This window comes from Sceloporus undulatus, chromosome 3 (genome assembly GCF_019175285.1).
Source record: "Sceloporus undulatus isolate JIND9_A2432 ecotype Alabama chromosome 3, SceUnd_v1.1, whole genome shotgun sequence".
Taxonomy (NCBI): Eukaryota; Metazoa; Chordata; class Lepidosauria; order Squamata; family Phrynosomatidae; genus Sceloporus; species Sceloporus undulatus.
This window is the reverse complement of record NC_056524.1, coordinates 197669173-197741261: the sequence shown is the minus strand read 5'-3', so window position 1 is coordinate 197741261 and position 72089 is coordinate 197669173. Positions and strand designations below refer to the sequence as shown.

General features: G+C 38.6%; 2 protein-coding genes across 6 annotated transcripts; both read right to left on the bottom strand.

Annotated features, from left to right (window-relative positions):
• Positions 1–18841: 18841 nt before the first annotated feature.
• Positions 18842–52408, bottom strand: FAM204A (family with sequence similarity 204 member A). 5 transcript variants are annotated; one of them, XM_042458739.1, is made up of 9 exons: positions 52351–52405; positions 45291–45364; positions 44145–44407; positions 42488–42581; positions 40791–40827; positions 40227–40326; positions 37225–37314; positions 21853–21959; positions 18842–21544 (listed from the first exon to the last, which is right to left on the bottom strand). In XM_042458739.1, exons 3-9 carry the CDS (start codon positions 44403–44405, stop codon positions 21493–21495), a joined length of 741 nt encoding a protein of 246 aa, XP_042314673.1. In that variant the 5' UTR covers positions 44406–44407; positions 45291–45364; positions 52351–52405; the 3' UTR covers positions 18842–21492. The 5 variants fall into 5 exon arrangements, with proteins under 5 accessions (XP_042314673.1, XP_042314672.1, XP_042314674.1 ...); XM_042458738.1 differs by having other exon boundaries at positions 52333–52404; XM_042458740.1 differs by lacking the exon at positions 52351–52405 and adding an exon at positions 52266–52314.
• A 17263-nt stretch (positions 52409–69671) lies between these two features.
• Positions 69672–71701, bottom strand: LOC121924788. Its single transcript, XM_042456206.1, has 2 exons — positions 71077–71701; positions 69672–70820 (listed from the first exon to the last, which is right to left on the bottom strand). Exon 2 carries the CDS (start codon positions 70818–70820, stop codon positions 69876–69878), a length of 945 nt encoding a protein of 314 aa, XP_042312140.1. The 5' UTR covers positions 71077–71701; the 3' UTR covers positions 69672–69875.
• Positions 71702–72089: the final 388 nt, after the last annotated feature.

Here is a 72089-nt window from a genome sequence, read left to right as displayed (position 1 = left end):
CTGACTGACTGAGTGGCATTGTGTGACCCTTGGACTGGACTCTGGACAACTCCTTTGCATATTCCCCTGCTGTGCTCCTCTGAGTAGAGGTAAGCAGGACTTGGGCTCGGGCCTTACCAGCCGGGCACTCTGTCAGTGAGCAGGTAAGGGGACATGGGTGAGGGGGAGGGAAGTGGCTTTGGCCCATAAAGACAATCTTGCTTTGGCCAGGATACCTATCCGGAAGATGGACCACATCGAATGTATGTACCTTAGCTTAAAGACCAGGGAAAGTCTGGGGATTCCGTTGGTTTACCGTCCACCCCATTGCTTAACAGACTCCCTAGCCAAGCTGACACAACTGGTCCCGGAGCTGTTGTTGGAGTCGCCTAGGCTTCTAGTCCTGGGCGACCTCAACATCCCCCTCAAGGCCGGTGTAGCTTGGGAGTTCACGGTCAAGCATGGGCCTTTCCCAGATAGTCTTTGAGCCCACGCATTGCGCAGGTCATACTCTAGATGTGGTCTTCTGTATGGAACAGGCATATCCGTGGGCAGAGGTAGTTAATATCTCCGTTTTGTCAAGGTCGGGCTGAAGGCCACTATTCCCCCGTCAGGGATGGAGGACCTATTAAAATGGTCTGCCCTCGAAGGCTGATGGAACCCACTAGGTTCCAAGAGGCCCTAGGGGGTTTGATGGTTAGTAATGCCGGCGATTCTGTTGAAGCTCTGGTTAACACTTGGAACAACGATCTTACCAGAGCTATAGACACTGTCGCTCCCGAGCGTCCTTTCCAACTTGCCTCTAATTGTAATTCGTGGTATACTCAAGATATCAAAATTATGAAGCGGGCAACGACTAGAGCATCGCTGGCAGAAATATCAACTCATGCCTGATAAGACACGCCATAGGGTTTTCCTTAAATCCTATGGAGTGGCAATAGATGCAGCTAAGAAGTCTTTCTATTCTGCATCTATTGCGTCTGTGAAGTCTTGTCCAGCAGAGCTGTTCAGGGTGGTAAGGGACTTGACTCAAGTGCCCCCCATCCTGAACTCTTTATTAGAGCCTACAAAAGCCTGCTGTGATGCTTTTAATAACTATTTCACAGACAGGGACGTAGCCAAGGGGGGGGGTTTCTTGGGGTCCGGACCCCCCCCCTTCCATTAGAAAAATTAATGGTGCGTGCGGCTGCGCCGCCGCATCCAAGCCCCATTATAATGGTGGCACTTAGTCTGGAACCCCCCCCCCCTTCCTAAAATCCTGGCTACGTCCCTATCACAGACAAAATCTCTCAAATAAGAGCCAATTTGGATGCCGGCTCTATGACAGAGGCGACGGAAGAGGTATCCAGTGCCTCTGCCTATACTGTTATTCTGGATCAATTTGAGTCGGTTAATACCGAGGATGTGGACAAGCTCCTTGGGAGTATGAAAAAGATGACTTGCTCTCTCAATCCTTGCCCATCTTGGCTACCTGTCCAGGGGGGAGATATCATCAAGATGCTGCTAAAAAACATAATGAACGCATCTTTCAGGGAAGGCTGCCTTCCAACTTGCCTCAAAGAGGCAGTGGTTAAACCACTTATAAAAAAGCTTCCCCTTGACCCCCTGGACAGAAACCAGTTTTGCTTTTACCATTCTTAGGCAAGGTAATCGAGAGGGCAGTTGCCACTCAACTCCAAGCAGTCTTGGAAGAAACAGATTTTCTAGATTCATTTCAAACCGGATTTAGGACGGGTTACCGAGTTGAGACAGCCATGGTCACCTTAGTTGATGATCTCCGTCTGGGCATCAACAGGGGAAGTGTGACCCTGCTGGTGCTCTTGCACCTCTCAGCGGCCTTTGATACCATTGACCAGATTCCAGATGGTGTCGCTTGGGGACAGTTGTTTGGCGAAGAGGGAGCTTAAGTTGGGCGTCTCTCAAGGTGCGATTCTGTCCCCAGTGCTGTTCAACATTTACATGAAGCCGCTAGGTGAGATCATCCAGAGACATGGGGCAGGGTGTTATCAGTACACTGATGACACCCAAATATATTTCTCTATGTCTCAGACTGATGCAGTAACTAAGGATGGCATCTCTCCTCTGAATGCCTGTCTTAATGTGGTAATGGACTGGATGAGGGAAAACAAACTCAAATTGAATCCAGGTAAGACGGAGGTACTCGTTATAGGAAACCCAAGCCCAGGTATGGAATTATGTCAGCCAGTTCTGGATGGGGTCACACTTCCCCTGAAGGACTCTGTTTGCAGCTTGGGGGTGCTCCTTGACTCGTCGCTTCACCTGACAGCTCAGGTGGAAGTGACGGTCAGGAGCACTTGTTATCAGCTTCAGCTGATATGCCAGCTGCGCCCCTCCCTGGAGCAGGGAGACCTTGAAACAGTAGTACATGTGCTGGTAACCTCTCGACTTGACTTTTGTAATGTGCTCTACATGGGGCTACCCTCGTGCCAAGTTTGGAAACTTCAATTGGTACAAAATATGGCAGCCAGGCTGGTCATGGGCACATCCAGAACTGCCAATATTATACCAGTTCTAAAATCTCTCCATTGGCAGCCTATCAGTTTCCGGGCAAGGTACAAGGTGTTGGTTCTAACCTTAAAGCCCTACATCGCTTGGGTCCTGACTACTTGTGGAAGCGCCTACTTCCATACAACCCTCCTTGCACACTTTGGTCCTTTGGGAAGAATCTGCTACAACCTAAGAAGATCAGACTTTCAGCAGTGACCCAGAGGACCTTCTCATCAGCCGCTCCCAGGCTCTGGAACGACCCGCTGGATGAGATCTGTCATGTTACCACCTTGGAAGCCTTTAAAAGGCTATTAAGACTGATCTCTTCCGGCAGGCCTTTCCAGACTAGGTTAGATCCATTAGACTTGCCTCCCCCCTCTAATGATACCTCTATTGTTCTGATATCAAAATTGATTGATACCACCAACCCATCCCCTCCTCATCTTTTGCGTTAATCTGCCCAAAAATTTTAGTGTATTCCTATTGGACAGTTTTAAATGTGGATGTTTAATCTCTTTTTATGGGTTGATCACTGTTTTTATGATTGGGAGGAAGGTTGGGGTTTTGGGGTTTTTTAATTGTAATTTTTAATTGTTTGCTGTTTTAATTATACTGTTGGAATCCACTTTGATTCCGTTGGGAAAAAGCGGAATACAAATAAATACTATTATTATTATTACTATTAATATGTATAGATAGGAGGGAGGGGTATCTGACAGGAGGGTAGGACCTCCACTGTTATAATCGGGGACACTGATCTCTAGGACAAAGTGAGCCAATATTGTTCATAATTTCAAGGTTCCAAGAAACATCTCCATTTCTTTTTCACCCATGCACATCAGGTTGCCATCATCAAGCTAAAAATACAATTCACAAGACTGGATGGGTTGGAATAGGATGGGGATATGTGTGTCAGAAAACATGTTTGTGCTGCCTCCTCCTCCAAAAAAAATAATAAATGGTTAGAATTCACAGATTCATGAAATGTTATCCTTAGATGTAAAGTATATATACACATAGGTATTGATAAGGAGAAACTGTAAATATATCAGCTAGAAATGGGATCCAAAATATTCATATCCAGTCTGTGACAAAGGGGCTTGACAGATGGGTGCTTTGCGCTGGCCTTGGCTTGAACCAGTGGTGTGTGGGGGCTGAGCATTTACACTCTCAGCAGCCCTACTGCGCACTCTGGTCACTATCATTGGCCATGCGCCAATGGCACCCGGTGTGCAGCCTAAAAAGAACCCACCGGGAGCAGGTTCTTTTTAGGTCTCCTGGAAGTCATGACATTTGCTGCCGCATCTCCATCCGGGGCAGAAAAGGGTGGCATCTCGCTGCCCCTTTTTGACCATCTGTCTAGCCCCATAGATGTTAAAGCTTAAATATATGTTGCACTATAATGTCAAAGAAATTCATATAATGGAACATTAATTATACAGGCACTCTTTATTTCTTATTAAAAGTTCACAACATTAATTTCACATCCTACTGCATGTGTTAAATTATTTGCAGATATTACATTTCTGAAGGGAACAGAGAACAAACTATTTGCTTCCATAAAGCTGCCCATCACACATCTGTAGCCCAATGTCTATCTGAAATACAGTTTTTGGTACAATGTCAGCCTGAAGATTTCTTTCAGGATGGAAGGAAATAGGCATGGGTGGGCAAAAGGGCAATCTTCCAGTTGTTGCCTGACTGAAGCTCCCAGCATTCCTCATGAATGACTGTGCTATCTAGGGCTGCTAGGAGTCACAGTTCAACTCCATCTGTAACAGAGCACTTGGCCCACCCTTGATATGGAGTTTGGATAAACATGGCTCACTTTGCAGAACTAAAACATTGCTAGGTTTTTCTGAATCTTTGGAAAGATGTCTTCAGTACACCCTGCACTGCTGTAACCACTATCAATTGTTTGGTATTTTTCTCTAGGCCTAGATCATTTGCCACTCAGATAAAAACAGGATAAGACAACTGGAAACTGTTTTTTCACTGTACACTTGGAAGTACTCACTGTTGCAACCCAAATATATCGGCAGTGACAGGGGTATTGGGAGTGGAGCCTCTATTGGCATGAGGACCTTGGAAGGTGGACAACTTCCACCCTCCTAACATTAGCTCTAGAAATTCTCTGATCCTGAAGACACAAAGACAATGTGCAAACTTTATTTTTATTTGTAAGTGGCCAAATCTGAGTGTGGGCCATGGCCAGTAAGATCTTGTTTCAGATCCCTACTCATTTGTGAAGCTCAATAATAGGACTATTAGTAAAACACAAGCTATACATGTGATATGCCTGGGATTCAATTTTTTTCAGGTAGGAGGCGATGTACATTTGACCACTGCTTAGGATTCTGAAAAGTCACCATCACTCATAATAGCCAGTATTGGAACAGACCAAGAATATGATCTGGTAAATAATAAATAAAATAAATAAAACTTTTATTTATATCCCGCTTTTCTGTGACAGGACAATCAAAGCGGCTTACAACACGTTAAAATCTACATTTACAAATTTATATCCCAAATTCCCCCCCCCCTTAAAACAGGATTAAACAAGTTACAATTAAAACATCTGTTAAAAACACAATAAAAATACAGCGAGGACAGAGCAGTGGGCTGATACATGATGTGGGGGGCAGTCATTCTGTGGCCGGGCACTTTTATTCAGGAAAGGCCTGCTGGAAGAGATCCGTCTTGACAGCTTTTTAAAACCTGTCTAAGCTGGCAATTTGATGGATCTCGTCTGGCAGACCGTTCCATAGTTTGGGAGCAATTGCAGAGAAGGCCCTCTGGGAGGTAGCAGTTAGTCTGGTTTTTAAAAGCTGCAATAGATTCTTCCCAGAGGACCTGAGGGTGAGGGGCGGATTATATGGAAGCAGGCGATCCCTCAAATAGGTTGGACCCAAGCCATGTAGGGCTTTAAAGGTTATAACCAACACCTTGTACTGTGCCTGGAAACTAATAGGCAGCCAGTGAAGAGATTTTAATATGGGTGTTATTCGGTCACTCCTAGTTTTTCCAGCGACCAGCCTGGCTGCCATATTTTGCACTAGTTGAAGTTTTCGGACTAGGCACAAGGGTAGCCCCATGTAGAGCGCATTACAGAAATCAAGTCGTGAAGTTACCAGTGAATGTACAACAGTTTCTAGGTCCTTTACTTCCAGGAAAGGGCGCAGCTGGCGTATCAGCCAAAGCTAATAACAGGCGCTCCTGATCGTCGCATTCACCTGATTTCTCATATGAAGCGACGGGTCTAGGAGCACCCCCAGACTGCGAACACAGTCCTTTGTGGTATAAGGAATATTGACAGCCAGTGTGGTGTAGTGGTCTGAGTGTTGGACAAAGATGCTGATACCAGGGATTGAATCCCCACTCGACCATGGAAACTAGGTGATTGTAGGCAAGTCATATTCTCTGAGGCTCAGAGGGAGACAAAGGAAAACAGCCTCTGAAAAAACCTTGCCAAGAAAACACCATTATAGTTTTGCTTGAGTCAGAAATTATTTGAAGGCACACAACAATACATTCCTATGCTCCTCACTCATCTGTCCTTGGACAAGTCACACAATGTCAGCCCAATCTACTTCACATTACCCTGTGGAGAGGATAAAATGTCTTCTTGTTGTTGTTGCCACTGTGTGCCTCCAAGTTTTTTCTGTCTTGTGGCAATACTAAGGTAAATCTAGCACAGGGTCTTCTTGGCAAGTATCTTCAGAGGGTGTTTGTCATTGCCATCCTCTGAGGCTGAGAGAATGTGATTTGCCCAAGGTCATCTAGTGGCCTTTTATGCCCAAGTGTGGAATCAAACCCTGATCTCCAGAATCTTAGTCCAGTGTTCAAACCACTACACCATGCTGGCTCTTAAGGGTCTAGTTCCCTTGTTATAAACCTATCTAGAAATTAAGAGCTTCAGGAAAGGCCTTTTTGCACAACCTCAAAGTCATGGAGGCCTGCTCAACACACAGGCAGGACAAGACATTTAGGTTCTAGATCGAGGTAAACACTTCCCCTTGAGCTGAGGCCTGTTTCCACTATTGCAGATTTCAAGAAGGATGTGAAAACATATCTCTTTCAGACTGTTTTGATATTTATTTAAGTTAATGATAGGAATGATTTCCTTGTTCAGTTTGTTTTGAATGGAGTGTGTTGCATTTTGTGTGCTATTTGTTAGTGGAAAAGTAGGATAAAAATAATAAAATAAATTAAACTCTGCCAATGTCAGCTTGGGTTCCTTGAGAGGAAAGATGAAACAAAATGCTACATAATGATTATCACGTGAGAGTTTAAGATATATTGTGTTGGTTTTTTTGTTGTTGTTGTTGCTTACATTAAATTATAATCCCTTCCAGTTTCTTTTGTAAGGATTGGGAACTTGATGAAACATGGAGGCAATTATGAAATGGCATGGATGTAAGGTTTGTCCTAGTTACTAGGAATATAAAACTTCACTTTATTTCATTGTTGCAAACAAGAATAAATAATTCCAGAATGTCTCTGCTAGATTGTCACACTTTTTGCATATTTTTTGACAATTTATTTGCACTTCAAGGGTTTTTTGATGAAAAATTTATTTGCACCTCTTCCCTTATCACCCCACATCAGTTGCATTTGCAAAATACAGTCACCTCTCAGTTTTCATGGACTTTGAATGCACGTCGCTTGCCCATTTGGGGGTGCCAAACAGAGGGGGACAAAATGGGGTGCGCACCATTGGCCATTCAAGCCAATGGGGCAAGCCAATGGGGCTTGAATACCAGTGATTTTCTGTTTGTGTGTGTGTGGGGGGGGGATCCAGAATGGATCCCCCGCAAAAACGGAGGGGGTCGTGTATTTTTCCACAGAAAGCAGTGTGATTTGGGCTAAACATAGTTTTTGTGCAAAGAGTTTTTTATATTCCTCTCCTTCAAAAAAAAAAAAGTCCCAGATTATGAAAATCCAAACAGTGGTTGGTCATTTTTTTAATGGGGTATCTTAATGTTATAAAATTTGCCTTTTTTTTTTTACATCTGTACTTCTTATTCTGCTTAGACAGAAGGATGTTCATGGGTTTCTCTTGTGTATCTATGGCGGGGTACAGACTGCCGCCAATAGGTCTGCGGGGGAGCCGGAGCCTTCAGACGGCCCGACTCCCGCGCGGACCGAAAAAAGAAGCTCCAAAATGGAGCTTCTTTTAGCGTCGCGTTTGCGACGTAGCGAGGCGCCAGGGGCGCGCTCGCTACGTCACAAGCGGTGCGACACGTCTGGACGCTGTGCATCCAGTACGTAAAGATGGCGGCGCCCGTATGAACAGGGCGCCGCCATCTTGTACGTATTCAATACGTACTAGGGTGAGGGGGGTGCGGAAGCACCGCCCCTTCCTAACCCTAGTACGTATTGTATACGTACTATTTGGCGGTCTGTAAACCGCCAATGAGGCCATGCTAGTCATTTGACTAGCTACTGCTTATTACTGGTTGTCTGTTTTAAGGGAGGGAGGGAGGAAAGGAGAAAGATATTTTTCTCCCAAATTCTCCCTTTCTGGTAATATGTGGACATGTGCTATTTTTATACCTGTAACTGTGCTTACGAAGAATCTCATGATCACACCATCAGACTAGGGAAGAAGAAAAAAGTAGGGTTTGTATCAGTAAATTAATCTGCTAATTTTCATATTACAGTTTTAGTCTGCGGACAGCATGCAGCTAAAACAGATTAGAAAGATTGGGTTAGGGAATGAAATTCATTGATGTTAAACATATATATGTACTGAAAAGAAACAATCAGGGGACAGGGGAAATCAATTGATGCACAGCATATATATTCTGAGGACTATACTTAAGATATAGTAATTGACTCCTTGTATCCAGCCCACACAGAACAGGTTAAAAATGTTAGGGCATATTTTATATAATGGAAGAGAAAACTATAGCAAACAACGCTTACACATGTGAAGTGAAGAGGACAAAGCGTTGCTGTACACCTTATTGCAGCAGGGCACTTTTTTGAGTTTGTGGAACAGGCAGCTATCTGGAACTGCTTTTAAGATGGCAGTGCGGCTCAACACTGGCAGGCAGGTCATTATGAGTTCTTCCTACTTGTCTGTGTGTTTTTACAAACCAACGAGAAAACAGAATATGATGTTGTAGTAGCTTCTGTAGTAGTAATATCACTCAAGACAATTAACAGTGTAAAAACCATGAAGACAATGACCGAAAACAAAATGATAAATGATAGATGAAACCATAAATGATAAATGAAACACTACAGTGTAGTTTAATGCATAAAATTAAGAAGTCAAGCAAAGGCGAAAATATATAGATGCCATTAAGGTGGTTATAAAGTCTCTTAACACACACTCCCCGCTAACAAACTTGTTTGATTAAGGCATGAATGTGGGTTGAGTTGCATTAGAAATGGTTTAAACTGTAGGATTTGTTCAGATCCCAGCACTAGAGCAGTAAGAAGAGGATCAAAAGCAAAAGAAAACGGCAAGAGCAAAGCATTATATGAAGTTAGTGGCATATTCAGACTGATGTGGCCATGGGGATCAATGCCAATTCTTGACCAAGTACCTCCAATCTGATACCTTCACCACATTCAATCTTCCACTTAGCAAATAGCAATAGTAAGCAATACAAAGTACATTTCTTTACTGCTTACCGATGTACTAAGTGGTTTACAAAGTGTAAGCTAATTGCCCCCAACAAGCTGGGTACTCATTTTAGCAACCTATGGAAGGATGCCAGGCTGAGTTGACCCGGAGCCCTTGGGTGGTACTGAACTGATAACCTTGTGAGCGGTTTGTAAGCAAGTGGCTGCAGTACAGGCATTTAACCACTGCGCCACCAGGGCTCCTTTATGTAGTTTTGAGCTGTTTAGTTATGTTCCACAACCCTGAAAATCAAACAATATTCCTATGAATGCTAGTTGTATTTTTATTATCACATAGTTTTCAATCCTTTTATTTTTCTGACTTTATTTTTGGTGGCACAGTGGATGCCACTCTTAATACAATTCTCTTTCCAGATGAATGTATTTCTTTTTAGAACCCTTCCTTGATCTCACTATCATAAACTGCCTATGAAGTGTGTTTCTTGAGTGACATTTCTGTGCTCCTGTGCTCTTCGATCTGAGATAAATGAACCAAATACAATATGCTGCATGTTATCTAAAAGGATTCAGGTAAAAGTATCATGGCACAATCACAGTTATTTGAAAATTCTGTTTCTTCTTGGAAAAAAAGAGACTTTACCAAGATTCTTGGATTGCACACAGAGGAAGTGTGGAGTCTTGCGGGAGGGAGGGAAACCAGTCATAGAAATGTTTGAACTTGCATACAGGATTAATTACTTTGTTGTGTTTTACTTTAATTTTAAGTGATTGTACTTCTCATGGAAGTGAAGGATGAAAGGCTCTGATATGCACCAGACTTAGCGTCAAGTGTGTATCAAGCCAGCATCCATACATTAAGGAATTTTTAAATCATAATAATCTTAGATTTATAGGACATGAAGAGATCTGAAGGACATCCAGCCCATTTGCTCAATGCCTAAATGCAACAACCATCACCACCACAACAGAACACCAGGGTATTAGATTATATGGCACATATGCAAGCAGAGAAGAGCCAGAGTAGTATAGTGGTTTAAGACCTGGATTACAACTGGAGAACAGGGTTCAAATTCCTGCTCAGTCATGGAAACCCACTGGATTACCTTGGGCAAATCACAACTCTCTCAGCATCTGAAGTAGTCAATGGCAAATCATCTCCGAACAAAACCTTGCCATGAAAACCCCATGGTAGGTTCACTCTAGGTCACCATAGGTCGAAAATGACTTGAAGGAACACAACAACAACAACACAAGCAGAATCATAGCAGTTTAGCTGGATCATACTAATTGTTCATTTAGTCCAACAGCCAGGTTCCTGGGAATTCTACAAGCATGATATAAAAGTAACAGCTCTCTTGCATTGTTTATTCCCAACTATTATTGGATGGAAAAATGTCTCTGAATTCAGAGAATGTCTACAGTAGATAAACATCATAAGTATTAGGCCTTCATAGCCTAGCAGTAGAAGGAAAAGTTTTTCCTGGTTGATAATAAATATGAATTTTATTTTAGAAAAAATGATGAATGCTGTACAGTCAAAACTTCTGTATCAGATTTTCCAACTAGGAAAGCTGTGTGCACAGAACTTATTTGCATGCACAGTGGAATGGCACTTGTATGGCAGGAAAGCTCAATAGGACTGTAGTTCAGAGGGAAAAGTCTGTAACTTTATTCACAATGGGGGGGGGATTACAATTGGTGCAAACAGTAGGCACCTGGTATTTGTGGGTGCATGGGAGGGGGGTGTTGTCTGATTTTACCTGGGAGGGTGGGAAGAGCAAACTTTGTGACATTTATCATTTGGCTCTCAGTGTGAATACTGCTGAAACTGTTGTTAACTGCCCTCAAATTGACTTCAACTCATGGCAACCCTGTAGATGAGACATCTCCAGGATGCCCAGTCCTCGACCTCTCTACTAAGGTACTGCAGGTCCAGGCCCATGTCCTCCCTGATTGAGTCTAGCCATCTAACAGTAGTCTTCCACTCTTTTCTACTGTCCTCTACCTTTGCTAGCATCATTCTTTTCCAATTATTCATTTTTCTTCATGATGTGGCCCAAGGATGACAGCCTCAATTTAGTCATCTAAAAGGACTAAAAGGACGCCTAAAAGGACAATTTAGTCACCTAAAAGGACAACTGCAAGCCAACATTATATGACACAGTAACTAAATAAAAGGCTTGTCAGTTTTGACAAGTGAGAAATTGATGATACATGGAATACCAGCCAGTTCAATGCCAGCCCAGGGCTCCTTGATGATACATGAAAAAGGGATGGAGACTTGATAATTTCCCTAGTTGCTCAGCCCCAATAACTAGCATCCCATATACTTTCCAAGAAGAGCTTGCCACCTCCATCCTTGCTACCTTGACCACAATAATAGCTCCTGATAGTGATCAAGAAGTAGGGGGAGCTGTTCTTCCACATATCATTGATACTATTGACATAGGTAAAGCAAGAGGAAGGGCTACGTGTACTTTTCCATTCTTGGCTGTCTTCATTGTCAACAGCTTATAACAGCCTTTATTAGTTTCTGGGATGACATGGAATACTCCTTCTCCCATTCCAAGAAAGAAGCTACATTTAAATGAAGAAAAGGTTTATAATCTTTTCTCACAACTGTAGATCTGTTGTCAGAAGAGGTAGATGTAACATTGCTATCCTCCTTGAGGATACATGGCTCATGAAATCATCAATGAAAGATGCAACAGTCTTTCTTGTTTCAATCAACAAGTGTTTTGTCCAACACTGAGAGCTCTGAAAAATCACACTAGATAACGTGAACATTTCAAACTGCACATACACCTTAAAATTATCCTGGTCCTAATTCCCATATATTTGCTTTTTTCATTGGCTTTAAAGTGTCCTTTTACTAAATAACTGTGAAAAACGTAACTTTATAATTCAGTGTAAATCGTCAGAAACATATTTGGCATTTCCAACACAGTTTGCACACCAAGGTTTAGAAATATTAAAGGACTGGTGTGTTTTTAATGACTCCTTTCTTTCTGTGTAACGCAGACAAGCAATCCATCAAATGACAAATCTACATGTTAAACAGTGTGAGGTCATTGGTCTCATTAACTGTAGACCATTTGAAGTTAGTTGCAAAACAATTCATCAAGGACAGACCAAAATGTACAAAAAGTTGGCTGAAAGGGCAGAATTGTATGGAATGTGAAGAACAGCATGGATACACACACACACACACACACACACACACCTAGTGTTTCAATGTAAAGTAACACCACCACCCCTTACTGTCACACAGTAGATAAATCGCTAGTGCCAGCAGGATTTTGATAATTATTGCTGCAAAATAACAAGTAAGACTTTGTACAGGAAAAGTTAAAATACGCCATTAAAAAACCCATTTTAAATGCTTCCACATTTCCTTCCCCAACAGTCCTGAACAGAAATCATAGGAGAAAAAACAAGAATCAGAAAATGGAAAAGTTCACAAAAAGGCTTTCAGTCATCACACCAAACAAAACTAACATAATGATTAGGTTCTACTTTGCTAGCCACTGTCCTCCTTTGATGTCACATTACAACATTCTACCACAATTCTACTTTCTTACTGTCAAGGAAGGAAGAAAAAACATCTTTGTCTTTTCAAATCCAAATCACAGTAATAATTTACTTCAAACTGGTTTGTTCAAACAACATAAGAATACTCTTTTGTCTACAGTCCCATTTTTTTTAGTTAACTAACTTTGACTAGGGGCCAGTGTGGCACAGTGATTTGAACGTTGGAATCTGACTCTGTGGACCAGGGTTCAAATCCCGTCTTGGCCAGGTAAACCCACTGAGTGACCCTGGGCAAACCTCCTCTGAGGAAACTTGCCAAGAAAACCTCATGATAGGTTTGCCTTAGGGTTGCCATAAGTTGGAAATGACTTGAAGGCACACAACAACTTTGACAACAATGTCAGATAAAAAACAAGAGTTTAGAGATGCATCATCAAGCTGCCGTAATCCCATCACCAGGTACAATAAGGAAATTCAGCACACATTAATTAATACGGAATGGGAGCTTCTAGATCTGGGACCAGCGAGATACAGTGGATGTCAACTCTTGCTGCCAGATTCAAGTCAAAAGGCTGGAATACAGTTGGGCCTCCATATGCATGGATTCTGCATCTACAGATTTAACCATCCATGTGTTGATTTTTTTTAAAATTGAAATAATAATAATAATAATAATAATAATAATAATAATAATTTATAGCCCTGCCCAAGCACAAGGAATCCGGGTGGGTTACAGCAATAAAAATACAGAGAATACAATATAATAAAATAAGATAAAAGAGGGTGACGTAAGTCACAGAATTCACAGCTAGACCTGATGGAACTGGGTCTGTCTTTTTCACTCCCTTCCAGGTCTGATGATGACAGTAGGTACGGAGGGAGGGTTCTTCTTCTTGAGGCAGGAATTTTATTATTATTAACCTTAGTTTTGCCATTTTATATAAGAGACACCATTTCCCAACATCATTGCACAGCATATAAAGAGACTTGAGCATCCACAGATGTTGGTATCCACTGGGGGTCTTGGAATCAAACCTCATGAATACCAAGAGCTCGCCCTACAATGGAGAGAGACTACTCAAACAAATTGATGGCTGTAAGAAAATCCGCATCACCATATGAATACATATAGTCAAAAGTAATCACATGGGTTCCTCTTTTCTCCTTAATCAGTTCCCTGCTTGCTAGACAATAATCATGAGAATGATTCCTACTGAGACCACTCAAACACATCATCAGTGAATTACAGCCCTTAGCACAGCCCTCTCATAGGTTTTGGATGACAGGTTTATACAATCCCCAACCTTAATCAACTACTAACCTATAAGCCACAAATGGGTGGAAATACAGGGACAAAACCTTGCTAGAAACCCAGATGCCAACCTTGTGTCCACATCTACTCTTGTCAACACCATCACAGATCCTAACAAGATCAACCATCAAGAGCACATTTATTTCCCATTTTTCTGTGATATATATATCATCCTCTGTTAATAACAACCCTCTGCATTCTACATAAGAAAAAATGCAGTCTCTACTTAGAGACGTAGCCGGGGGGGGGGGGGGGGCGTGGGGTCCGCCCCCACTTCCATTAGATACAGTGAATGGTGCGTGCCACCATGCCCAATCCCCATTATAATGGTGGCACTTGGTCTGGATCCCCTTCCCAAAATCCTGGCTATGTCCCTGCTCTACTCTAGAAAAGAAATGGATGCATATCTGACATTATGAATGGCAATACATAAAAGCCAGTGGCAAAATATTTCTATCTCCAAGGACAATCAATTGCTGACCTCAAGTTACAGATGTGGAGCAAAGGAATCTGAAGAGAAAGCTGAAAAAGGAGACAGCTAAATCCACAAATTCTAATAGTGGAATTAGTACAGATTTGGAGAGGGATAATGGCTTCTTAGCACATTATATATAATAGGCTGGCTTTTACGACCTTAGAGAATATAACTAAGACTTTTGTCTTCAACAAAACTAGCTTTCCTGAAAAAAGAATGTACTGCTTCCGCACTTAGTCAATTAACAACCCAGCAGCTACTAAATCTGTGTATTTGTCTATAGATGTCAGAATGTTTATGTTAAATTCATTCAAGACTTATGATTATAGAACGGGACACTGACTATTTCACTCTGCCACCCCCATATGCATTTACACTTAACGCTTGGGTACATCAGTGCATCTGACAAAGTGGACTACAAGCTATGAAAACTGAAACTAAAATTAGTCAGTTTTAATGGGATCACAAGATTCCCTCCTTCCTTTAAAAAAAATCATGCAATTGGATCTATCTACGATTCTGATATGTAAATTCATGCCATAGCACTGTCAAACGTCTTCACAGCAAGATGGTTCCCTTACTAATAGTGATGTGTTTGAATAATTACCAATGTTGTCCTCTTGTTTAAAGGAAAAAGAAAACAGATGTATTTTTGTCTGTAGCTGTAGGACCACATTTAAAATCATTTATTTTTAAGCAGCTAAGAAAGCTGCTTTGACTTGAGAGTAGGGAATTAACAAAACATTTGGGTATAGTCTCAGTGATTTGCCTGACAAATCTTATGGAGCACAAAGGGAGTGTTTTATAGTGATTTGTGTTGTTATAAGTATTTGTGATTTGCATGTGCAGTACAGAAATGAAGAAATGGTTTGATAACTGAAATTTAAAATCTTTCCCTGCAAGGCTCTTTTCAAAATGGCATATGTTGTCAACATATTGATTGATTATAGTTGAAGTCAAGGCTTCAGAAATTACTTCCTCTAATCAGCATAAACTGTTGGGAAAGCGTTGCAGTGAGAGAAAATTGACAATTTAGAATGCTGTTTTGCCTGTTTAACAACCACCACTACAGAAATAATTGTCAAGAATGTTGAGGTCCCATGATTCACATCAGTTGTTTGTAATTTTTCTGTGAAACGTTCAATTACCTGTTAAACAGATGGAGATCAAGTCAAGTCATGTCAATTTTTACTATATGGCTAAAGCCATTAAAATAGGCATTCAGTCAAATGAACACATGTAAACCAGGAAAGCAGCATTATGGCCCATTCCAACAATTGTAGTTCATCGCTCTTGCAATTTAGCAAATATAGATGTACACCACCTTAACCTTGGTAGCTTTAACAGTAACTTGAAAAAGCCTAAACATGTTTACCAGCGTGTGTTTAGCAACTCCACTGAATTCAATGGCAGGTACTCCAAGTCAATATATGATTCTGTTGTAAATGTGGCATTTTTATAATCACTATTCGGCCTTTGATGAGATGCCTAATCCAGCACCTTTAAACTTATTTTTAAGTTTTCCGTACAATGACATAACATGGTATAGCTTTAATCACCTATATGGGCAAATTCTTTTTGAAGTGGGCAATGTTAAAGTGTCCCACTAGATTTCACTGATGGGAAGCAGGATGAAACAAATGCTTGCTGGAAGGTAAGAGAATAAACTTCCTGTAGACAACTTATATGTTTTGGGAAAGTTTTTTTTTAAATACCATGTGAAGACTTATAAATTTGACTTGATGATACCTCTTCTTGAAGCGTAATGTATATGTCTAGTTTTAAAAGGGGACTCTCCACATAAATGATCTTTCTCCTGAAGGTAATGACAAGCCAATGCCTTCAAAAACAATGCAAGGAATACAGAATTGTCCACAGACTTCAATTTCAGTCTACAATGTAATGAAGTCAATATTAGTTTAGTTGTTTCTGCCCACAACCATGTCCCAAAACGTACCTATGACAAATGGGAAATACACTATATGCATTTCCAAAATCGTTAAAGCCAAATAGGTCAATTTTCTCACTTATTTTTTGCCAGTACCATCTTTAAATCTAACATTTAATAAACATTAAATTAAAAGTAAATAAATAAATCTAATGTCCAGTAGTCTGTACTCTAGTTTCTTGTCTGAGAAAAATAAATGACCATTTAGGTGGGCAAGTATAGTGATTTTATGACACACATAAATGGTAGCTGTGCCATTTTATGCAGCACATAACTGCAAATGCAGAATTCTTTCACCAGCAGTTTGTCCCCAATAAATTCATACAGCTCTAGGGTTGCCATAATTCTCCTCCACAAAACCAGAATGTACAGGACTGGATTGGGCAGTTTTTCGATAACTCCTCCACCAAAAAAGCACACACATTTTGACATTTAACATTGTTTTATTGCATACTTCAGTTGTTGATGTTATTGTTTATTTATATATTGTATATATTTCCATCAATATATGGAGCTATCTGACAGAGCTGACAATGGCTATAGCTCACAAAACTACAAATCCCAGAATTCCATAGCATTGAGCCATGGCAGTTAAAGTGGTGTCATACTGCATTATTTTTGCATTGCAAATTGAACCCATGTCTCTGAATTCTAGCCACTTGGAGGGGAACTTAGCAAAGGGGGGTTTGTCTCTTTTCATAGTCCTATGGGGTGGTGATGGAGAGAAGCTTTCAAGCAGCCACCAGAATAAGGACTCCATCATACTCTTGCAGCTGCTTAGAAGCAAAGTTCCACCACATCAAGCAGGTTCACTACACGCTTACCAGGAAGAGCCCTCTTCTGCTCAGTGTCTCCGCTCACTCCTTTCCCTTTCCTTTTTTGCCTTCTGGACTCTGGGTCTGGCATGCCTGCACAGTGGATGATGAATCTTCTCTCGAGGTTTCGCTTCTGCCTTGAAGAATCCAGGATCTGCCACTTCAACCAGCCTAGCTGGCAGGAACATTTTTCAGACCATCGAAGGCCTTCATGGCCAGCATCCATAGTTTTTTGTGGGTTTTTCAGGCTATGTGGGCCATGTTCCAGATGGCCACATAGCCCGAAAAACTCACAAAAAACTATTTTTCAGACCCTTCAAACCAGGATTTTACTGGTTTACCAGGACAAATGGCAAGCTTCTAGGACTGAGAACAAATCAAGAGAATGGCTTTAAAAAGAGGTCATCCCTTGGAAACCAGAAAGTTGAATAAGGCTTGCCATCCAGAATGGAAACAACATTGAGAGGAGGGCACTGGACTTATATAAAAGCTTGATGCATACTTGAGTATTGTGGAAATTCCAAAATGACATCTAACAGTGCAAAGAACACTATAAGGCACATACTGGAGCTGGTTATAGGAAGCAATGAAACAATTCTACAGGCTACTGGTCTGTTTCCAGGCACAATTCAAAGTGGTGGTTTTGACCTATAAATTCCTATATGAATTAGGTCCAAACTGTCTTAAAGGCTGCATCTCCCCACATTAGCCTACCAGTCTTATATCTTCCACCCCACCGCCCTCCCAGACTCAGTTCGTGGAGACATGGGAGAAAACCTTTTTGGTGGCTACTCCGTCTTTGGAACTCCCTCTCAAGGGAGGCTTGATCTGCTTCCTCTCTGTTGTCTTTTCACCAGCAGGCAAAGACCTTCTTCTTTAAACAGGACTTCAGTCTTGGCAGACCAAGGTGGAGAGATGTGCAACTGGGTGTGCTGTTTTAATACCCATTGTCTTTTTAAAATGTTGTCAATGTTTCCAATTTTAAAGTTTTTTAAAAAGTGTTTTATTTGCATATACAATCATGTTTTTCTTTTTACTTTTTAGACTTCACATTGTTATAACTGCTCTAATTTATATCATAAGCTGCTTTGAATCCCATCTGACAAAAAAAGATATAAATAAAATTTTAAAATATAAATAAATGTGTGGAGCCTATTGGTGATATACTGTGTTGTTTCCAAAGGTGTAAGGGAGTTCTGTGAACAAAAATCCGTTGGGCATCTTCATGCAACCCTTGAATTGCTCACCACTGATCTAAATAATGAAACAATGTTATTTTTGAAGTTTTAAAAACTCATATAACCCGCACTCTACAGAACACTTGCTATTAAAATCAAGCTTAGGTTTGTTTGCCTATAAAATTAATAAAAATACCAATGACTTTGTGATGCAAATTAATACTTTTTGCTAGATTAGCGATTTCATCTTTCATGAAATGAAACCCACCCCAATTACAGACTACATCATTTCTGGACTGGTCAGTTTTCAAGAATAGAGATCACAATGTAACCTGAATAACATAGTTCTAAGAATATTTACTCAAAGGTACAGTGGGGCTTACTCCTAAGTACCGGTAAGTGGGTTTGGGACTGCAGTTCATACTTATGAAAGTGTTATTTTTGTAAAATAAACAAAACATTCCATTTATAAAGTAAGTAATGCCAAAAAACCTAGTCTAAATTATAAAGTCTGTAATTACATGATTCACAAAATCTGTAAGGCTTTTGTTATAGTTATACAACAGGCAACACCTTAGCAGCAGAGCAATAAGGAACATGTCAGTTACAACAGCAATCAATACAAAAGCAATGTTTACTAAATTTATTCACCTTTTCCACACGCTTCATGGGAGACTGAACATTTGCACAGGAAACAAGACAAGCCATCTGTCATTCCATTTGTCAGGGAAGAACTTCATCTTTCTTTGTGAGATTATGTCAGAGATGGCCTTGGAAGTCGGTTTAGAACTTTGGGTTTGAAGGAGGGGATTATGGGGAATTTCAGTAAAACATTCAGCCTCTTCTGTTGTTGTTTTTTCCTGCACACTAGTTTACGTATAACATGACGGTATTCTGTTGCTGTCCCTCCAGCACCTATAATTTGAATCTCAAGTATGTAATGTATTAGCAATTTAAAGTATTTCGTTGCAACATACTCTTTTTGGCTAGTGGTCAACCATAGGTAAACTGACCTCTTATGTCCACCAGGGAAAAACAACAGTGGGCGTATACTATCTTGTGCTCGAAGTTCAATGAAGCAAAATCTTAATGCATCTTTGCCAAATTGAGGTAACCTATTTATGAATTTAAGTTTCAACTTTCTGCTTTAATGGAATAACTCCATCCTTGTTCATGTAGGCTGATAGGAGCAGCAGCAGTATACATCTGAGCTACCCACGCAATTCCTCCAACTGGTAAACAAAGGGTTCTTGTAGAACCTTTGAGACTAACTGAGTGAAAGATATTGTAGCATATGCTTTTGTAGACTTGGTCTACATCCTCAGTCTATGAAAGCTTATGCTACAATGTCTTCTGCTCAATTCGTCTAGAAGGTGCTACAAGATCCCTTTGCCTACTGATATTTCAGACTAACCTGCCCCCCCCCCCCCCCGGCCTGGCACTGTCCGGTTTAGTTGATGCAGGCCAAGAGCCCCAGGTGAGGGGCAAGCGGACTGGATGTGCAATAGAGTCTCCCAGGTAGACCAGATGGCCATATACCCTCCTACCTGCCCATGCCGCTGTACATGCAGACCTCAGTTGTGACCTGTGATATTGGAAGGGGCTGCCTGGTCATGTGGGTGAAGCCAGAAGCCCCATTTCTACCCTTATGGGTCACTGCAGGAGCCTGCAAATAGAATGTCAGTGACGGGCAAGGCAGTGGCAAGCGGCTCCATGGTGCAGTAGTGGTCAGTCATCTAAATTCCACTGGACAATTGATCAGGTTTTTGCAAAAGGTGGGAATGGGCTGGATCCATGGGCAGGATACGACAGGTTTGGCCCATCGTATCCTGCCTGCATGTTCAGGCCTCATGTCTCTGAATTCTAATTTAATTGGTGAATTCTACTATTTCTAACCAACATTAACGCATTGGCCATGTCCCTGAGCCAATACAAACCCCTGCAAGCAGCTACTAGGTCTACTGAACACATACACACACGCAAACACACACACAAAAGGTGCACAGCACCTTGACAAGCCTAAACCTTAGAAAACCAGTAGGGGGAAATGGATCCCTCTTCTTAGGAATGGCTATGAAAATTTGTGAAAAAACCCCCCACTATTTGGATAATATGTTATTACTATAAGAAAGGAAACTAATACATCCATTGTCTTTTATGATAATAATAATAATATTGCACAAACATATACATATTTGACATTATGAGGCTAGACAATACTTGTCTTCCTCTTTTCTACAGGGAAAAAACCCCTCTCCCTGAATAGTCTCTGTGTACAGAATAAAGATTTGTAGATTTATGGTGCTGTGTGGTAGAAGCCTGTTCAGCCAGTGATTTAAAGACTTTGCTGTATATTTAGCTGTCAATATAACTAATTACAGTTGACTTTAGATTACTGTATTGCAAACTCTCATCTTTGTGAAATATAGCGTTACATGAGGAGAGCAGAATCAAACATCCTTTGGGCTACAAAACAAGAATGAACCATTTGATATCAAGATGGAAGACTTAGAACTTGTCATAAACCCTGAAATTACTATTTCTTTGCCAAAAATATTTAGTTCACAGTACTCAAATATAATAAATCACCATTACGTTAAAATCATTCCTTGTGCCTCAAATATTTCATTTTGCTTTACAGTAAGTGAAGTGTACTATTTTAACTCTCACCCAGGTAGCAGACATTTGTAGAAGCTTTGGTGAAAACAAGGCTAATTTACTTGCTGTTTTTGCTTTGAGGAAATATTATCATTACCTGTCTTAATAATAATATAAATATTGCAAATAGTGTATTTTGTTTTCAGGGGAAACTGATTTTGATGGTGAGAAATAATTAATTAAATTCACAAAAAGATTCTACCTCCCCAATTATATTCTTAGCAGTTCCATGAAAAACAAGAAACATTAAATCCTCAGGCACAGCAATGGGAATATGCTGGGGAAATGTTAAGGGTGAAATGTAGAATATTTGACATATACTAGGGGTACCTAACAAAGTATGGAATGGAAACCTGAATTATTCCACAGTAATTCACTAGCTCCACAAAGAATGCACATAAAAAAAACCCAATGAAAATATAATTTATGTATCTTCAGTATTAACAAACCCCTTAGTTTTAAAATATTTCCCCCTTCCAAGGCACAACTGACTACATGTATCCCATGTTGCTTTTTGTTTCCCATCTTTTCTTGGCTTCAAACCTGAAAAGAAATACAAACATATGTCAGTATCTACTGAAGTACACTTTGGGGAGTTTTCAATCAAATTTCATTTAGCAGCAATGGCTAAATTGGAATTGGGTTTTTAATACTCTACCAATCACAAAAGGGAAAGTATAAACATTTGAATAATGTATCAGTTGTAGTAAAGACTCTACATTAAACAGATGCACTACTCAAGGAAAAAGCCAAGGTCAAATTAAACAAACAAGGATTAGTGCAAGCCAAACTGAAGGAGGAAAACATATAATTCAAAATCTCTCCTAGTCTTAAATAGGCCAGTGACTTACCCCCAAGCAAGCTTCTTTTTCTTTCGGGCTTCTAGAGAAGCCTCTGCATCTTGTTTTCCTTTCACAAAATTTCGGCAAGCTACTGCTTTGGCAATTTTTACACCAAGCTAAGAGGAAAACAGAAACAAATGAGTTTAGAAAAGAAATTAAAACAGTTTTTCTTAAGACCTTTCAAATATGTTTACATGACTAAGATTTGTCTTGCATCCACCATGGAAGATTTCTGTGCCTGTACAGTGAACAAGTGGAAACAGAGTGATTTTTATGGAACAAAACATATCTGTCAAACAGAAAGGAGACATAACAAATAAACAGCATAACATCAGAAACAACATGTTGTTCTGTCAGCCATCAAAAGTATGTTTAAGCAGACATATTAAGTTTGGTTATACTTTGAAATTAGGCATACGTGATCTTGTACAACACACAAAACCTATCTACTAAAGCTAGATTTGCACTTGAGTATCATTTAAACACATTTAAACACCTAGATAGCAATGGCTGCATTATCTAACTGTTCAGGCTTTCTGTAGCTAGATGAGAAGTCACCACAAGGTCTCAGAATGCTGTTTATAAGACCTAATAAAGGAAATACCACTACAGTGCACCTGTGTCATACGCGGACATATTATACGCTGCTTTCAGCATATGCATACGCTGAAAGCAGAGCTGGAAGAAACGGTGCTGCGTGCCGGAAGAAACAATGGCACACACCAGTATGGCAGCGTGAGCGCAAGCACGAGCCCCATTACTTGTACCTGTAATGTTTCTTTTACGCGGGGGTGGGGTGGGTCCAGAATGGATCCCTCACGTAAAAGAAGGGCGCACTGTATATTACCCTGAATATATCTGATGTTCTATAGTTTCAACAGCTAGCAGGGTCGGGACTGGTTACTACTTAGCTTTAAGTCCACCAAGAAATACAAAGGCTATTGAGGAAGAGCTACGAAAGAATTCTGTTTGGAAACTGGAGTGGTGCTATCATTCAGATTGGCAGTACTAAGCTAGATAGATGTACAGTGGGCCCTCCACATTTGCTGGGGTTAGGAGCTCAGGACCCCTGTGACAGTGGAAAAACTGCAAATAACAAACCCCTCTCCTTTTTTTTTACCTGAGATAAAACCTCCCTAGGAATCTCTAGGTCCTCCAGCACACCTGTATGGTCAGCATCTGCCAGGCACTGACCATAGAATTGTGCTGAGGGCCTACACATGCCTAGAGAAGTATTCTGTCTAGGAACCTCTAGAACCTTCAGCATGACGTCTGGCTGACATTAATCAAAGAGTCGTGTTGGAGGAACCCGAGATTCCGAGAGAGAACATATTAATCAAATCCATGAATAATCAAATCCGCAAAAGTCAAAGCCACAAATGGAAAAGGCCAACTGTATAGTCAGACTCAGTATAAACCTTCTTCCTAAGTATTTGTTGGTAAATAGATTTCAGTAAACTAGTATTTGACTGATTATACACAATGGTTGAACTGCAACTTTCAGATGGACAAAGAAGGATATGATCCATTTGGGACTACTACCATGAAATCTAGTTTGATACAAATAGAACTGGCACAAGACTGTTTGCACCATTTATTTCAGCACACCTCAATGTGATGTAAATGGATTGTATCCCCTTGGTATTGAAAACAGAAGTTTGATATCAATTACGCTACTGGGGCAAGGGTAATTCTGCAGTCTACAGCGAAGAAAGAACTGGATAATGTAGTGCAAAGGTCTCCTTTGTTAAAATGACACAGTGAAACTTAAATACTGTAGAGTGGCATGTGATCCTATCCAAAGCTTCTCTATCCTGAAAGGATGGGTTGAGACCACTGCCTGATTTACACCTTAAACTTCTGGTGGAAATGATGCAATACCATCCTTTCTACCAGAAGCTTAAGGTGTAAATCAGGCAGTGGGCTCCCCTCATAGAGAACCCCTTGCTAGGATCACATGCCAGTCCTGATGGTGTGTGATCCTTTCAGATGTTCTCACAGGCAAAAGCTCCCAAATACTTTTCTCTCAGTTTTAATCCTAGTAGTGGCAAACCAGTGCAGGATGGTTAAAGAGAGACAGAGGGCTGGAAGAGGGAGTTGTGACAGAGGCGGGTTACAGATCGCCATTTAGGACTCACTCCACACGTCCTAGGGTTAGGAAGGGTTGCCCCTTCCTAATCGGCCCCATTCCCAACACGTGTGGAGCGTGTCCTAAATGGCAGCGCCCATCCACATGGGCGCTGCCATTTTTACATCTTGGATGCACAGCGTCCAGACGTGGCGCACTGGAAGTGACGCCGCAAGTGCGCGCCTCGCGGCACCACTTCCAGGGGCCAAAAAGGAGCGCCATTTCGACTCTCCTTTTTTGCTGTGGCCGGAAGCCTCATGGTCTGGCCGCTGGGGCTTCCTGCTGCAGGTAATGGCGGCGGCGGAAGACTGCCCGCTTTAGGGCGGTCTGTAACGCACCAGAGAAACAGATGTATAGGGCAAGATTAAAACTATGATGAGAGATTAGAAGGAGAAATTGCATTAACATAGTATATGTATACATGCATGCAGGGGCCCTTTTGTCTCTCTACTCCAACTGCTTTTAGAACGGGCAAGGCGCTTTATGCATAAAGCTTAAAAATCATATGAAATGGCAGCCAATGTCCAATTATTCAAAATGTTAAGTATGCTACTTTTGCCCTTGGAACCTCAGTGTTTATTCTTATCAATTTTATCATTATCATGTTAGATAGCAGACAGGCAATATGAAGTCCTACCGATATTACAGGACTGCAATTCCAATTCTAGCCAACATAACAAATTGTGAGGAATCATAGAGCTTATGGCCAAGAACATCTGGAAGGTTACAGCTTTGTCTACCCATGTTAGATAAACTAATAAACTCTCATAGTAAATACTGTCAGGTAGGTAAATACTGTACTATCACAGTGAATACAATAAGGAAGTGCTTAGATACTTTTATATCAAATGCCCATATCAAGATACTTTTATCTTTGCTTGATCCTCTGTTATAATCCTGACATTCATTACAAAAGAACTGAAGAACTAGTGCGGCACTTTACTGGAGAAAATTAAGACTTTGTCCATTATTTAAACACTAGAGGCTACTCCACTGTTGACAGCTGTAAAACGGGAGATGACCTATACCAGTTGGCAAGTCCAATTCTCCACATCAGTGGCTTCATAAATATAGACAGAACAAACTGGTTTTTCACTATATGGGTCTGATGGACCAAATTGCTTAGGATAAATTTTAGCCTCAATCTGGTAGTTTTGGCATCTGATAACTCTGAAGCACACTCCTACGGGGAATGAGGTTACTTGTTCTTATCAGTTTTAACGATAGTCCTACAAGTAGTAAAGTGATACACATAGGTCTCTCGCAAGAAGTAAAAAAGGAATAACATAGATTCTAAACATGTGAAGCTGCCAGGTTATGAACAACCAAAATCTTGAAGCCCTGGCATCTCAAGTAATCCTCTCACCATTATAATTCCACTTGTTATCAGCTAATTAAAATACATTGGAGTTTGCCATGTAGTCTCGTTTTTGTTAGGTAAAACACATTTCTTCAAGGCACATTGTAAGAGATATATAAACTTACAGCAAGAATAGGGGAGGCAGAAGCTAGACTAATGAGGGACAACTAAAGCTATAATTAATTAGTATAGTGTACCCGCACCATACGTGGTCACACTATACACACCTTTCAGCTTATGCTGAAGCTGTGTTTCAATAGAATGAATGGCATGTGTGCCTCTGGTGCATGTGCACTGCTGCACCCGAGCCCCGTTATATTGAATGGGGCTCAAGCATACGTGTTATTCGCCTTATGCCTGGGAGGCTCCAGAACGGATCCTCCGCGTAAGGCAAGGGACCACTATATAGAAAAGAAACCTTCCAAAGAGTCAACTATATTTTAACTATGATGTAGAAAATCAGCAAATAACTAATGTTGTTCTAACACCACAGCAAATCTTAATCATGTCTACTTAGCAGTAAGTTCCATTAAGTTTAATGTATCTAGCTCCTGTTATATCTTAGTCCAAACATGTGACTGTAGGGTTTCAGCCTGAACAATTTTTAATTGTTTTAATGTCTTTTATATTTTGCATGCCCAAAACAATTATAGTGCACCCGTGTCATACTGAAAACTGAGCTTGGAAAAGTGGCGGCGCGCCCCATAAGGGGTAATGGGGCACACCGTTGCATGCACAAGCCCTATTCATTTAAATGAGGCTGAAGCATAGGCGGAGTTCCCTTTACGCAGGGGTGGGGGTCTGGAATGGATCCCCTGCAAAAAGGAAGGGCGGACTGTATAAAGTTCACCCAAGTACTTATCACATGCCCGTAGCCCTCAGCCTTTAGGAATGGAGTGGGAATTGTGCAGCCCTCTAGCATAGCCAATAGTGACAAATGCTAAGTTACAGTCCAACATCATGTGGAGGGCTATATGATTCCCATCTCTGCTTTGTCCTGTGACTATAGAAGTCCCACTATTAGCTACTGACTGCTAGTTGACTTGAACATCTCTGCCTTCTCTCACCAACAGTGGGGCATAGGCTAAACTGCAGAGTAAAGTCACTCTTCCTGTCTTGGCAAAATATGGATTTAAAAAGGATTAAACTCACCCATGCTATTATGGAAGGAGCAGAGAAAAACATTCTACAGTATTAATGCTATTGTCAAAGGATGCCACTGAGTGCAGAATGCAACTCTGAAAAGGCAAGTGTTGTGAATAAATCAGCACAACCATATCTGATTCAGCCTAAGTATTTTGCCCTCCCATAAACACCCTCATATACAGCTGCACTTCCCTCCTCATAGAAGCCACTGAAATCTTGGTCAATAGGTTTTACATTTTTTAAAAAATGTTTCAGGTCATCAGATTATACAGCAAAATACAATGTTATAAGAAGCAATAAGACATGAATAAAAATACATACAACAATTTCTTGTGTAGTCAAAGTATCAGCATTTTCCATATAGAACATCCAATATTTTGCTGCATTTTAATTAAGGTGTCTAAACATTATCACAAAGAACTGCAAATTGGTCAGAGCACGCAGTAAGGAAAATTAAGCTCTAAAGGCTTTTTATCACCACATTTCAGGAACCAAGGGTGTAAAATGTTCTAATTTGGGATATATTAAAAGCCATAAAAGGTCTTTCAAAAAGATTAATGGTACTTTGCTTGGATTTAAGATAAGGGCTTTAGCTGGTTGGAAAAGCAGGGCCCTGGCTAGACCCTTGAGGCATTCATCTTTACAGCCACTTGGAAGATTTGTAAAAGCGTCTGCATAACCTCAAGCAAACGCACTGCGACATTTTTTTAATTCCTTTCAATTTTATAGGTTTAAAGTGTGTAAATCATATTGGGAAGTAATGTAGATATAACGGTTCATCCTTGTAACATAGAAATTTTTAAGAGACAAACTTTTTTTAATCAAGCAAGTTTTCTAGAAGGCAAAAATCATTCCAATTGAAGTTCACAGATAATCATTTTAAAAATCTTGCTCTTGCAGTTTAATACAGCATAACAGCAAACTTCCCATCAATTATTTTTCTCAGGGGAATATATATAACCATCAAGGATACCTGGTAACAAATCTTCATCTCTATCCAAACAGTGTGAAGGCACTTATTTTTTTTTTTAAAAAATGCCAATTATCATGCTTAAACTTTTTTTTTTTTGGTGAAATAACAGGTTTCTATGAAAAATATTTATGCTATTCGCTTTTGTTCTTTAATTAAATGAAAACAGATGTTTTCTGAAGTAAAGCGGAACCATTACTGAAGTACTTAAAGTGCTAAGGTCTTTAATTTTTATATCAGTTTGGTCTACAATTCCTGATTGTCTTTACTCAAGCTCAACATTAATGTCAAGCAAGTTACCTAGGAGACGAAAGAGATCAAAGAGACAAAACCCCCTCAAATGTCTGATTAATCAAGCCTGCAAACAGCTTATTTCTTTTAGCCTGCATGCAAGTATGAAAATGAGATTCAGGGAGCCGTACATTGTGCAGATTTGTTCATTCTTATCAGAACAAAGCCAGCGGCAGCTTATTTCATGGATCATTGGCACTGTCATCAGTGCTACACAGAACGGGTGACAGCTCCTCATTTTGAGGCTTGAACAAAATTAGCAAAAAGTCGGCACAAATTAGCCTCTCATCTTTTTAGTAATATGACATTATTCATTTACTCTTTATCCAATTTTTAATTTTTTCCTTGTCAGCTATCCCTTTCTAGTGTTTCTTGCACAGCATCATAAAGCCTTTTAAAATGCAAAAAAATAACTGAAATCGAAATAGTAAATAAAGTTGAGGAATGGAGAAGGGGAATAGTATATGATCTTAGCTACTGAAGATATTTACGCTAACTTTCCGCAAACATTATCCCTTCCGCTAAAACCAACTTCAATCCAAAAGTTGGGATATTTGGTTGAACTGTTAAATGAGGATCCATTTGTGATCCACCATGGCCCTTGAAATGCAATGGAGGTGCCATTCGTGCATCAAGGTGCAACACTAAGGACATGTGGTAACTCAAGAGGACATGCAACTCATTTCTTTTGGAAACTTCCTTGAGCACAAGCCTGGTTTGCTTCTGGGTGATAATGCAAATCTATTCTCCTTAGTTTGCCCTTCAGTGGCCAACGACTGAAGCCTCTGTTTTGAGCTGTATATATTCATTTTATATTAATTCATTTTACTATACGTGATGGCTGGACTTATGAATAATTGTATTTTACCTTTGGAGCACCACCTTGAGCCTCTGAGCTGGCAGGAAAAAATTGCCCCCTCCCCACCCAAAAAAGATAAAGATTTATTTCAAACACCTATTGTAAAATACATACTCTCTTGGATATGAATAATGTGATAGAACATTCAAAGCTGGATTCAGAAATGTCATATATAGGTATGCTCTATAAAAGGCTAAACCCAAAGGGGTTTTAACAAAACATCTCTATTCTAACAGGTCCTGAAGCATCCTGTGGTCTATCAGAGAAACCAAACAGCCTTTTAATACTATATTACAGTTTCTCATCAAATATGAATCTAGTTATTTCAGGTTCTGCCTGTGGCAATGATTTTCTCCTTTTATGTTATGGAATGTTATCCATTGCTGATGTATATTAAATATATAAAGCAAACAAGAATATTGAGTGGATTTGGAAGTGAGAATGATCTTCTGTCAGTGATTTGTTCAACTTCTGCAATATACTTTGCAATACCTTTGTTGGTTTCCTATTGCTGGTTATTAAAACGTCAAATTATATATTGACAACACCACAATATAGAATAGATATAAAATGTTTTTATATTTGAGCTTTGTTTTAGACTCAAATATTTACATGCAAGTAAATTCTTCCATTCATAAAAAAGCATTAAAAATTAACCATAAGCTGTTAGATGTTTTACACAGTCCCCTTGTAAGAAAGGCTGTTTTTTTAAAAAAAGAACTGTAGTACTGTTTTCAGCAATTTCTTTATCTCTGTTCTTCTAAGTAAGAAAGCTTATTAACAAGCTTTGAACTTAAAATCACATTTACAATAATGTGCCATCAACAGTTTTATAAGCTAATTAGAAAAAAAGATTAATTAATGACTGGCTGCTAATAAAATGGCAATCATGAAGAAAGAAACCAAGGGTGCTAAGCTTCAACTACCACCAATTAAGAGCTAATTACAAACAAATTATATATGTGTTTTGCTGTGGGCTTTAATTTACTAAAATGGTTTTAATTAAAAGAGAAAACATGCTGATTAATTGAACTGCAGAAAAAATCTACAGTATAAACTGTGCTTTGTCTCTTTAATTAGACTTGTAACATCTGAAATCTTTTTAAGGTTTGTTAAAAAGAAGATATACATAATTAAGAGAATATATGAATATAATCCTAGGTGATAACCTTTACTATATGACAGGGGTTAAGAGAAAACAACCTCAATAAAGAGAAACACCTTCAGTAGGAAGAGGAAAAAAACACTACAATGTATTTCCTCTCACAACATAAACATTAAGGGGAATTTTGAAGTTACATATAGTTTGTCTATATTTTCACCTGAAATCCTTTGAATACCTAAAATATGAATACAAATGCTATGGAAAATATGCTTTAAAAGCACAAATACATTTCCTGTGTACTGTACCATCTATTTGATGTTCCTCTTACACAAGTGCAAGTGCAATAGAAATGCTATAGATTGTACAAGAACAAAACTGCATTTGTGAGTGGTACAGGGGAGGTCCAAGACTGTGCCCCATTAGTTCATTTATCAAAAGGATCTCTGTAGGTTTTTATAACTATTAATTCCATCTAAATGGGGAAATCAAAAAATCAGAAGGGGTAATTTATGAAAACATTAACATTAATAAACATTAATAATCATTAATAATCACACTTATTTATATGGTATGCACATCATTAGGACTGAATTTCCTCTTTTAAAATTATGGTTTAAGAATTAACAAAATAAGCAGGGAGCAACAAAAATCAGTGCAGCAGGTTTAGAATGAGGGAAGGATGTAGATAATCAGCTGGCTACAGTACAAGAATGATAGCAACATTTTATAAAAAGCAACTGATTAAATTGTATAGATTCATTTTAAATGTTTAAACAAAAACATATACCCACTCTATGGAACTGTAGCTTGTGAAGCCTTTTATATTAAACTGCTCAAAACTATGATACTAACACTTACGGTAAGCAGTTTTAACAGTACTTGCCTTATAGTGGTCTTATTTTCCAAGGAGTAAGTTCCACTGAACTACGGTAAGTGAACTTAGTTTTGAGTAGACATGTATAAGATTATGCTGTTAATTTTCAGCATTTCTGCTGACAGCAATTTTCAGTTTCTTTTGACAAGAACATAAAATGTATCCAGGGCTTTTTCTTCTTCTTCAAGTTACTGCCCTTGGGGTAGTGAACTCTTAGACAACAGAGCAAATTAATAGTCACAAGTTAAGTGAAGAAATTTTCACAGTATAAAACCCGAGGATTTTTTAAATTTTAAAATATTTATTTTGTTCTTTGGATTTTAGGCAAGGCATGTAATGTTCCCAAGAAACAATAGAATATTTTTCATGAACAAAACAATACCATATTTTTGAATACCAAAGAGAAGCTGAAACAAATTATCAGGCTTGTAATGAAACTTTTAATTCATTAGCAGTTTAGTGAAGTCCTATAAATTATTGTGTGCTTATTGTGTAGCAGTGAAATTGTCCCCATTTGGAACCATGGGAAACGGAGTCCCATTTGGTCCTGATGGCCTTTCAAAAGATTCAAGTCTTTTAGGCCTTGGAAATATTCTCCATCAGCACTCCCTCTTTTTCAAAATTACAGTACCCTTATAAGGGAGTCTCCTAAGTTCAGAAGCTTCCTGTTTAATGCCTGTATACTCTTCCACTGCTGCCAAGAACTGAAATTGTAGTTCCCAAAGCTCCCCAGCTTAATCTGTTAGCTTCTGTTCACCAATTACACTGCCAGACCTGGCAGCCTCATTTGCTAGGGTAAGTTTGAGAAAGAGTGATACAGAGACTCACAAGGAGTCTCTGATGACATTCATGCCAGTGTGGCATCCTGTAGCCATCCAGGTGATGTCCATAATTAGTGGGAATGAGATGGGGCAGAGCTAATTTTAGACTCAATCCAAACACAGTCCAAGTGAAATGTGCCCTTCCCCTTTTGAATTGAATTGTTAGGGATACTCACCTGAAACAGAAAATAACCATATTGCCAAAAAAGAGCAAAATGGTCACAAAGGGAGGATACAGACTGGCAGAAAGGGGTGGTGAGACGTTGCCCCTTTCTGCCCCGGATGGAGGTCGCAGCAGACAAATGGTGTGGCCTCCGGGAGACCTAAAAAGAACCCGCTCCCAGCGAGTTTTTACGCCATGTGCAGCGCGCCATCAGCACTCACGCATGAACATGACATCCACGTGCTGTGGCGCTGTTTGGGTGCTGCGTCGTACTGTTGTCATAAGCACATGCCCCATGTGGACGGGACGTGCAGTAATATGGTGCCCATGCTAGGACTGGGCACATGTGGAAACCCAGCCCTACCGAATCCTATTTTTGGCCCCAAGCCACCACTATGTGCCAGTCTGTACTGGTCAAAGTTTAAAAAAAAAAAAGGCATACCACTTAAAACAAGGGTGGGAACTGTTCAGGGTTAGATGGCCACACTGGAGCCCCAGGGCCACAAAAGTGCCATATCCTCCCACACGCAAAAATTCACACACACACCATTTACCCCAATCATACATCCTAAGGCCTAAAGAGACAGGGAGCACTTTTGCCATGTTTTTGGCCCTCTCGGGGCTATTTTAGGCTCAGGGGAAGCCTTCTTTCCAACAGGGAGTAACCCAGATGTCAACTTGTGGGTCACTTCCAGTTAGAAGACATACCTTTCCTAGGCCTAGAACTTCCACAGAATGGCAAAATTGTCTCCACATGTTATAGGTGGCATCTGGAGGCATTTTGAGACAACCAGTTTGAACACTGGGGAGTTCTTGGGGCCACAAACACAGCCGTGGGGGTGCTTAAAAGAATGGTGAGAAAATTAATTCAAATTATTAGGAATCAGTCTGCTGAAAACCCATAAAATATTATGTGTGTGTGTGTGTCATTGCTTGTATTACAATGTTTTGAGTATTTTGAAACGGCCCTCGGGCTATTCAATGAACATACTGACTGAAGACTGAAGAAGCATAAAATATTAATACATGAATTTTTCAATATCAACTTTTCTAAGAGATATAACAGTAATCTTAAATAGGGTTGTCTTCTGGCACCTTTTTTATTTAATTTTTATATTAATGATATCGTCCAGGCCTTAAAAGGATCAAAAAATTTTCCCAGCTACTATTCAGAATGTTAAACTTTCAGTGCTGTTATATGCTGACGATATTGTTTTGATCTCGGTTACCTTAATCATTTAAAGCTAATCAAAGTTTACACTGATTAGTAATATTTATGAGCTTTCTGCAGGATGTAAAGTGTGGTATTATTTATGACCAATATAATACAGAAATTCTCTACTTCTTTTTAGCATGTCCAAAGGAATAATCCCAGAAGTAACGAATATGAACTGTAGGCAGGTAGCCTACTTTTGTTGGCAGGTAGCCTGCTTTGTTTATCTATAACAGGGGTAGGCAACCTGCGGCCCGCGGGCCGGATGTGGCCCGGCAAGGCCTTGGGACCGGCCCCTGCCCGGTCGTGCTGCCAATTGCCGCCGGAGCCTTTGGCCTCTCGCGTGAGGGTGTGGGGCCTTTGGCCTATCAGGAGGAGGCGGGCAAGGGGGGGCACGTGGTGGGCAAGGGGGGCAAGCGGTGGGCAAGGGGGGCAATTGTCTATAAAAACCTCCGAAACATGCATTTATATTAACATTTTTTAAAAATCAGTAGATTTGTTTGCATGTCCTCAATTTTTTTTTTTAAAAAAAGTGTCCTCCATTTGAAATTTCTGTCCTACATTTGTCCTGGTTTATTTATTTATTTAATTTTTAAAAAATTATTTAATTATTTATTTTTTGGCTTCGGCCCCCCAGTTGTCTGAGGGACAGCAACCTGGCCCCTGGCTCAAAAAGGTTACCTACCCCTGATCTATAACCTAATAGGAGCCACACTAGCAACACATGAACTTATAATTTTTAAATCTCTATTTTCACAAAGTTTTGCTAATTAAAATTTCAGAACCAACTGAGTCCTCAGAACCAAGTATATTTTGAAAGTTGTCTCTGCATCTTAATCTTTACTAAATAATTCCCACACCTTGCAATTTATGTGAGATTTAAAAAACAAAACAAAGCAAAACCTTCACAATGCAGTGATCATCAAGCAAGAGACATAATTTCATGGCTGTGCTTGTTGTTCCATCTAGAGACATTATAGGCCCCAAAAATGAAATGAAAAGAACTATTTCTGTTACTGCTTCAGGAAACTGGTGGAAAGTCTTACTAAAACTAGAAGAACAAACCTTTCTAAGGAACAACCAGTATGATTTTTTCCTAAGAAAACTCTTGCTTTTAGAATTCTTTGAATGTGGCAAGTCGGAAGGTAGGGACAAACTGGTATGCATTATATATCAGCATATCCAGAAACATTTGAAAGAGACATTCAACAAATTCTTCCATGACTACATTAGCCTGAGAACAGATAACAGATACACCATCAAGTACATCATCTACATGACTACATTATCCTGAGAACAGAGAACACATGCACCATCAACAAATCTGACATTAATCTAAATGCTTTGCAGATACAGCTGGAACTCCTACTGACACAAATAATTTTGTACAATATAATGCAAATTAGAACTAGATAGCCCAAAAAAAAAAAAAAGGCGTTTATTAGGTACCCCGTCGCAGTCTAGCTCCATCAGGGCTAGCCTGAAAAAATAAGGCCCTCCTTCTATCCACCATCATCCAGAGGGAGAGAAGGGCAGGAAAGCTACACAGGGCCTAACCAGAGTAAGAAGGACTCTCCCTCCAGTCCATCTGCCTTGGTCCAGGCCTCAGAGGAAGAGAAGATCTGCTGGACTTGAACCCCTTCCCCATGCCATTCCTTCTCCTGTTATGTCTTGTCTTTTTCAATTATAAGCCTGAGGCCAAGGAAATGTCTAATTAACAATTTGTAAGCCACTCTGAGAACCTTTTGGCTATAAATGCTCTAAATAAATAAATAAATAAATAAATGATTTATCCATTCCCTATCATACCAGGATAAAATGGAAATTAGTTTTACACAGTGAGGATTACAGCAGGAAGTCCAGAGAGAAGTTCACAATTGTTAAGATTCTTTCAAGTGCTAGGAAGTGAAGAATCCACATAACATTCTACATCAAAAAAATAGTTTCACTTTTTAAATAAAGAAACAGTTCTAAAAACTCTGGGACCTGTGCCTTACAGCAAAGTCTTTATCAGCAGGTTCCAGTTACTGCTTCTTGAAAAAAAGAAAATTTCACTGATCAGAAACCTATATACACCTGATTTCCAAAGAACATGCATTATCTGAATACCCATGCTGCATGGGATTCTAAAACACCAGTACCCAAAAGTGGAGCTCAAGTCATGTTTTGTATTAATTCTGTTTTTAAAAACAACAATGTGTGATAGCTTCCAGATATAAGGTAACCATTTTCATGTTTTCTAAGTTGGCATTGAACAGTACAGGTCCCTCAGTTGATGAAGGAGATGTGTTCCTGGTAATTATTTATACAAAACTGACAATTTACACATGTGAAATAAAACAACTAGATCAGATAAATGAATAAGAATATTTTGAGCCTCCTAAGGACCATTTGAAGTCTTCTTCCAAAATGCATCCTGGGGTTTTTATTTTATTTTATTAGACTCCATATTTCATACAATTTTCATTTTGTATAAATCTATGCATTTTTAAAAACCAATTGCAGAATGGTGGTCAGGAAGACATATCTTCTGTTTTTCTCCTGTTTTTCTGTTCACACATGCTCTGCAAACAATCCCAGAGCAGCTGCTGTTTACCTTGCCTACTTCAGACAGGCCTACACAGCTAGGCTACCGTAGAATCTGTTAAGAGTGAAAACTTGCTCTTTCCCAGCTCTAGTCGTCGTTGCTGTTATTTTGCACTGTTTATTTCAAACATACTGCTACACTTTAACACTGAAAACATGTTTGTTCAGCCTCCTTCACCACCCTCTCAATGTTGAGGCTGCTTTAAAAAAAGTCCAGCTAGACAGAGGACAAAGGGGAGACTGACAGAACAAAAGCTTTGTAAAAAGGAGATTGTCAGAGACTTTCTTAATGGAGGTATGCCTGCATTCAATCTTTTGCACTGCACTTAAATAAAAAGTTCTGCAGTTGCCTATATTCTTGAAGACTGGGAATTTCAGGTGCTGTGAGGACAGGGGAAGCATGCTCTTGTTTCAAATCTAAACATCAAGACAGAGATTTAGTAAGTATTGTGCTACTGGCCCTCCATCCAGCTTGGCTCTAAGAAATAGGCATTAAATGTAAGCCAGCCCATATTTCATTTTGGCTATTTTATTATTAAATATTTTATGATGCAAATATTTTACTTACATCTGATAATTAATTGGAAAGGTAGGATATAAATATTTGGTAAACAATCTTTCTTCCCATTTGGGTGCTAAACACATCTTGACCATCCAGTTTTTACCTTACTACAAATAATGTATCTTCTGTTGCTGGATTCTGCCAGCTCTCGTTCTGAGTGTCCTAATTAATATTTAAAACAAACAAACAAATAGATCTGCATTTATTTGTTTCTGTGTGTCCATACAGCTTAAGCTCACGAGCCCTTCCCCCAAGACGTTGGCCTGCTGATTCCAGGCATGGGATGCTAGCAGATGAATGCTTTCTTTAAATTGCACCATAGCAGCACTTTCCTAAAAGGCATGTTCCTAATTCATAGGGGTGAAGCAAACTGGTGGCTCAGAACTGCTCCAGTCCCAACTGGCCCCCCATTGTCCTGGGACCATGGTGAGCAGATGTGACGGTCTGGAACTGGTCACTGCCACGGCCTTAAACAGGCCGCCAGCAAGGAGTGCTTTTTCAGTGCTCTTTTCTTGGTTGGCTTCAGGCCACCTTAGGTGGCCACAAAGCAGCTTCTGGATGCTCTGGTAGCATGTGTCATCTACATGCCTTGCCCCCAAAGCGGCTGGAGACACCCTTTCCTGCCTGTCAGTTTTGGGCCATAATTGAGCACCACAGGAACAAACCAAAGACTGCATCACTGATCACTCCCCCATTCTTTCTTCAGTTCAACCACAAGAAAACTGGGAAGCATCCTCTTCCTGATTGAAACTAACTATATTTTTCTTTTATGTTAGAATGAAGAATTGCAATTAGTTTAAGAACAGGAAAGAAACCAATTATTCACATGCATGCTCTCCACATGGCCTCATTTTCTTCATGGTCTAAATGATCAAGAAAGAGTTATGGTAGAAGAAAAAAATCTATTACTGTTTATTACTGTTGAAGTAACCCTGAGAAAGTTACCTTGACTGGGACTGATGAGGAGTTGTGTAGTGTTCCCATTTCCATTCAGCCATAAATATTATCATCTTATCACAAAATTCACTATGTCCCACTGGTCATGCAAAGGTTTTTCTTTACACTATGTTATTTCGTAGGTTCCTGTTTTCATTGTTTGTTCCCCTTCCTTTCAAATGAAGGGCATGTTTCATTTCGTGAATATGGCCATAACATATTTTTTTTAGAAAACCCAGTCCAACCCTCAAATACTGTTGCTGAAAGAACATGCTATTTAATGGACTATTTATTTTAAACACTGTGTAACTGTTTATTAACCATACTACAAAATATACAAAAAAAAAAAAAAAAAAGATCAACTTACCTCTCGAGTAGCTAATCTATCACTTAATTCCTCAGCTTGTTCAATGTCTCCTTCAGCCAAAGATCTATCTATGCTGATTTCAAGACCGGACTGGGGGCAAAGGAGGAAAGAAATAAAGATACCGGTAAATAACTGTTCCCTCAGGAATACCAAATGAACATTGTAAACCTGTTCTCAATAAAAAAATTATGATAAACAAAACAAAACTCATTTACATAACTGTAATTTTCATGTATAACAAATCAGTTGAAGAAGTGTATTTTAAAGGACAGTATCATTAAATACTCACAAGAATGGTTGTTTGAGAACAAACTGTTGTATCAGTTCCACCTTACGTGTTGGATAAATACTGCACTTTTAAAAAATTACATGGACTAGTTTACGCCTGTCACTACGAAATTTTATCTCAATATCTGACTTATCTATTCTATCCCTGGAGCTTCCCTGAATAAAATATGATGTGTATGTGTCAAATAATATGAAGAATGCCAATTACCACTGTGTCTTTGCAATTCTTAGATCTTATCTATATCCAAAAAGTGAATTCTGGCTTGTTGCCACTCCAGTCTTTCATTATATTACTGAATCCAAGCTTGCAAATTGTCAAGTGTACAAGAAAGAAGGCTACATTTTTAATCTTTGAAACAAGCAATAAGAAAAAGCCTTAAGAACACAGGCAAATCCTAACTTGTCTTGAGTTAACATTTACAAATGAAGGACAACTAATGAATGCAATAATAATAATGTAATAGATTTTTGCCCTGAAACTCTTGGTTTATCTTTATGGAACACTCTACTTCTAATATATCTGAAGATTAGAAAAAAAGGAAGCTGAATGTTGACTGCAAGTTGATATTGTTGTTAAGACTTTATTAGAAACATGTCATCTTCTAATTAAAAGAGACGTTATTTACTAGATATAAACTTTTATTTTGTTCACTAGACAGTGGTTAAGATGCTGACTCTGTTGATTGCAAGACCAGCAGGTTGGCAGTTTGAGGCCCGGGTGCTGTATGTTCAGGTGAGCTTCCATTAGTTGTCCCACTTTCTGCCAACCTAGTAGTTTGAAAGCATGCAAATGCAAGCAGATAACAGCTTTCTGTGCAATCATGCTGGCCACATGATCACAGACTAGTCTGTGACAAAGCTGACTCTTCGGCTTAGTAATGGAGATGAGCACTGCCCCCTACGGTCAGACACGACTTGACAATCTTGTCAACGGGGAATATCTTTACCTTTACATACAGTCAAGATTTATGTATCTTTGCATTCATTAATTTTGTTATGTACAGATAAAGAAAGATATATCACATGTTTTGCTTTTAAGACATGTTAATAAGAGGATAATATTCAAGAACTTGTGTCAAATAAGAATAGCAAATGAAAAAATGGATGGAATTCTATTACAGCTCTATGCTAGCAATTAAATAATTGCATAAACAGTTGCATTTCCTCAGAGGTTGTTTAAGTGTGGTCCTTAGAGCAGACAATTAGTTTGCAAGTACATGCACAAAGCTCCTTCTATTCTGTCTTAGTGGGTAGAGTGCTAATGGGTGAACTCAAGGCCACTGCACAATTGGTTGCACAACAAGAGATCCTGCACAACTACTGGCATATATTTGTGCTATGCAAAATAAATATATAAGATCCTGATCAATGTACTAGGATCCTTACAAGTGAAGGACACTTACACAAAGTTTGTAAACTTTGTGCCAAAATACTTGGTACAGAAAAAGTGAATATTTTCCTAAGACACTAAACAAAAACATAATCATGTTTATATTTTTCTTCACAACATAGCAGAGCATTCAAATTTAAGTGAAAAAATGTTTTGATTTGAAAAGTGAGAAAGTTTTTGTAAGAGAATTTGTAATAATAATAATAATAATAATAATAATAATAAATTTTATTTATATACCACCCTGTGGCAAACCAATCCGAGTGATTTACAACATTAAAATAACATAGAGCATAAAAACAATACAGTGGCCCCTTGTTATACGCTGGGATTTGGTTCCAAGATCCCCCGTGTATAACAAAATCCGTGTATGCTCAAGTCCCATTAAATATGACATAGCAAAATGGTGTCCCTAATAAAAAATGGAACATCAAGGTAAATTTATACTTTTTTGGAACATTTTCAAACCGTGTATGCTTGAATCCATGTATAAAAAATCCGTGTATAAGAAGGGCCGACTGTATATTTCCCTCCCCCCTTAAAAAGTTATTAAACTGCATATCTAAATTATAACCACAATTACTAGTTAGAACAACAATAAATTAAACAAAATAATACCAACCGATAAACCACTGCAACTTCAGTTCTTTAGAAAAGGGGGCTTTGGAAACATTACTGAGGAGGGAGGAGATCCTGAGGCTGGGAAATTTTAGTCTGGGAAGGCCTGCCTGAAGAGATCCGTCTTGTAAAACCAAAAACACTCAGACTCTGACCTGTGTCATGAGTTGTGCCTCCCAGACTCTTGGGAAGAGCCCCGTAACAATGGAAGAGCAGTCTAGCCTCATTCATTGGCCAGGGAAGAAGTAACTGCTGGAAGTTTGCCTGCTTCTTACATTCATTGGCCAAGGAAGGAGTGATTGCTGGAAGTTTGCTTCCTTCTTACATTCAAGAACATTTAGCTCCAAATGCCCTCTTGTCATGAGTCTGCAAAACTGAATCAAAGAACATTCTGGGCTTCAGCATCAAGCAGAAGATCAAGAGTCACAACCTTTGGCTCCTGAGAAGAACATCATAACAAAGGAGAGACCAGCATGTCTCCATCCACTGGCTAAGACAAGGTTTGCTTCTCCCTTCATTGCCAGAAAGAGGAGACAACTCCAACTGCCACTTGTTCTATATCTGAAGAGCTATAGGACATGTACCCTGATACCATCCAGGGCTGCTGAGTTTTTACTTTATTTCATTACAACCAGGGAAAGCTGTCTGATGACTGAGGAAAGATAGGCCACAAATCTAAACATTTAATTAGACTTCATTATGTCACCTTTGGAAGGGCTTCCTTGCTTGCAAGTGGCTTAAACCTGTCATTGATTCCAAAATACTGAGTTAGCTCCTTCAACTGGTTTTCCTTTATGGGTTGCTGACTTTAAAAAGAAAGAAAGGAAGAACAAAAAGACAAAATAAGCAATTTCATAAGATTCTTATTTCATGTGAAAAAACCTCCTACAAACTACTTTAATACATATGAACATATTCACACAATTAATATCTTTAAATCTAAAAAAAACTTTTACTATATCCTAGTTTCTTCTCTATGGAAACAGATACCTGACATTTTATTTATATTTCTACCTTTGCTATATAAAACCAGATAATCTACTTCATGAATTCAAAAATCTCTGTCTTGATTAGTGTTAAAAATAAATATATTCCATTTATTTCACAATTCCATTTATTATGGAATTATGGATTTTTATTCGATAAAAATTTCTGATGCACCAATGCACATTTTTCTATTACCAGGTTACAACAAGAATTGCACAGAAGAACTGAAAAGGCAGAATATTTTAAAATCTGTTTTAAATCATTATGGCAAATTTTCAAATACCTTTCAGTTATTTCTTGACTGCTTTCTTTCAATTTAGCTGAAAAGAAAAGAAAAGCACTTAATATTGATTAGAAATTATTACACGAATCAGTATGAGTGACTGAGAGTTTGATCTAGTCTAGCAATGCGTATCCAGCATGGACAGGTCTTCATAAGAGAACATCATTTTGTCCGCTTCGGTAGCAGTGAACATGTTTGGGTACTCGCTGACCACAAGGTAGTTTATGCACGCTTCCGATAGCCTTATAACAACTTGGTTCAATGAGCAAACTGTATGTCTTTGCTGTAGAGGTAAGGGTGGGAAACGTGCATTTATTTTGTCTGATGGCAGGAATAAGGAATCTGTGGCCAATCCAGATGTTGCTGGATTGCAACGTCCATCATTCTCTACCACTCACTGTGTGGGGTAGGACTGGTGGGAGCTGCAGTCCAACAACATTAGAGGATGACATATTTTCCACTCCTGCACTATGAGGGATGCATCTGTCCATTGCTGTACCTTTTGTTGGGCAGGATGGAGATCTTATTAGTCTAGGCATATCTTATATTGCTATTTCAAACACACTTACCTAAACTCACTAGACACAACAGAACCCACTTCTCGGTAAACATGCAGAGGCTTCTAATAGAATTCATTTAATATTTATTGTACACATCCTTTAAACCAGATCAAATTATTTGTAACAAAAGCATGCTCAACATCCCTTCATACAGTGGTCCCAATTTAAAAATATTATCACTTAGGGGCATTACCTATGCATCTCTGAATGGAAAATCAGCACTGATCACTGTCAGAATATCATTCAACATGTAAAGCAATCTCAAATCTACTACATCAGAAGTCTTCTATAAGTAATATCAAAAAGGAATATTTGATATATGTATACCAGTTTCTCCAAAAAGAATGCTTATGGTAGAGGCAAGGATGCTTAACATCACTTCTGGCACAAGAGAGCTAAATCATGTAAGAATCTACAATAATCTAAATGTTAGTTCAAATGCTCTGAAAACTCATTAATTATTTAAATTTTGAATTGCATTACAATCAAAATACACAGGAGAATCTCCAAGATTCAATTAGTCATGTAGTAGACCAAAACTTAAAATTAAATCCCAGCTCAGTCACTGACACTGAGAGTTTGTGGGCAAGTCACTATCTCTCAGTTCAGTTTTCTAATAAAACTAGAATGACCTGTGTAATACGGTCAAGGAAAAAATAAATGACAAACACTGTAAAGCGTATGGAATATTGAAGGCGCTACATAAATGGACCAAGATTCAAAGAGCTATTTCAGGCATGCCCAAAGGCCTCTTGACTTTTTCTTTGAAGCATGGTCCCTCCTGCCTTTTTAAGAAGGGATTTTACAATTCCTCCCAACTTCAATAAATGATTTGCCATGTGGCACAGGGGCTGCTGTTCTAGAAACATGTCCAAACAAACCCCTTTGGGTACCTGGAACTAAATGTGCAGTTCTTTGCATCCTGACCATAGTAAATAATTGTATCTATTTTTATACCTTTGGATCAGAACCAAACCACTGAAATCGTGAACTTCAATAAACCACAAAATGTCTGTGTCACTGCCGCCACCAAACCCTCACATTAAACCATTTTGGAACATGATTATACACACTGTTTTCAACCAAATATTTACTAACAGCATTTCCCAGTACTTGTATTAATTGAAAACAGAACACCTTTTCTGGAACGCTTTCTCTTTTGTCCCTTGTCTCTCTGATTTTTTACTTGGATTTTCATTTCAAAGTTTTTCTTTTGCAGGCTCTGAAATTTCTGTTAAAGGAGAAAAATGAGAACTGAGAGGATTTTTCTTTTTTTATCACAGGAAATATTCAGCATCTACTATACAAAGCATTCCTATGATATTAAAGCTGCATTTATAAATTGAAAATTGCAAGGATTAGAAACATATCCCCAAACTCTGCAGACTCGCCAATATAGTGTGCAGAATGAACACTGACCTCCCGGTTAAATGGAGCTTGTCCATGAATGAAAACTAGATGTGCATATATGAAATGTGCACAATGTCCAAAACTCAGCAGTGAATATTGGAGCCTATATATAAATACCAACTCTTAGTGTGCAGCTCAGCCCCCACACTTGCATGGGGCTAGATTTCATTCATAAAATTTGTAGTCATCTCTTCTGTGGTACATGTTTGTTTCATGAACTATTATCCAAAAATTATATTCAGACATCAATTCCAAACTTCTATATAGAGGCTAAGATCCAAAGAGTGCCTTTAGCATGGTGAAATGTTTTGGCAATCCAGTGGGATTGTTTTACATTCTTTCTTTTGTTTTATTTTAGAAGCAAAACATCTAGCCAGCCTTTATCACAAAGTATTTTTCAAATTCTGCTTACTGTCCACTCCTATTCATGTCTACTCACAACAAGTTCCTATAGTGCCCTATGAGGCTGACTCCAAAATAACTGAGTACTGTATAGGATTGCAGCATCATAACCATTTGCTATGTGGCATAAGGGGCAGCTGTTTATGAACTATACAGTGGTGCCTCGGGTTACAAAATTAATTCGTTCCGCCGCCGCTTTCGTAACCCGAAAAGCATTCGCAAGCCGAAATGCCATAGGCGCTAATGGGGAAAAGCCGCGATTTCGTGCGAAAAAGCCGAAAAAAGCACCAAAAATTTTTTCGTAACCCGAAAAAACATTCGTAACCCGGAACAATTATTTCCTATGGGATTTTTTCGTATCCTGGAAATTTCGTAACCTGGGTATTTTGTATCCCGGGGTACCACTGTAAACCCAAACCCATGCAGACAATTACTACTAGCATTGTTTTCTGAAGCAAGACACAATAAACATTTTCAGGAAATGTAGTAAGAACACCAATGTATTAACAGGTTATAATTCTGTGGCATTTACTACAGACGTGGCAAAAGAAAAAGCCTGCTGAATTTTAGATCTATTGAAAAGATCCATAGCGCTATCAAATTCCAGCTGTTTATCCAATCAAGCTCTCCTGTTCTCTTTCTCTACATGAAGACTCAAGATGTGAAACAAAACCTTGATAAAATGGGTTACTACTTATACAGTTTTTAATAAGCCACAGAAAGAAATTTAGCACAGCTCTTTCATAGCAGTCTGTTAAATGTTAGACCAAAACCAAACTAGACAAACCAAGAAGTTTATTTTCCATAGCTGCATACGTAGCAAAAATGACAGAGGAGTTGCATTCAAATTAATTGCACTTGTGTCAACTTGCTTTTCCTACAAGTAATACTGGCCTCAATTGTTTTTAAAAAGTATAGCCTGCCTATAGAACAGGCTACACAACACCACCTTTGTCATGTACAGGATGGCAATCAAACCTACATTCCACATATCTAAAGAAACTCCAGAAGGACATGCTTGAGATTCCTGTACTTCATCTGCCACTGCTGCAGAAGCAGATTTGTTTTCTGTGACATCTTCAGGTTTCTCAGACTCAAGTTTCTCAATCTGACAGCATTTGAAATCCTTTTGTTCCCTTTCCTTCTTTAAGATAGGCCCAGGACCATCCAATGTTTGCTCCTCATCAGAACTTGTGTCAACATCACTTTCATTCAGACCAGGAGGTAATAAACCACTCCACATCTCTAGGTATAAAAAAAGATAAAATATTTATATCATTATGCACAAATTTATATCAAAATTATTAAGTGTCTAATTTAGAGCATCATCGCCATTTGTAAAAGCAGGGGAAGAACTTCTCATGCTTCATCAATGTCAAAGTCAATTGAGATTTACTAAGATCCTAGGGAATTGGGTGTGAAAACAAATCCTTTGGACATAAAAAGACAATTAGAAAAATACAATATTGCAAAATAATCATTTTTCTGAGGTTTTAAGTGGCTTATGCAAGCTTATTAGAATTAATGTCCAACATCATAACATTATCAAATGGGCAGTTTACACAACTAAACTGAACAATGAAAATAGTTCAAGTATACATATATGTTTTCTGGCAGCATCACTGCATTGTGTTAGGAAAAGCAGTGGCCATTGCCAGTTAACTCAGAAATTATAATGATCTGAATTTAAAAATGTAATTTTCTGAATAGTTCTTAAATTCCCTACATGTAGTTCAACTCTTCTTGTGCTCTTTAAAACTCTTTCCTCTATGCAGATACAGGAATAATAATATTAGTGTTAAAATGTATTACTATTTAGATTACTTTTTTCTATTAGCAAACATTCAAGGTGGCTGCATAAAATAAAGAAAATACCATTTTTAAAAGAAAGAAGATAAAATGGCTAAACAAAAATGAAACAAAACAAATAGCACAAGAGAAATCCCTTAAAAGTAGCTGCGTAAATCCATGTTGCAGTGATGCTGTAGCACCAGCAGGGTAGAACCTTCTTCTCCAGCCTTCTACCTTTGGGATTGGTAGCTGCTAAAAAACTAGCTCTGGCCAGTTTCCCAGCCCTCCAGAGCAGGGCCTTGCAAGACGAAGGCAACCACAGTGAGAAAGGGAATACCTGTCTTCCACTTTCACTGGATGCTCTTTTGCCATCAACTGAGGTTCAGTGCTTGCTCCTTCCCAGAACAATTCCTAAAGGAAGCATATAATTAAACATTACAAACTTACACAAATCTTAATAGCTGCTTAAAAGTATACAGTATAAAGAAGGACTAAAGTGTTGTGATGGCTTGAGCATTGGACTAGGTCACTGGGACACCAGGGTTCGATTCCCCACTTGGCCATGAAACCCATTGGGTGACCTTGGGCAAGTCACACTCTCTACCTCTGAGGATGGCTATGGCAACTCACCTGTGAAGAAACCTGCCAAGAAAACCCCAGGGTATGTTTGACTTAGGGTCTCCATAAGAAACAACTTGAATGCACACAGCAGCAGCAGCGAATAAAGAGGAGTTCAGCAGGGCCAGTACTCCAAAATTTTAGCACCACCAATGAAAAGGCCCTGTCTCCTGTATAACCCCTCTGATCTCACTGGTTAATGGGTCAGAGGGCCTTTGAAAATGGATTTTAGAAGTTAGGGAAGGTTGTTTGAGAGGAGAGGGCTCTTCAGCTACCTGCGTTCCATGGAACTAGAGATATCTGCACCTTCCAAGCATATATGCACAAAATGAAAAGCTCAAAAGCATGTCACGTGACTGTCAACATGTCAGATTGCCATTAAATCCCACAAAGTACAGAACTTCTGTAGTGCATGAATATCCCTTAGCCTTGACTATATCTTTTTAAAGTATGCATCAGAAGAAATCTGAATGTCCATCATTAGTTAGTCATACATCACAAATTGATGGACTGTTGTTGTTGTATGCCTCCAAGTCACTGCAGAGTTTTCTTAGCAAGATTTGTTCGGAGGAGGTTTTGCCATTGCTTGCCCTGACACTGGAAACATGTGACTTGCCCAAGGTCACCCGGTGAGTTTCATGGCCGAACTGGGAATCAAATGCTGATCTCCAGAGTCATAGTCCACACTCAAACCACTACACCATGCTGGCTCAGAGAAAACCATGCAGATTTTAAAAACAAATAGCTTCTTTGATCTGGCTAGCTATAAATGTACATGATGCACGAGATATATTTCTGATTACAAAGAAAAAAATCACACTAAACTATGTAAGGACATCAGAACATCTACAGGATGATATTGTGCTATGCCATCCAGTATCCAAATTCAGATACTGATCTGAATTTGAAAAAATAAGAGCTGTTAAGAAAGATGGGTCCCTGTTCAAGTATCTTTACAGCAATAACTTATCTCACAAGGTTAGAATCTTACACTTTAGAATGAGAGTATCTATAAAGCCAACTTCTCCCATATGGCCTGAGGCCTTTTCATGTCTTGACACTTACAGTAGTGGTAGTTGTTGTTGCTGTGCGCCTTCAAATAATTTCTGACCTATTAAGGCAAGCCTATTATGGGGTTTTTGTGGCCAGGTTTGTTCAGAGGAGGTTTGCAACTGCCTTCCCATGAGGCTGAGGGCATGTCTTAAAAACATTTTTATTCTTTTTAGTGATTTTTAATTTGGGATGGCAGGTTTTAACTCTGCTCTTCTTGTTTTTGTTGTTGTTGTTTTGATGTTGTTACTGTGTTTGTAGTATTTATTTTTCTGTACATCCTTTGAGAGCTAAAAAGCTGTATAGAGGGTTTTTTTTAAAAAATAAAAAAAAATTATCTGGGGATGAGTGAAACTGGGAAAGGGAGTTTCCCTAAAAGCCATCCATGACATTAAAACCAGCAAAGCAAGTATAGCCATATGCAGTTCAAGAAACCTGAACTCTAGTGAGATAGTGTCAAGGCCTTCTATTGCCAATAAATCCATTTCAAGTGGCATTATCCAGCAGCTACAGCAGCACTGGTAGCAGTTAAGTCTTCATTGTGGCTTTTAGCATCTTCCTTCTTTTTGTCCCAAGATCCTCAACCTTTGACTCGGCAGAAAAGGGTTGGTTGCAAGAGCATTTCCCCCTTGGCATCAGATGGAGATTCCAAATAATACAAAGGCATTAAACTGGGCAATTTTCAAGCATGGAATCGTTTTCATTTCAGCTGCATACTAAGGTTACTTTTTTATTTTCAGTAATATGCAGATGACTAGTGTTTCTCCTTCATCTGAACTGCTTTCCCAGCAGTCCCCCTGTGAAGATTTTGTTCCTAGTCCCACATTCTGGCCTGCCAGTCTCCTCCTTTGGTGTCACACAATTCCTGTTAATATGTGCAAAGTATTGGACTATATGCCAGTGTTTCTGTTCTCTTTGGTTCTTCATACTTCCCATGGCCTCTCAATATTCCCCACCTTAAGGTGATTCTGCCCCACCCCAAAGTGATTGTTGAGAAGTAATTTTAGCAGCATGATTTCTTAGTCTCTTACTTCTGTACAGATTGTTTTTCTTTGTTTTTGTGTTTTATTTTGCTTTTTATAAAAACTAAATACAATGAAACAAACTCTAGCTGAATAGCTAATAGCTAATCATAGCTGGCTAGTGGTAGAGGAACACATTTTGCAAACATTGTTAGACGTACTGTTAAAAATGCCAGTAATTTTCAACAAAATAAGATTGTAGATGGCAAGTCTTGTACAGTTTGTGTTGGGCTTTCTCAATTGTTATTCAGCTTCTAAAGCTGGATGTAGTTACTTAAAGGCAAGTTGCTGTGAAATCACTCAGTTCTAGAGAAAAAGGTTATGGTCTGGTTGTTAGTTTCTTACTGTGCCAGGAATGCACTGCAGTGCCAAAAACATACTGAAATCAAACATATATTGCTATCCTTTCTCCATTTACTGCCGTCTCCCTGCAAATTGTATCTGTCTGGGGCTCAGTACACTCCAGCTGGATCTGTTCAGAATTTGCTGTTCTTTAAAAATTTCAACAAAAATTATTCCTGCTATGGTTTAAAAGCTAGACCTTGGTGTCATTACTTATGACCCATTCTCAATTAGTAATATGTAAAACATGAAAACTGCCTTTGACCAAATTTGAGTTCTTCTGTTCATTACTTTTTGGTTTTGATATACATACATATAGTGTACTCTCCCTGTCAGCAGGATTCTGATCAGCAAATTTGATAGCCTGAAGATCACCACGGCCCATATTATTGAATGGCAGTGATGTGTACATGTACATGCTGAAGTGTGCATGTTGTTCATATTGCAACCACTGCATAATATGGGGGTGTGATCATCCACACTTTTTTTAGCATCCATTGGGGCCCTGGAACTAAACCGTCACCAATAAAGACCCCACTGTAAAATGTTTATTTCTGCCTTACACTTAGAGAAGCTCTTGACCAGGTTATTTTATTGGAAATCCAGAAAACATTCCGCCCCTGCAAATATTTTCCATAGAAAACAACAGGCTGCTAAAACTACAAAGGATCACAGAAAATGAGGAAATCACATTTATATTGTTATTTTGATGTTGCTGTTATACATGGTGCAAAGGACAACCAATATGGATGCTGCAGTGTAAGCATAACTATGTGTATTCACAAAGGAATAAAACAGATTTTAATCTCTTTCCTGTTTCATATCTCAACATGCTGGAGTAAAGCTGACATGACAGAAATAAATCTTTATAGTAAAATCCAAATCCATTATACTCATGCCCATGTGAGTGGGGGGGGGCATATTATCAGAAAGTGGATAGGGCAGGCATATAGAGCCCTACACCTACTTTCATGTCAGGTAACCATCTTTAACATTAACAAGATTGCTTTCCCATCATCAGCATTCCAATAACAGCATCTGCAAGCCTTCAGTTGGAAAAAGGTACTGTATAACAGGATGATAAATAGTGCAAGTATCATCTCCACTCCTTTTAGTCTTCAGCTTGGACCATATCTTTTTCTTCATCTTGTTGTCTGCCTTCAAGTCATTTCCAACTTACAGCAGTTTTTTCTGTCTTTCTCCTAAGCAAGATTTGTTCAAAGGGGGTTGAATTCCTCTGGGGCTAAGACAGTATAATTGCCCAAGGTAACCCAGTGGGTGTCCATGGCCAAGAGAGGATTTGAACCTTGGTCTCTCTGAATTCTAGTCCAGTAATGAAACCACTAGAACATGGTAGCCCCTAGACCACTTTCTACCTTACTGAAAAAAGCCTTGTAATATCACTGGAACATAAGTCGTCCTAAATTTACAGTCGGCTCTTCTTATACACGGATTTCTTATACATGGATTCAAGCATCCACAGTTTGGAAATGTTCAAAAAAAGTATAAATTTCAAATATCAAACCTTGATTTTCCATTTTTTTTATAAGGGACACCATTTTGCTCTGTCATTATATTTAATGGGACTTGAGCATACACAGATTTTGTTATACACGGGGGGGGATCTTGGAACCAAACCCCAGCGTATAACAAGGGTCCACTGTAATATGACTTGCTCTAAGAGATGTAAAGTGGGCCCTGGGTATCTGTTGGGGATTAGTTCCAGGTCCCCCCATGGATACCAAAACCAGTGGCTGCTCAAGTCCCATTAAATATTATAGCATAGTAAAATGGTGTCCCTTATATAAAACAGCAAAATCAAGGTTTGTTCTTTGGAATGTATACTTTTTTAATGTTTTCAAGCCATAGATGGTGCTACTAACATTTCTGCACCTGAGGCCATCTGCTGCCTTATAAGTTTACTCCTTACACATATTACATGTTTATAGATGGCCATCTTACAAATCTGTCAAACACGGACTTCACATTCATAAACAACAACACCACTCAATTACTCCATTTGTTTAGAAGTACCCCTTTGTTGTTGTTAACTTCCTTTGCATTGGTCTCTACCAATCCTGTTGATGGGAGACATCTCCAAGAATCCCTGCTCTCCACTGCTCTTATCAGCTCCTGTAAACTCATACTTGTGATCTCTTTAATAGAGTCCATACATCTAGCATGTGGCCTTCCTCTCTTTCTACTTCCCTCCACCTTTCCTAGCATTATTGTTTTTGCCAATGAGTCATGATGTGTCCAAAGTATGCAAGCCTAAGTTTTGTCATCTTGTCTTCTAGGGAGATTTCTGGCTTGATCTGCTCTAGGACCCATTGGTTTGTCTTCTGCATAATTATAGGACTCAAATACCACTTTAAATGCCATAATTCCATCCTATGAAAGGAGTTTCATGCACTAATGCTGTAGGTTAGGGAGTACAATTATAAGTACACAAGAAGGATTCCATGGGATTGGAACTATATCTCTGAGATGTCAATTCATACAGTTAATTCCTCTGAACCAATCTGCAGTGTTACAAAACTCTTGGGATTTCACAGTCTCCCACCTTCAGAAAAATTACAGTTGCTTGGAACTTAAAGCAAAAATCCCTGCTAGACAACATCTCTGTGAAATATAGGGCTTCCCAGGAAATGACATGACATGCTGAGGATTTTTCCCCCTCATATTTTGAAATAGCTTTCCTTTGATGGATAGCCACCAGCTTGCAAAAACACCAGTTGAAAACAAGGTGAATTGGGGTGTGTGGAAGAATAGGAAGAAAAACTGAAGCTTTACTGGGTGGCAGTTTCTCAGCAACAATACATGATTCAGGGTACAACCCTATGCCCTCCTAAATAGTAAAATGTATGGCAAATTCAACTAGTTTTGATTCATTAAACGTCATGAGATTTATTTACAGGTAAAGAGCCAAAGAGCACTGGATTATGACACTGGGGATGCATCTGCACCACTAGAAATAACACAGTTTCGCACCACTCTAACTGCTACAGCTTCCTGTGATTTGTAGTTTTGTGTGGCACCAGCACTCTGGCAGAGAAGGCTACAGACCTTGTTGTTGTTGTGTGCCTTCAAGTTGTTTCTGTTTTATGGTGACCCTAAGGTTTGGCCACTTTCTTCAGAGGGCCACTTTCTTCATTCTCATCCTCTGAGTCTGAGAGAACGTGACTTGCCCAAGATCACCTTAGGGTTTACATTGCCAAGCCAGGACTCGAACTCTGGTCTAGTCTGCACCCACAGGGCAGAAATAACCCAGTATCACACCACTTTAACTGGCATGGCTCAATGCTATGGGATTCTGGGGGTTTGTAGTTTGTTAGTGACTCACAAAACTACATGCAGAATTTCGTTACACAGAGCCAGAGTAGTTAAAGTGGTGTCAAAGCGGGTTATTTGTGGCGTGTGGATGCAGCCATAGCTCAACGCTATGCTGGCTCTACAGACCTGGTAAAACTACCACAATCCCACAGGATGGAGGTACAGCTCTTAACGGTGGTGTCAAAACCACATTATTTCTACAGTGCAGACACAGCCTGGGTTCGAATCCCTGCTCAGCCGCAGAAACCCATTGGGTGACCTTGGGCACGTCACACTCTCTCAGCCTCAGAGAATAAAGCTGCTGAACTGCCTGTGATCAAATAATAATAATAATAACAATAATAGAAACAATAAATTGCTAAACCGCCTGTGAACAAATCTGGCCCACAAAACCCCATGACAGGTTCGCCTTAGGGTAGCCCTAAACCAGAAATGACTTAAAGGCAGAACAACCACCAAAACACACTGCAGGAATAATCCAGTCTGAGACCGCTTTAACTGCCCTGGCTCAATGCTGCTAGGGAATCCTGGGAAACTGTAGTTTTTATGAGGCATTTAGCCTTCTTCTCTGTCAGAGAGAGCTCTGGTGCCACAACAAACTACAATTCCCAGGATTCCCTAGCACTGAGCCAGGGCAGTTAAAGCGGTCTCAAGCTGGATTATTCCTGCAGTGTGTTGGTCACACCACATTCTTATAGCGCTGCTGTTCCACTTTAACTCCTCTGCTGCATCCTGGGATTTGTAGTTTAAAGAAGGGGCATTTAGGATCCTCAGCCAGAGCTCTTAGGCCTCACTGAACTACAAACCCCAGAATGCAACAGGAGTTAGCCAGAGCAGATGAAGCGGGATAATAGCGCTGTAACAATGCAGTGTGGCGTCAGGTGAAGCCATGAACCTGCCTCCGAGGGCAGCCTTCTTCAGAATATCCGCCCAAACCCAGAGCCTACCTCCCTGGGAGAACGCAAAGGCCCCCGCCGCCCTCCTCAGCCTTTTCCCCGCGTCCGCCTCACTCACCCTCCAAGGATTGTTTACCTCGCCGCCATTTTGTGGCTTCTCCCACCATCGCCGCTAGCTCCGCCCCTCAGCCAATCAACGGCGGCGATTGGCCGCTAGCTCCGCCCCCTCAACCAATCGACGGCGGCAGTTCGCCGCGAGCCCCGGCGGTCTCCATGGCAACCGGCTCAGGTTTCTTTTCGTCTCTAGAGCTACAGTCCTTTTGACCTCGCGTTAAGACGTGCGGTTCCCTTTCGACGGCTTGGAATAAGCAAGCCTGGAAACACTGAAAGAGGGATATGGCTTTGCCAGCCAAGGGTGCATCCACACTGCAGAAATAATCCAGTTTGACACCACTTTAAGTGCCCTGGTTCAAAGCAATGGAATTATAGGATTTGTGCACAAGAAAGTAAATAGCATTCTATCTTCCGTCAAGACTGTATCTACACTACAGAACTGATCCAGTTTGACACCACTTTAACTGCCATGGCTCAATGTTATGGGCTTCTGGGATTTGTAATTTTGTGAGACATTTAGCCTTCTTTGTTGGAGAGCTCTGGCGCCACAGCAAACTACAGATCCCAGGATTCCACAGGATGGAGCCATGACAGTTAAAGCGGTGTCAAACTGTATTAATTCTGCAGTGTGGCAGCAGCCTTATATGTTCTCTTTTTTATTTTTAAATTTATTCTTTATTAGGTTTCATACAAAATTAAAATAAACAAACAACACATAGACAAACAACAAAGTACATTGTGATACATTACAATTAACCATAAACACGACTTCTCAATATCAAAGCCTTGAAATGTATTTGTTCACACTGTTGACTTTTGATTATGCATTTACGATTATCCTTTTAGTGTGTGTTTTTCCTATATCCTTTTCTATATCTGTGTATATACACATCCTCATACATACGATGGGTATTATAGTCCAAAAACAAGAAACTCCTACAAGCTCCGGGAAGAAGTACATAAGACAACGGCTACCTTTCAGAAGCAGCATTTCAGCTATGGAAAACCTTCTTCAGAGGCTTATCTGGCATCTCCGTTGTATCTTTGGAGCATCGGGCAAAAGACCTTTTCATTTCTCAAGCCTTTTAATCTTCAATGTATTTCTGATATTATGTTGTGTTTTAAGTAGTTTTATTTCTGTGTCTTCTTACTGTTTTTGACTCTGTTTATGTGGGTTTGGGATTTTGTTTATGTTCTTACTATAAATCACCCTGGCATGCAATACCACTGGTAAATTGTAGAATTATAAAATGAATAGTTGGTGTCATATATATTCCCATTTGGCACATCAGACCTTTGCTGACTTTACCGGCTTTCTGGGATTTCTTTTACTTGCTGCTGGCCAAGATTTGGGAGTGAGGAGGTTGAGTTTCCCAGGTGCTGTTTGCATCTGGAGAGTTGTGATGATGAAGTCCCTGTAAAGGTTCTGAAAAGACAACAGCCATTCCTGCTTTATTTGTTAGCCCTTGTTGCGGAGATTGTCCTTTCATTAGGACACCCGAAACATCCATTTGTGTGTTTTCCATTTTATGGGACAAAGTGTAGGCCATTGGTCGCTCCAGTGCTTCCGCAGTCCTCTACTGTGGCACCCATTTTTTTAAAACTTAAAAGGTCCATCGCATTTTCTAACAGGCACAAGGGGATTTCCCCCCATGTTTTCAGGGGGTGAACTGTTTTAGGTCTAGCAAAGCAAAAAAGAAAAACCCTGGAAGTGACTTCCATTCATGATAATAGCTTCTGATTGATTCCTAAGCCAACACTGTTGGCTTTCTACCAGCAGAGCGCTTTGTTTCATGGGCGCAGGGTAATTAGCAGTAATCCTGTGTTGGGAGAAAGAGAGATAAATGAAATAAAATAAAATTATCCTACACCTGCCCAGAGGGTGTAACTCAAGGAGTGGATTGAATTGAAAATGAATATGTTTCTTCTCTGCTGTGATCCAGCTTGGAAGCTTGTTGGAGAAACCCCAAAGATCCAAAATTTAAGATTCTTCCATCTTTTAGAAGTAAACCTCAATGACTGTTCTTTCTGTCTTCCTAAATAAGATTAATTTGAGTTCACAGGCATGGCATTATTTGATCTCATATATGTGTATAAACAATGGTTCTGCCCTAGTAGAGATGAGAATGAGTTCTGGATCATATTCAGTCCAAATCATGCTTTATTTTCCAGTTACTCTGATATGTGTGTATATATCTGATGCCAGTAGTCTAGTCCTTGTTTCTTAAACCCCTGACATTTGATTTATTTCTTGAAGTCAGTAAAGCTAACTTCCTTTCTCACTTAAATTCTTGTCCTGGAATCTATCCAAACAATAATTTATATGAATGGAAGAGTAATGTGTTGGGGATTCTCCAGAACATAAACCAGCTAGAAAGATCAGTAATTGAGCCATAGGCGATAGAATTATTTGTGCTATGTTGCAAAAATCAATGTGGTGAATGATAAAGCAAGTTGCCCTCCAAATGTTGTTCCACTGCAGTTCCCACCAGCCCTAACCACCATAGCTAATGGTGAGGAATGCTGGAAGATGCAGTTCAGCAACATCTGTAGGGCTGCATGAATCTCAAACCTTCTATAAGAGGAAGCTGTGCAAATCTGTGTGAGTTCATACTTTAGTTCAGACAACTGGCCTTGAAAACACAATTAGCAAACCATGTCACATCTTTTCAGCAAGCAGACAAAAAGGAGGATCTGTTACACCATGCTGAACAAAAACAACCTAAGAAAGAAAAACCCAGAGGAAGCAAATCCAGTTGACATAAAGAAGTGAATGGTGCAACCCAAATGTTCCTCCCCCACAAGACTGTGGGTGTCTTCACACTTCATTATTATAGTGGTTCAATACCATTTTAACTGCCATTGCTCAATCTATTGAATCCTGGGATGTGTGGTTTCCTGAACTGCTCAGAATTCACTGCAAGAGACCCCTAATGCTGCTGTTTAGGATATTGCACTTAATAATTCTAAGTCCTTTGCCAAAGTACTAATCTCAGGATACCATAGAATGGAGCCATGACAATTAAAAGGGTATTATACTGCTATGTGTAGTGTGGATGCACCCTTGTGAATGGGAACCTAGTTTGTTTGCAACTGCATTATCCTGATGCTTAATGGAGAAGGAATAGTTTTTGGCATCCCACACAGAATAGAATAAGACTCCTGTCTGAAAATGGAGAGCAGCAAAGACTAAACTACTTTTGATCTGACTGAGTGTAAGGGGGCTTCTTATTTTCCTGTGGCAATTTCTGAGAAATCAAATTTCTGGATCTATGGTCTATCATCAATAGGTTTAGCAATATATTTTTTATTGGCAAACTTCATCACCCTGGAAATGACATTTTATTCTCTAATGAATAAAGTAATTTGTAGTAACGTGTCTACCAGGAAATAGGTCCAATGTAGGTTCCGTTGGGGTTTATAGTCCAGTTTATAGTATAGGACTGCAACTTCAATTAGTTTATTTTACATAACTTATGTTTCTTTCTGTCTTGTCCTTACTAGCTCTACATCCTTCAGTTGTATAAGCAGAATGCTTCTTGATCATCATTCTTCAGCTGCCACTATGAATTCCACTATGATAGCTGCTCCCAAAACTGGTGAATTAACATTGCATACATTTTCTTCTTTCACTGTCTCCCTGTTTTGAATTCTGCAGTTTGGAAAAGTTGATGAACTTAGCAAAGCCAGGATATTAAGAAGATCACAGGGTACTTTGCTACTATTCCTGAATGAAATGGCAAATATCATCTAAAGGAGATACTCTGGTATTTATATTCTGACTCTTTAGAACTTAATTTCATACTTAGCTCTTGTTAAAGGTTTGGCTGAAATAGTGCTTGGAGGCTTTAAGACAGGAATAAAAGTTCTTCTGAATTTACATATGCACTTATTTGCACAAAAGAAGGCAAATTTTATAATCCTGATGGTAAAATGTATATTTAAGATAAATTAACTAAATAATCACTCATCACTAGATGCCTTTGACAGTATGTGGAAAGAAATGAATCTAAAGTTATTTTCACTCACAAATAGGGAAGAAAATATTAATTTTCTTCATTTTAGATAGTGTTTTGGAAATAAGTTGAAATAATCAAGAATGGAGTTCTTGTTTAAACATACTTTGAAGAACTTATTGTATTAGTAGATTACAGTCATTGTGTTAGTATAGTATCTACCCTGTATTCATTTTTGTGAACATAATGGGAAATTCTCCAGCTTGATTGTGTTTTAATAAAAAAAAAAGGAGGTGAAGAAGAAACTGCTGAAAAGGAATACTAATGATTTTAGAAAGAGATGCAAAGACAATAAAATGACCTTTAAAATTTTGCTGCCCTTTTACTACATCCCTAACGTGATAGGTTTTATTTTGTATTAATCCTTTGGAATAATAACTTTCAACTCAACATTTAAAGATAGCTTTTAAAAAGACTTTGTACTCTTAAGTCTCTTCATTTTCTCTAATGTTTGCAACTGATATGTATTGGGATTAAAATATCATCTAGATCACTGAGGTACTATAAGGTAAATAATGGCTAACAATATAATCACAGTTAGAGTGTTAGATTAGCTGTCTTGGGTTGGCTAAAGATTGGAGAGGCCCACATTCCTTGACCAGTCAGCAGCTCCAGGTTGCAAGTGATCTTGAACCAGTAAACATCTCTTAGCCTAACCTAGCCATAATACTATTATAAGGATAACATTGTGTGATTAAGAGACAGGTTGGACAAACACACACTCACACACACACATACACACGGGAGCGAAAGAGAGAATGACCTTCTGCGCCTTCAAAAAAGAAAAGAAAAGAAAAAGTATAAATAAAGAATAATATATAAGCAGAAGGAAATAATGTATAAGTAGAAAGAAAATAAATGGGTCCTTGAACAAATCAGACCAGAACTCTCTCTTGAAGCCAAGTTTATGAAACCGAGGCTATCATACTATGGCCATGTCATGAGAAGGCATGACTTGCTTGAAAAGACACTAATGCTTGGGAAGATGGAGGGTAGTAGAAAAAGATGAAGACTGCACACCAGATGGCTAGATTCAATTAGGGAAGTCACAAGCATAAATCTACAGGACTTAAGTAGAGCAGTGGAAAATGGGGGGGGGGGGGGGGGCTTGGAAATGTCTCATCCACAGGATTACTGTAGGTCGTGGGCAGCTAACAACAACAACAGAAGGAAATAGGAGAGCCAGCATGGTGTAGTGGTTTGAGCACTGGCTCTTTGGTACAGTGAGAGTTGGTATGGTGAAGTGGCTTGTGTACTGGACTAAGACTTTGGGAGACCAGAGTTTGAATCCCCTCTCAGCAATGGAAACCCATTCGGTCATCTTGGGCAGGTCATACTCTCTCAGCCTTGAAGGAAGGCAAAAGCAAACCTCTTCTGAATAATTCTTGCTAAGAGAGCCCCGTGATAGGTTAATCCTAGCATTGCCATAATTCAGAAACAACTTGAAGGCATAAAAGAAGAAGAAGAAGAAGAAGAAGAAGAAGAAGAAGAAGAAGAAGAACAACAACAACAACAACAACAACAACAACAAAAAGAAGGATCTGGTAAAACCACCTCTGAGTATTCATTGCCTAAGAAAACCCTATGAAATTCATGGAGTCATCATAACTTGATGCACACACACATAAAAAAATAAAAATAAATGAAATCCAGGTCCTTGTATCTGTGCCGTTTCACAAACTGTAATGCAGCTCTTCAGTAAGACCAATGAATGGCTAAATGTGCAGCAGGCATTGGTATGATACCTGTGATGTCAGCTACCACATTTGAACACCCAGAGCTTTATTACCATTTTATGAGTGAAAAGTTTTGCAATGAGGTCATCTGTTTTATTGTTTATACACACACACACAGTGGCATAATTATTTGTTTTCTTTTACCTTTCTTCCTGTGACCTTAATTTTCTTTGATGCTTCCTAATTTGATGCGCTGTCTTTCAGCTCAGTTTAAAATGTGTTTGGGTAATATAAGACATTTTCCAAAAATTTCCAAAGCTGTTTTCAGTTTGAGACTATGGCATACCTTCAGCAACAGCATAGTCTGTAGAACAAATTACCAGCAAATATAAATACCCTTTTAGGGGCACACAAAGCACACACTAATAACTTTGAGCTTTGCCATTTCCAATCAATTTCACTATTGTTAAGAGCCCCTTTACTAGTTTTATTTGGTACAAAGCTTCTCCAAGAGTTGAACTTGCCAAATCAAAGAAAAACTGTTTGCAACATGGCTCTGATCTGGTGCATTGGGAAGTAAATTAACACTTTGTAACATAGCTCAGCTCCTTTGGAAGGAACTATATAAGGAACTGAGCTACCTTGTTAAATCCTTTGATTTGCAACATTGAGGCTTTTGGACCATACTAAAATTTGTAATATAGCAACAAGCAAAAGCATCCTTTGCAAAGCTTTGAAGGAAAAAAAAAACTAATTCTGATCAGGTAGATAGGCAACTCAGGCTGCATCCAGACTGCAGAAATAATCCAGATTGATATCACTTTAACTGATACAGCTCAGTGCTATGGAATTTTGGAATTTGTAGTTTTGTGAAACAGCCTTCATTGTCTGAGTAGTCCAATGCCACAACAAACTACAGTTACCAGAACTCCATAGCATTGAGCAATGGGATTTAAAGCAGCATCAAACTGGACTATTTCTGCAGTGCAGATGCAGCCTTAATGCCTTGCAAATAGATCTGGCAGGAAACGCCTAATTCAAGATGTACAGAATAAGACAATTAGCATTCTCTTAAACCAGCTATTGTATATGAGCCATGGCAACATGGAGCATCTCAATGCTTTTGCTTTTTTGCTACATACATTTATGATGTTGCGAACAACACTAATACTGAGGAAGATGTCCTTTCATCTTAGGTCAAGTACGAAGGGCAGGGGGTGGGGCATCCAAAGGTAGGGGTGGAGTCCAAATCTTTGTTTTTTGGATTTCCATAAGTTGGTAAGTATGTCTACTGAGTTCCCAACACCCTTTTCCTATGCCATGAAGCCAGGGGTCACATGATTCTGGAATGTGTATCCAAAGATAATGCTACCTTCAGAAGACTCTACTTACAGGTAAGTAACTCTCCTTTAAAGGAGGTATCTTTGTGTGGCAGACTGTTTATGGGAGCAATTTGAATTGAACTTTAAATGAAAAAGGCATATCTCTGTAAGTGGTAATAATTTTAGTCATCTCGCTGTGGCTAGGGGTTGTGGAATTCATTAGCACAGATTAACATATAAAGTGGGTGAGATATCTAATAGCAAACGTAGAGGTTTAGGGACCTTAATTCATCACTGAATGAACAGCGTGTACAGTATTAGGGACTATGAAATTTTTAATTTACACAAAGTGTCCAAGAATATAGGGAATAAATTTAAACCCAAAACAGATAATGGAGCTGTGCCCTGCCTCACTGGCAAGTTGAATTGTTTTTACACTGAGTGAAGAAAGCTAATTATCCCAAGCACAAGGAGACTGCTAAAAATAATAAGATTATAAAGAATAATTTGCTGATATAATTACAACAAAATTGGGTACACACAATCGTCAGATACATGTATTGCTTGACCTGGGCGAGAAAGTGAAATAAATCCTTCCTCTATAGCCTTCGTAAATTTGTTTTTATCATCTCAAAGTGGTGTTTGCATAGGCAACACAATTTGCATGTGTAATGTGGCTGTACAAATTGACAACAAGTAAATTATTCAAGGAAATAGGCAGGTCGTGGGTCTGAACTATCTCCACAAAGCCTATTCATTTTGAAGAATCACTGAGACGTGAAGCTCATACATCAACCATTTTCTGACAATCCTCAGACTTATTGTCTCCTAAAATGTCATTATGGCTATTATTTATGAAGCTAATTCATTTATTAATATATATTTAACTCTGACTTGTCATGCACCTTAGCAGGCTTTCTGTGCACTGCATATTTTTGAATAGATGAAAGAGTTTTGCATGCTTTAATGATTACTCTAAGCTGCTATAGATTTATAGAATGCAGCTTTATTATCTACTTGCATTAATACCTTTTTATAACTTTTTTCCCCTTAAGGCCATCAAATATAAATGGCAAATGACATATCCAAAAGATTGTGTAAAAAGAGATTTTCTTGGAGTTTGCTGAATGTTAGAACAAAATGGGTTAGCTGACTGTTTAAAGCTTAGCTCGTTTTTAAGAGTATATAACAATTATATTGGATTCCTCCCACTGCCACCCTATTTTCCACAAAAGGAAAGTGTAGAATATACAAAAATAAATAGAAATAGTTGAATTATTTTAAATCCCTTTCATCTTGAAAAAATATATCTATGAATCATTCCAACAGAGGTAGCCCCATCCAGAGGAAAATCTAAAACAGAATACAGCCCAATCCATTTTTTTTTTAAAATGCAAGTAACACATAGCACAAAATACTCTGCTTAGGATAGATTACCAGATATGATAAAAAGAGTATTAGCCACGGTTAGCAAATTTTTGACAACTTCACTGTAAATATTTTAAGAGGCTGAAAGTATGAGAAAATTAAATGCTATATTTGAAGCACTGAAGTTGTGGATAAACAACTTTAGTTACTTTTATGCATTTTAGACTTAACTTGCTGTGCCCCCTATTCAGAGTTTGAGGGGCTTCTGTGAATTCACTTTAATAAAGGGGTAGCCCCTGCATCTGAAGTGAAGAGGGAAGATTAGGCCTTTTGAGGCTTGCCTCCCTGTGCTGAATCACTGGATACAAATAGGGTACCTGTCATCAGATTTGGAGTTAGCATTTATTATGATCTGATGCCTGCGTCAGATAGCTGTGTGAATCAGTTTTGAGGGGAAACTATAGCTGCAGATGTAAACTCAGAATCAAATACTATAAACTATCAGATTCTCACCCAGGCTTTGATTACATGATTTTTCTTTTTTTTCTCCCCTGTGCCATCAGGACACACTGAACATGAAATGAACTTGAATTATTGGATCCAGATATTTATTTATTTTATTTTCTCTCCCATTTTCCTTTTATTGTGGCAGTGTAATTGGGATTTTTGGTGCCCAGCCAGGATCTGATCAGACCACAACTTGCTCAACAAAGCTTTTGTACTATGGATTTTCAGGTGTTCACACGTAGTGTCTGCTGACCCATTTTAAAATGTCCTTAGTCCTATCGTCTCTGCTTGTGGATGTAAGCTGTTGTTAGTCCTGACTAGAGTAGAGCCACTGAAGCAATGGGATTTACCTATGCGTTGGCTCAGCATTCAACAATTGATTTAACGAGTCTGCTCTAGTTGGGTCTCTCCATCTAGATTCCAGCCATGGTGTGCCAGAGATCCAAGTCCTCCCTAGATCCTTGTCTTGCTGAAATGAATATTCTCTTTAATGACCAACCTTTAAATACAGAGTTCTTTCCCTGCATTTTGAGGGGTGCAGGCCCAGAATATAGTTGTGGTAGCAATGGAGTGAATGATGTAGTTGCAGAGGATCTCAGAGATTAATCATGAAGGAAAAGGCTACTAGTGGTTGGAAGTAATTATGGATATGCATTCCCTGCAATCTCAGAGGCACTAAAGAAGTTTTCCTTGGCATGTCTGTTGCTGAGCAGAATGAGCAAATGGTTACTTTTGCTCCTGTGACTTGTTTGTAAGCTGACCATATACAACTGGTTGTCCCCAGTGTGAACATAATCCTGGAGTAGAGAGGCCTTTGGTCTGAACTAATATTTTAATTTTATTTTATTTGTATTTTTGATTGTACAACATAGAGCATAAATTGATGTACTAGTATTTTGGGTGGGCTATAGTAAGGAGGTAACCATGTGATATTTAATAGCCCACATCCTCCAGGTCATTTCATTTGTAGCCTTACCAAACTCACAAACAAAAAATGGCCCAAATATTATAAGATTTAATGGTTCAAGTAAAACTTTAACCTGCTTGCTTTACTCTGCAAATGAAGTGGGATTTACTTGACTTCAATAGTTGAAGCTTAAAATGTTGGCCTCATTCATTTTTTTTATAGCAGTGAAGGGAGAACATGTGTGATATGCAATTATGGATTGGACTGAACATAGGCATCAAAGAAACATGTTTTTTAACATCCAAGACTATTTAAAATTACCACCAATTCTACAGTACAGCAAAAGCTTCCTTTCTTTTCATAAGAATACATTTGGATTATTTCACTTTACTTTTTTTAAATTCCTTCTTCTTCTTTAGAATAAGCACATTCCAAGAGAGATAGTGATTATCAAGAATTGGTGCGCATAATTAAACCTTGGTCTATATCATCTAAAGGAAAAGGAAGGAATGTAACTCCTTGATCCTGAGAAAGAAGCTATGCATTAATAATTACAGAGTAAAAGAGAAAGTATTGCACATTTCTTATGATGGTGTATAAATGTTTCCTAACATGTGTCAGACGAGCTCATTATGGACACGACTTCTCAAGTAATCACACAATTGGTCATAAATGTTCAAAGGCCATCCCCTTGAACTGTTTCTGTTCAGCTGGAATGCAAAGTAAAGGTATTTTTAAATAAAATCTTGGGAGCAAAAAGTTAGTTGGTGTGCTTTTTATACTGACTTTTACATTTTGGTTCACTTTAAAATATAAAATTATAAATGAAAGAGGAGAAAAAACACACAATAGTTATATGTTTTCCCCCCTAATTCCACTCTAGGAGCCAGTGTGGTGTAGTAGTTTAAGTATTGGACTACAACCTTGAAGAACTGGATTTGAATACCCGCTCAGCCAAGAGAACTCACTGGGTGACCTTGAGCGAGTTATGTTTTCTCAGCCTCTATGAAAGGCAAGGACAGACCCCTCTTGAACAAATATTTCCAAGGAAACAGCATGATAGGTTCACCCTAGGGTTCCCCTAAGTCAGAAAAAGCTTGAAGGCACAAAACAACAACAGCAATTACAGCCTCTATTTAATCATTAGGTTTACCTACTGCATCTCAGCCAGAATCTATCAGTAAAACTGAAATATTACCGGGCTGCCTTACATACTATTATGCACTAAGAGTTATAACATGTTTTGTGTGCAACTGATTCATTTTTACAGGGTTGTAAACAAGAGGTATCTCTCTGATGATGAACAGCTCTTTTGGCAATAACCATTCCATCCTATAGCCACACATACACTCTTCCTTGCCACTGTCCATGCTGTTATAAAGGATTTCAGTCTTCTAGAGTGATTTGCAGAGAACTAAATGAGAGACACAAGGGAGAAATTGCTGAAAATCACATATTTTTCAAATGAATGCCACTGGTGCAGATGCACAAGTTGGATACAATCCCTTATTTTTTATTATTATTTTATTGGGGCTGTCACCCAAATAAATCAGTCTTTTCATTATATTAGTCCTTATTGATGAACTAAATTGAAATTTTCATAAATTTGTCCTTCCTCCTCCACCACCTCTTCTTCCCCTGCCTTCATCCTAGACTGCAACTCTTCTAAAGAGGGGGAAAAAAACCTCCATCATTGAACAGTGGACACATATTGCAGCAGAACTTTCTTTTAAAAGAGGCATCCCACTTCTCTCATACACAGAACATAATGCCTCCCTTAAGATGACACTCCCCATCTGTTTCTCAAAAAATGATTCTTATTTGGAAAAATAATATATAATTCTACTTCCTAGTTAATACAGGGCATCTATTTACTTTTTCCAAATTAGTTGACTCATCTTTCAATTCAATATAAAAACAACAACATCAATGGAAAATGCATGTCATGCTTATAATAATCTTCCTATCACTTGAACATATGGAGAAGATTTAGAAGCAGAGGCAGATGAAAAACATTTCAAAAGGGGTTTCTACACAATCCTGCTGCCCTGTTGTTGTTGTTTCCAGGCTGTGCAAAAAGAAAAGTGCCCCCATCGGAAGCTTGCCTCCACAGCTCTTTCAGCAGCTCCTGATGACACTAATCCACATCCCACTTCTAAGTTGGCTGCATCTCAGGGAAAATGCTGCCACTTCAACATCTTTCCCCGTTGATCCTGCTTTACATTTTTGGAACAATCTAGAGACTCTCACTTCCTCTTCTGTAACCTAGCAAAGTGAACACAGTTTCTTCTGTTGCAGGGTAAAAATGCATTAGCAATGGCACAATATTTCTGTTCAGTTTTTCAGGAGTTGTTTCAAATAAGATTGTGAGGATGGGAAGCACACATGTATCACCACTACCACCACCATTTCCTTTGCTCTCTACAAAGAATGGCCCTGCACACAGTTTGCAAACTAATTTTTCAGTGTTCCAAATTATAAGAATGTCTGCAGATACAGGAGCTTCCCCCATTCCAAAAATTGCCTTTTATATGTGAGGATGGGTGGCTATGCGACTTGTATGCTCCCTCTTCTCATGTGATTAACAGGTTGAAATCTTGAACAGGATAAAAGCCTCTGCAAGTTCCAGTCACACTGTATTGTCACATTGAGCCAGGTGAATGGCAAGCCTGAGTGATAACATCATTTTTGCTCTTGTGGTAAGAGCAACTTTGAAATCAATACAGTGTTAGAAAATTTCAAAGGATGAGACTCTCCTTGGAAATCAAAAAGCAAGGATGTCTCTAAGATCTAAAGTACAATCGGCCCTTCTTATAGACTGATTTTTTTATACACAAATTCAAACATCCACGGTTTGAAAATGTTCAAAAAAAGTATAAATTTCTCTCTCCTTTTCTCCCTTATCCTCCATCCTTATTTTTATCCTACCCTGTACTCCACTTGGAATTTGTGATCTCATTTTAGTGTATGTGTATATTAATGCTTTTAACTTTCTTTGGTTTAATCCTTTTTTAGAGTTTGATCATGTTTTTATGTTTAAGGGGAGGATTGGGGATCTTGGAATTTTAATGAATCTCTTTTTAACTGTATGTTTTTTTTTAATTTTTTAATTTTTATTAGTAAAACAAAGACATAGTAACAAAAACAAACAATACCAAGTAGTATATACAACAAACAAAACAATCATACTTAATCACACAGAATATGTAAGAGGAAACCTATCTAAGAATACTCACCCTTACCTTAGCCTTCGACTTATCTTCCTTCCTTAAACTTTCTTACTTCTTACTTTCTCTACCCCCACCTCCTAGACTAGCCTTGATACTTAAAACAACCTACTCTAACCCTCTACACTTTCTTCTCACCTCACCTATTCCTAATCATCTTCTTCTTCGTTTCCTCTTCCTACTATTCTTCCCGAGTTCATTCTACCATTCGTAGACAGATTTGCCAACATACAACATAAAAAAAGACTTCCTGTCACCAGTATCTGTTCTATTTTTGATTGACATGCCTTTCTTAAAATACAAAGATATAGCAATCTAGACCCACCTACCCTACATCAACTGAAATATTTAAGTTGTTTATCAAACATAATGCATTATACACTTATAGTTAGAGACAAAAACAATATTTATATGTTCCTCTCATATATAACATAATGCAATGTTACCCCATTTGGATTCCAAGAATTTATAAAATCTTCCCCAATCATCATTAACCTTGCTTTTAGAGTTATCCTTCAGGATTTGAGTCAGTTTATCCATTTCTATTCCTTCATATATCTTAAATATCCATTCTTCCATAGAAGGAATGGACTGGTTTTTCCAGTGCTGCGCATAACAGATTCTTGCTGTTACCACCAAGTAGAATAACAGTTTTTCCTCTCTCCCCTTAATTTCTTCTTCAAAAATCCCTAGCAAGAAACATTCGGGGTTATGTTTTATTACCTTGCCCATAATTAAATTAATTTGGTCGTTGATCAAGTTCCAATATTTTCTGGCAAATTTGCAGGTCCACCAACAATGGTAGAAAGACCCAACTTCAGTTTTACACTTCCAACATTTATTATTTGAGTTTTTGGACATTTTCGCCAATTTGGCCGGGGTTAGATACCATCTAAAGAATATTTTATAAAAGTTTTCACGTAAATTCTGGGAGACCGTAAATTTGAAATTGTTCCTCCATGTTTTTTCCCATTGGTTTAAATTTATAGGGTGCCCAATATTATTAGCCCATGTGATCATTTGTTGCTTCACGACTTCTTCTTCCAGGTCCCAACTTAGCAGCAATTTATATAGCTTCCCTATCACATTTTTGGTGTTATCTATCATACATTGAATTAGTTCTGACTTATCTCGAGGTGGAGCAAATCCAAATTCCTTTTTATCATCTTTGAATTGTTCTTGTAATTGCTTGTAAACAAACCAGTTTATGTTCCACCCTTCTTTATTTAATTGATCTTTAGATTTTAGAAAGAAATCCGATTTACTAGTGTCGATGATGTCATTATACCTAATCCAGTCTCCTTCTTTATACATCTCTTTTCTATAGAAAGCTTCCTGTGGCGAAGTCCAACCAGGTATTTTCGGAATTATTCTCTTTTTATATCTATTCCAGACCTTAATTAGTGAACCTCTTACACAATGTGATCCGAATGATCTATTCTGTTGCCCTTTTCCATAAATCAAGTATGCATGCCACCCAAAGGGTATTCCGTCCGCTTCTACATCTAACAATGAATTGTTTTCTAACGTAATCCAATCCTTAGTCCATAACAGGCAACATGCTTCGTAGTAGATTTTTAAGTTTGGTAGATTTAAACCGCCCCTTTCTTTTACATCTTGTAGTAGTTTAAATTTAATTCTTGGTTTTCCTCCTTTCCAAACAAATTTGGATAAATCTTTCTGCCATTGATTAAAGCATTTATTGGGGATTTTAATGGGCAAAGTTTGGAACAAATATAGCATTTTAGGCAGTACCATCATCTTTATAGTCGCGATCCTTCCCATCATGGAAAGCTGCAGTTTGTTCCATTTGATCAAATCACTTTTTATTTCCCTCCATAATTTACCATAGTTGATCTCAAATAGTTTCGCTAGTTTATTGGAAATTTGGAGCCCTAGATATTTAAATTTTTTAATAATTTGGATGCCTGATATTTTCTCTATTATTCTTTGTTCATCCATATTCAAGTTTTTTGTCAAAATTCCTGATTTGCTTTTATTTAATTTACAGCCCGACACTTCCCCAAATTTGTCTAAAAGTTCAACAATATTTTCAGTGCTTTCATCTGGGTTCCCACTAAGTAGGATAATATCATCCGCAAATGCTCTTATCTTATAATTATTCTTTTTTAATTTTAGCCCTTCAATTTCTTTACTTCCAATGATTTTTTTGATCAGGGTTTCAATTACCATTAAGAATAGCAATGGGGATAAAGGGCACCCTTGCCTAGTACCTCTTTGAATTTCAATAGGCTGTGTCTTATCTCCGTTAATTTTTATTTGGGCTTTTTGATGACTATATATCTCTTTTATCCAATTCATGAAATTATCTCCTACATTAAATTTAGTCAAGATTTTTAGTAAGGTGACCCAATTTACAGAATCAAAAGCTTTTTCCAAATCAAGGGAAAAGAGTCCCATTTTTTTATCGTAATGTTTATCATAAAATTCCAAAATATCTAATAACCACCTCGTATTATCCCTAATGAATCTTTGGGGTAGAAATCCTCTTTGTTCGATCCCAATCGTATCTTTCAGACAGTTTTTTAACCTTTTGGAGAGAATGGTTGCAAAGATTTTATAATCACAGTTCAACAGGGAAATTGGACGGTAATTTGAGGGATTTTCCAAATCTTTATTTTCTTTGGGGATTAGGATAATTTCTGCTTCTTTCCATGATGGGGGTATATTTCCTGATGGCATCTCATTCATTATATTTCGGAGGATTTCAACTACCTCATCTTTGAATGTCTTATAGAATAGGTTTGTTAGACCGTCATTTCCGGGAGCTTTCCCTAATTTAGAAGATTGAATGGCTTCTTCAATTTCAGAGTTAGTTATTGGTTGGTTCAAATTTTGTTTCATCTCCTCCGAAAATGGTTGGATAGCACAGTTGTAGAGATAATCTTCCAGTTTACCATTATCAATTGTTTTTCCTGTATATAAGTTTTGATAGAATTCCCTAAAAGTTTCTTTTATTTCTTCCTGTTTCGTCAATATAGTGTTACCTTTCCTAATCTTACAAATTGTCTTTTTCTTTCTTTCTTTCCTCAATCTATATGATAACCATTTCCCCGTTTTATTTGCATGCTCAAAATAATTTTGCTTGGCCAATTTCAATTTTTTCCCAATTTCTTCAGTCGTGAGCGATTCTAATTGTTTTCGTAAAACCTTAATTTCATTTAGAAGTTTTTTGTTACCTGGGCATTTGGCTAATAACTCTTCCTTTTCTTTCAGTGCCTTATTCAGTAAATTGGTCTTTTGATTCTTTTCTTTCTGAATTTTAATGTTCTGCTGTGTGAAAAAACCTCTGAATACAGCTTTCGCTGCATCCCAAACGATTGGTAGTTTAACCTCTTTGTTTATGTTTTCATTAAAGTAGTTTCTCATCATTATTTTGGCTTCCTTAACAATGTTCACATCCTTTAACAGTTCTTCGTTTAAATGCCAATTAGGGTTTCTATGTGTCTCTTTGATTTTTAATACTATTGGATTGTGGTCTGAAAGGCTTCTATTTAGAATTTCCATTTTCTCGACCTTGTTTACTAAAGAATTAGATATAAAAAACATGTCAATTCTAGATAATGAATCATGCCTTTCAGAATAGAAGGTATAACTTTTCTGATTTTCATATAGATGTCTCCAAATTTCTATTAGGTTCCAATCTTCAATGAAATCAAAAAAGGATTGGGGTAATCTCCCTTGTTTTACTTTTATTTTTTTCTTTGAACATCTATCCATTTGGGGATTCATCACCCCGTTAAAGTCCCCCAACATAATCACATTTGTGTATGCTAAATCATCTACTTTTCTCTTCAATTTTTTAAAGAATTTACTCTTACCTTCTTGTGGGCCATAGATTCCCAACACCAGGATTTTCGCACCATTCCAGATTACCTCAACTCCCAAAAAATGTCCCTCTGGGTCACATATAGTTAATTTAGATTCTAAATAATTTTTAACATAAATGATTATTCCACGTTTAGCTTTGCCAATCGAACATAGATACTCATTTCCTAACTTCTTATTTTTAGCTAACCTGGAGTCCTTTTTCCTTAAGCGGGTTTCTTGGAGACATACAATGTCAGCCTTCTGCTTCTCTAAAAAGAGTGATACCCTTTTCCTTTTTTGAGGGGAGTTTAGCCCCTTGATATTTAAGGATAAAATTTTCATAGTTGGGTAATTTCTTTATCTGAAAGAGAAGTGAACAGTGTATCTGAAGTTTCCAAAACAATGGGGGAGAGAGAGATAGTTGGATGTTGGAGGTCAAGAAATTTGCTTCCTTTGGAGGAATAAAACAATGACTCACTGTATAGTAATATCAGAACCTTTATTCAATTTATAAATTGATAGTAGAAGATTTTTACATTATAAGATTAAGTTATAATCCAATGGAATTTATTAAAAAATGTCTAATAAGAAAGATTCTTATAGATATACGGAGCGAGGTTCCAAAGAAATATAAAAATTTTCAAACTTGAGTAGCTAAACAATCAATGATACAGGAATGAGGGATAGGAATGGTTAATAGATTGCATGAACACTGCAGATAAAAAGTTTATACAATTTAAAGAAAAAAGTTACGTGGGGTCCCCCCCCCCCTTTGGTATCATCAACTGATTTCTTCTTTTCGTGTGCTCTTTGCAAGTCTTCCAATAATTTTGCAGCTTTTACCGATGAATTGACTCTTATTCTTTTTTCTTCCCAAAACACATGTAAACCTTCAATTTCGTCCCATTTGAAAGGTAGTCCAAGATTTTTCAGTTTGTCTGACACCAAGTAGTAATCTCTCCTTTTCTTCAAAATCTTACCGGGGATATCCTTCAATATCAATATTTCTTTACCGTTGATCACCAATTTTTTCTTATAGCTGTGTTGCAGCACAATATCTCTTGTCTGTTTTCGGACAAAATAAACCACCACGTCCCTTGGCTGATTCTTCATTTTGGCAATTTTGGAGTTTAGTCTATAGACACGATCTAGCTCCCACGGAAAGTGGTCTTCTGATTCCTCTATGAAGTTTGCCAAGATCGGGGATAGTTCAACGTAAAGATTCTCATTCCCTTTTTCGGGGAGGCCACGTAGTTTCAGGCAATTTTCTCTTTGCTTAAGTTGGATCCTTAACACTTGTTCCTGTTCTTCCTTAGATTCCTTGATTACATCCTCTCTCTGCTTTTCTAGATTCTCCGTTCTCTTTTCCAAGTTATTCACTTTATCTTTAATTGTTACTATGTCCAAGTCAATCTTATCCAGTCTGGCTTTGAGTTCCACAATCTCGCTTTTCAGTTCATCTCTAGAACTCCAAATTTCTTTATGTGTTTCGGCTTGAAGTCTTCTCATTTCCTCAAGCAGGTAGTTGTTGTTTTCCATTGTTTTGTTGGGTATTTCGGTTGGAGTAGAGAGTGAAGTCGATGATCTTCTTTGAACTGATGTTGCAGCTTGTGCTGTTTTCCTTGTTCCTACAGGCATCTTAATTATTAGAAAACAAAGGGTTAGTCAGATTCACCTATATGCCACTAGTAGATTTAGTGATCTTTGAACAAGGATATCTTAAAGTACAAGTTTTTAGCTTATCAATCTCTGAAGTGGATAGTGTGGCTCAACCTTCCTTTAATTCCAATGATTTATTTTATTTATCTATGTTGGAAATTTGTTCAAATTTTAAGGTCTCTCAGAAGTCGCTACCCTAAAATATATTTCTTTATAAAATATTAATATTTCGTACCTAAATAGTTGCCTGTTCCTTTGCCTTTCTTTTTGATAGCTTCTTCCAAAGTTGTGGACACTCAATCCTTAAAAACTTGAAAGGGCTTAAATGGATTTCACAGAAAGTAAATTTCACCAAAGATACTGGAACAAGAACAAAACTGGATAAAGGCACAGTATTGATAATGATTACCCAACAGAGATAAAATAAAAAAGGAGTTTTGCAAAAGGATTATTAATTAGATCACGCCACCATTAAATTAATGTGAATGGAACCAAAATTTTATCACCAAGCTTTTTGAGCAGTCAGCAGAAAGAAGAACAAATAGGAATGGTAGGGAAGGGATATTGCCGTAAGTCCAAGGAAACAGCTAAAATTAAAACCTTGTTATACCCTAGTGAGGCTAAGAGGGTGCAGTATAATCCAATTTGTTTCTCTAGTTTGACTTATTACTTGTTACTTCATTTTGTATACTATGTTGCTATAAGTGCAACAGTAATCCTGAATGTTCTCTATAAACTCAATGAGGTTGAATAGTTTCCCTTTACTTACTTTCCCTTTCCCTATAGACACTGAAGGTGGATTTATTAGTAATTGACAGTAAGATTGGGAATCAAAGATGGGGGCCAAACCAGAAATATCACTATATATATATATAAGTACCTGCACTAATACACAAGCTTCTTGTAGAATGTTGCTACCTTTAGATGTAATTCAAGAGTTCCCCCTTCCTTTGAAACAGCCCCTACGTTTTTATGTTGGTCTTTGCCCACAGCAGACAAAAATCAAACAGTTAAATTAATATCTTACTAGTAATTAATTCGGTAAAGGGCGGAGAGAGAAGAGGTTCTAAAGAGTTAACACTGCTTCTTGCTTGCTCCTACTTCTGGTCTCCAGCACGTTTCGTCCTCCAAACTTAAATGTCCACCAAACCTAGGTGTCCTCCAAACACACTTTCTAGTTGTTAGTTCAATATGAAGCAAAGAAAAAAAGAGTTCTAAAGGGTTAACACGGCTTCTTGCTTACTCCTG

Excerpts from the sequence above, each read along its gene's own strand:
- FAM204A (XM_042458737.1), bottom strand. The coding sequence starts at position 52,381 with ATGGTGGGAGAAGCCACAAAATGGCGGCGAGGTAAACAATCCTTGGAG. Across the intron at positions 44,408-52,332 it reads AGGTAAACAATCCTTGGAGG|AGATGTGGAGTGGTTTATTA; the intron begins GTGAGTGAGGCG and ends TTTTATACCTAG. Across the intron at positions 21,545-21,852 it reads AAAAAGAAGCTTGCTTGGGG|GTTTGAAGCCAAGAAAAGAT; the intron begins GTAAGTCACTGG and ends ATTTCTTTTCAG.
- LOC121924788 (XM_042456206.1), bottom strand. The coding sequence starts at position 70,820 with ATGCCTGTAGGAACAAGGAAAACAGCACAAGCTGCAACATCAGTTCAA.